At 42.9% G+C, this 64,359-nt stretch overlaps 7 protein-coding genes across 7 annotated transcripts; 1 reads left to right on the forward strand and 6 right to left on the reverse strand.

Moving 5' to 3' along the window:
- Window positions 1-5,420: 5,420 nt before the first annotated feature.
- Window positions 5,421-11,220, reverse strand: tbx22 (T-box transcription factor 22). Its single transcript, XM_062394394.1, has 8 exons — window positions 11,144-11,220; window positions 10,444-10,614; window positions 9,054-9,155; window positions 8,805-8,979; window positions 7,215-7,379; window positions 6,370-6,434; window positions 6,053-6,138; window positions 5,421-5,968 (listed from the first exon to the last, which is right to left on the reverse strand). Exons 2-8 carry the CDS (start codon window positions 10,464-10,466, stop codon window positions 5,421-5,423), a joined length of 1,164 nt encoding a protein of 387 aa, XP_062250378.1. The 5' UTR covers window positions 10,467-10,614; window positions 11,144-11,220.
- Window positions 11,221-16,929: 5,709 nt separating this feature from the next.
- Window positions 16,930-22,834, reverse strand: cysltr1 (cysteinyl leukotriene receptor 1). Its single transcript, XM_062394470.1, has 2 exons — window positions 22,821-22,834; window positions 16,930-18,206 (listed from the first exon to the last, which is right to left on the reverse strand). Exons 1-2 carry the CDS (start codon window positions 22,832-22,834, stop codon window positions 17,183-17,185), a joined length of 1,038 nt encoding a protein of 345 aa, XP_062250454.1. The 3' UTR covers window positions 16,930-17,182.
- A 10,056-nt stretch (window positions 22,835-32,890) lies between these two features.
- LOC133958610 (integral membrane protein 2A-like) lies at window positions 32,891-42,330 on the forward strand. Its single transcript, XM_062393506.1, has 6 exons — window positions 32,891-33,080; window positions 33,475-33,612; window positions 37,965-38,150; window positions 38,255-38,365; window positions 39,608-39,752; window positions 40,924-42,330. Exons 1-6 carry the CDS (start codon window positions 33,009-33,011, stop codon window positions 41,016-41,018), a joined length of 747 nt encoding a protein of 248 aa, XP_062249490.1. The 5' UTR covers window positions 32,891-33,008; the 3' UTR covers window positions 41,019-42,330.
- On the reverse strand, window positions 33,926-36,018 carry LOC133958609 (uncharacterized). The gene is made up of 2 exons (XM_062393505.1): window positions 34,710-36,018; window positions 33,926-34,532 (listed from the first exon to the last, which is right to left on the reverse strand). Exons 1-2 carry the CDS (start codon window positions 35,560-35,562, stop codon window positions 34,429-34,431), a joined length of 957 nt encoding a protein of 318 aa, XP_062249489.1. The 5' UTR covers window positions 35,563-36,018; the 3' UTR covers window positions 33,926-34,428.
- Window positions 42,026-46,939, reverse strand: gpr174 (G protein-coupled receptor 174). The gene is made up of 3 exons (XM_062393504.1): window positions 46,624-46,939; window positions 44,169-44,623; window positions 42,026-43,497 (listed from the first exon to the last, which is right to left on the reverse strand). Exons 2-3 carry the CDS (start codon window positions 44,370-44,372, stop codon window positions 42,664-42,666), a joined length of 1,038 nt encoding a protein of 345 aa, XP_062249488.1. The 5' UTR covers window positions 44,373-44,623; window positions 46,624-46,939; the 3' UTR covers window positions 42,026-42,663.
- A 558-nt stretch (window positions 46,940-47,497) lies between these two features.
- On the reverse strand, window positions 47,498-52,208 carry p2ry10 (P2Y receptor family member 10). Its single transcript, XM_062393502.1, has 4 exons — window positions 51,912-52,208; window positions 50,212-50,415; window positions 49,958-50,138; window positions 47,498-48,771 (listed from the first exon to the last, which is right to left on the reverse strand). Exons 2-4 carry the CDS (start codon window positions 50,394-50,396, stop codon window positions 47,836-47,838), a joined length of 1,302 nt encoding a protein of 433 aa, XP_062249486.1. The 5' UTR covers window positions 50,397-50,415; window positions 51,912-52,208; the 3' UTR covers window positions 47,498-47,835.
- Window positions 52,209-54,967: 2,759 nt separating this feature from the next.
- On the reverse strand, window positions 54,968-60,175 carry lpar4 (lysophosphatidic acid receptor 4). Its single transcript, XM_062393503.1, has 3 exons — window positions 59,925-60,175; window positions 56,121-56,911; window positions 54,968-56,014 (listed from the first exon to the last, which is right to left on the reverse strand). The coding sequence occupies exons 2-3, from the start codon at window positions 56,694-56,696 to the stop codon at window positions 55,526-55,528; spliced, it is 1,065 nt and encodes a 354-aa protein (XP_062249487.1). The 5' UTR covers window positions 56,697-56,911; window positions 59,925-60,175; the 3' UTR covers window positions 54,968-55,525.
- Window positions 60,176-64,359: the final 4,184 nt, after the last annotated feature.

The raw sequence follows: 64,359 nt of genomic DNA on the forward strand, positions 1-64,359 counted from the left end.
ATGGATGTAACGGATCTGGTTGCGTGTGTGGGTGTGGATGTGGGTGTGTGTGTATATGTAAGAGAGAGAGAGAGAAAGAAAAAGAGCGAGAGGGAGTGTGTGTGATGCATATGGTAAAACACTCTGCAGGTCTGCTGTTAGTCACACTGCCGCGTCTCAAATTGAATTAGCGTTGACAGCGCACAGCGCCAGCCGCGTGTGTGTGTGTGTGCACTGGGGGCACTCGCTGTTGGCAAGCCGTCTGTGCATGTGTGCAGGTGTGTGTTTGTGTGTGTTTGTGTGTGTGAAACAGAGGAGAAGAGAGGACCTTCTCCCCTGAAATCAATTAAGCGAGTACAGTCCTGTAGTAGTGGGGGTGAGAGGGGCACATCCTGTAGAGGGCAGCCCAAGACAGACAGCACCATCTGGGGCAGCAGGCAGGTTGACCCGGGGCCGAGACATGAAAGAAGCGGGGCACGGATAAGAAGAGGAGAGAGTACAAGTCAGCTTTAAATCACTCCTGTCTCCCCAGCCCATTCCCTCACCCCATCCCCTCATCTGCCATCCGATACATCAGCCATGGAGCATCATTCTCCCTCGATCACTCTCCCTCTCTCCCCCCATCTCTCTTTATCTGTCCCAGGAGTGATAACCTGTCATACACAGGAAACAAAAAGAGGTAAGAACGATCTATCCCTTTGTCAGAGACAGGCGTATAGGGCCAAGGAGGAAAAGAATATCTCACATCTCTTGTTCCAAAAGAGGTGATTTATAGGTTTGTATTAAATAAAACCAGTGCCAGAGAGGGCCCCGCTGTAATGCAATTATTTTCTCTCCGTCTCTCTCTCTCAGTTTCTTTCTCACATGCGCACACACACAGACACACACACACAAACACACACATGCACCTGTAGAGCCCCCCCCCCCCCGGTCCATCAAACAGGGGAAGGAATTAGCTCTCTCCCTCATTTTCTTGGGGGGAGGGATGACCCCGTGTGATGGACAGCCCGGGTCAGAGTTTGTGTTGTGTTGGTCATAAGCTGAGTGTTGACAGCCCTCTCCCCACCACGCTGCAGTCGAACACACAGCTCCATTGATGACCAAACACTACAAGAAAGATTGAGTAATTGAATTACATCAACCATGGACATGGTAAAACAATATCATCTGTATAATGTCCCAATGTTTTAAAGTGATCCCGTTGTTTATTCAGTATCAACAGAGGCACATACATCACTACAATATTTGATAAGTATGCTATTATGCCACTGGTAAAAGAAAGATTCTGATTTATTACCTTATAGCGGAAATGCAAATATTTAACAATACTAAATTGCAAATAAGATAACGACAAAAATACTCTAATTATACTTTTTAATTATCCTAATAACAGTGGTGGCGGAAGTATTTGTACCATTGATTAAAAATGGGAAATGATAATAAGAAAGTTATACAACAATTGAAGAAATACTACACTAGAGGTAAAAGTCCAGAATTTTCAATAAAAGGTACTTGTCATATATTAAAATGTTTAGTCATTTTTAATTTTGTGGTAAAATTGTGTTTCTTCTTTTTAAAGACATAAAACCTTTAAAAACTCACTAGATTTGCTTAAAATGCTGAACAGTGTTGTATGGTGTGTTTTTCTTCGCCCCCACAGAAAAGTTAATGTTCACATGACAGCAATGAAAAGTAAAATTACGGATCATTCTAAAAGCCCTTTTGTAAAATTGCATTACATTATGACATTAATTCAGTGATGAATTGACCTGTAAGCCATATTTTCATTGATTAGCTGGTTAAGTGGATTTAATTTACATACTTAAGATTTGTTTGTTTAATTTAATATTTTATCATTATATGTTTTAAGTCAGTCTCCTTAATTTGATCGTGAAACTAAAAACCTAAAAATATATCCTATGCTGGAGGGGAAAAAATGGGGGGACGTTCTATATATAAAGAATCTTTATATAAATGTAGAATAGAAGAAGTGTAGTGCTGAAAACCTGGAGGGTTGCAGCATTTTCCATGTTACTGAAACATGCCTGTATTTAAAGAACATACAACATTGCTGAGTGCGAGAGCTGTCTAGGTCATTAACATTTTCTCTGATGAATGACATGAGTGTGTGGCCTAGATGAAGCTCTTAGAGGAAACCCCAATACACACACGCACACCAGGTGCCAGGCCATATGGTAAAGACATTTGTCGTACACTCATCTAACCCCTGCTCCTGTAAGACAGGGGTCTGTCAGGGAGCGCATGCCTGTGTAAGGCCCCGGTGACCCCTGTCCACACACACAAGGACATGCAGCAAGAGTATGATTACACACACACATACACAGAAACATGCAAATCTGGAAGGCTCCTCCAAGGTCCTGTCAACACGCCTGTGATCTAATGCTCCTGATCACAACACGGGCCTTAAGAGGAGAGGCGAGGACCTTCACTATTCATGAGGCAATGTCCGGCTAGGTAGGGCAGTAGTGGAGCGCTGAATAACTGTTAAACTGCCCTTGCTTTTCACATTACTCACTCAGTGTAATTCAATTTCAGCCACAGCTGGTTTCACTTTTAACTTTACAGCTGAGCTCAGTCACGTCCCACAATCTGACCTGATAAATAACCAGCTTTTATTGAGTTTGCAGAGAAAACAGCGTCCAGTGTAAACCCCTCACAAGAGACGGAGCCGTACCCCGAGCAAGGCTGGAGGGCATGAGGCCGAACAGGAAAGGGTGTTTGTGTGTGTGTGTGCGTACAGGTTAGTAGTTGTGTATACATCCCAGTACTAGTGAGCAAGTGTGTGGCTGCTATTATTAAGAGGTAACTGACGTGTGTGTGTGTATGCGCGGCGTGTATGTTAATCTAATGAAGGCTAGAGTATATTTACACGTTCCGACTCTCCGCTGAGCTTCTCTCCTGTTTCAGGATGCCATTTCACATGATTGGAAACAAATGACTTCAGGGTCAAATTTCTCTCCCTTTACTACCCGTCAATCACTCAGGAGCGGCCCAGAAACTTTCCCTCCTCGTGTTATTACACCGTTGAATCAGCACAGATTCCATGTTGTTTCAGCCACCATCTTCAAGAGGATTATGTTGACCCTGTACCAAGCGACTCAGCAAAACAAAGACACTAACAGGCTAATGATCGACAGGCTGATTCCATGTTAACCCAGTGGTTGTTAAACCTTTGGTAGTCTAGCAAGCAAGAGTGAAGACCCAGTCTGCTGGGATGAGAAAGACAAAAGGAAAAGTTGGAAATATACTAAAATATACCTTCCTTCTTGAGATTTAAATGAGAAGAGTGATAACCACGCTTACAAGGACAGCATCTCTAAAGCTCACTGAAAAACACTGTTTCGCTTGTTTATCCAAAACAAGGACCACAATGTAACAATGACGGATGTTAGGTGCTCGGCATATTTTCAGCCGTCAGACAGTGGCAAGTGTTTCCGTGCAGATAGGAGAATGTGATAATTTTTTTTTTAATCAAATTTTTTGCAAGAATGTCAATTTGTGTTTTTCCACAAAATGCCAAAATGTTTCTTCCATTAAAAACAGGGTTTGAGATTGAAATTGTTTCCAGTCAGAAAATATTTGTATTTCATCGAAATGTAAGACAAACAATCACCGAAAGGAAATCCTCTTTTTTGTTATTTACTACTGCAATAAATTATTTATATATATTCTACATGTTTGTGTGTATGTGTGTGTGTGTGTGTGTGTGTGTGTGTGTGTGTGTGTGTGTGTGTGTCTACACTACTACACTGAGAGTGGCAGGTGCAAAGTTCAGCTCTCCGGGTATTAAAGCAATTTGTCTAACTGGAAGATCAGGAATTAGCCGGGAGTTTTAAATGATTGTCCAACATCGGCAAACATGGAAATGACAGACAGTATCAAATAACCAGCACAGATTATGTCTGTCCGCAGACAAAGGCCAGGCTGTTGGACGGCGCACCTGACCGCTTGCTGAAACCCGGGCCATCCCCTGCCTGAGTTCCTCAATTAACTCCTTCCTGCTATTTCCACGTCCAGCGCGTATTAGTTCACTGCGACGCTCGGCCATGACAAGTAAATTGCTGTTTGGTTATGACCGTTTGTCGGGAAACAGGCCATTTCCCCCCGCTTTGCCTAAACCGCTGTTCCTAGCTCTGCTGAGGGAGAGAGTAAGGAGAGATGGAGGGAGGGATGGTGCTGGGGTTTGAGTCTGAGCTCAAGGCAGGAATTATCACATCAGCGGCTGAACGGGCGTGCCCCCTTCGCTAGGGACCAAAAAACACAGCATTATGTGGGCCCACAGTAGTGAGGGGTTTTCATCGGGCACCCACTCCCTGTTCCTCGTGCCACACTAGAATTTTCTGACAGCCGTTCACATGACTCCGAAAGTCAGCTCTTCACTCAGCAGTATTGATTTACTGTTGATCCTGGAACGAAGCTACAACAATGATGACACGACTGCTTTTAGTCCGTCTCAGACTGCAAGGAGCCTTGTCCCAGTCCTGTTACAGACTGTGGCTAATAAAAGCCTCCACAGAAGAACCGTTTCACCTCCATGCGTCCCTGATTAGTCCTATTATTGGTAATAAAGTACAGGAATGGAAACTGGCTGCCTGAATCCTGGCAGCTGTTGTTCTTCCCCTAAAATCACAAAAAGACCTGATGAGCTCATGTTATTAGTCAGGGGTGGCCAAGTCTGACACGGGGATTCATCCGAGGTCGGAGCTCGAAAGAACTCAAAACACGCTTTTGTTCAGTTCCAGTGAATACCACTGGATTATTGCATCATAATGTCTTTCCCATCATTGGGGAGCTTTTCATCTTATCTTATTGCAAAGCACTATCTGTCACTCAATAGCACTTGTGTGTTTTTTGTTTTCTTTGCCATATACTATATATTCAGATCAGTAAAAAAGGGTAAAAAGTTTTCTCTTTCACTTTGTGCTCACATATGGTATGTGTATGAGAAAAGAACGTTTTGAATGCCGGTGTATGATCTGAACAAAAAATATGAAAAATATTTATTTTAATGGGCACTTGGTCAGTTTAACAGTCATTCTCATAATATCACATACCTCAGGTAAGGTCCTATTACTGATGCTCTTTACTGCATATGAAGAGGTTAAGGCAGCAGAGGTTCTTCTGCGCCGTTAAGACACTTTGTTTTCTGTCGCAAATAAAAATCTAAAGCCTGCCCACGTTTAGTCCACTGTTGGTGTTTTGGAGAAGAGCTGCTCACAATCTGCCTCAGGATCAGTATTTGTGCTGTTGAATCCAGCACTCTGTACAAATTAGTAATTAAATGCAAAAACTCCCCCAGAGTTCTCTGTTTGCTGGTCCTTACTGTCTTGCACAAAGAGACGGAGCCCTCTCAATTTTGTTGCAATAAGCTTTGGCTTCTCATTCTCGATGGGCCAGAGTCTGCAAGTGCGGTCCAGCTGTCAGAGGCAGTGGTTGGTGGTCGGGTGCCATGGAGACTGGCGCAGCAGACAGTCTGTGGTGTCCTCGGCGAGCTTGGCGTGCCGGGATATGGCTGCGAGTTGGGGGCTCAGGGGGAAGCTGTAGCGGTAAAGGCAGTAGGGGCCCGCAGTGTCAGAGAGATGCGGCAGGAGAGAAGGCCCCTGAGGGCTGAGGGGGCTGTGGAGGGGAATGAGGCAGGGGGAGCTCCCAGCAGATCCGTGAAGACAGTGGTCTCTGCAGTGGGCAAGTTTCTTTCCCTGCAGGGCCGAAAAGAGCGAGAGGTCTGCGAGCGGAGACGACGGGGGCAAGCCCCTCAGTCTGTCTGCTCCCAGGGAGGAGAAGGCTCTGCTGTGCAGTGAGGAGGTGCCGCCGGGCAAGGTGATGGAGGTCTTGCCATAGAGGGGGAGAGCAAAGGCGTGGAGAGCAGAGTCCTGGCAGGAGAGCGAAGAGACGGAGAACGGGTGAAGGGTCGGAGATGAGGGGTGAGGGAAGAGGCTCTTCACACCACTGGTCAGCGACCCTGAGCTTCCTGTAAAAGATTTAAATCGCAAACATGAAGCACAGATACACACAAAAGAAAAATTAACAATGTATCAGAGCTGCGGCACAGCACCTTGGAGCTGTATGGTAAAGGGTTTGAAGTCCAGGCTTAGAGGGCTTCTCCAGGGATATGACTCCAATAAGCCATCCAACACCCCTCTGTAAACACACACACACATACGGCACATACTGTAAAAACACTTGAAAATGTTATTCCAGGTTTTTAAATATTGGTTCTGAGAGGTGTGAAATCCTGCACGACGCACTTCAACTTCATTTGAAGGGTTTATGTGGCATCAGGTTTCAGTGGCTGAACCCTAAATCCCTCTTGGGACCTTTAGTGGAATTCTTTCTGCGCTAAAGTAAGTGTTCGGCTGAGGCTTTCTGTACCTGTTCCGTCCTGGATCTCTGAAGCCCTTGGCGAACGGGTTCCTGTCAATCTTCAGTTTTGTGATCTAGCCCGTGAGAGAAGAACAGACATTGAGTTACAAGAGTGGAGGTGTCAAACAGTGACATGTTAAGCTAACAATGAGCTCAGCTTTACGGCAGCGTAGAGGGTAGCAGAGCTCTCCCTCGGGGACTGCATCTCCCAGCAGCACCCAGCAGGGCCATCAGCCACGTCAAACAGGGCTCTCGGAGAAGGGCGTTCGAGGGTTGTACAGTTTTATATGGTGCTTTAACGGGGTTTGGAATTCAGCAGTCGGCCCAGTCGCAGCTTGTTACTGAGTTTCTGTAATAATAAGTTCGCTGATCGTAAACTGGGCCCCGATGAAAAGAGCTGGCAGTCCCCGCGGATGGCTCTGTTACAGGAGGAATGGCGGCCAACACTGGGGTCAGCTCCCCTGCACGGGAACACACACGCCCTCACTGAACAACTGACCCCGCTGAAAATCAGGACCCTGCAATTTATGATCTGGTTGAGCCCACAGGGGAGTGGGCCTCCTCATCGTCACGATGTGGAGATTAAAACATTTTTATGAGAGGTCAAAGGTCCCTGAGCTGTTGACTGGATCATCATGGTGACTACTAAGTCGATGATTGAGACCCAACATCTGCTTTTTGAATACATTTTTGCGAAATAAAGAATTAACAATGTAAATGAGCAAAATCAAACACGTCTAAAAAGTTCAGTTGTTTACAGTAAACTTCTGAACAAATATGTCCTCAGTGCACACAGATTCTTAAACCCAGCATTTTAATGTTTTGCCGGATGATCCGGTTTCAGTGATTGTTACCTGCTGGTTCTGATAGGCCGTCACCGTGGTGAACTCAGTCTCCGGGAATGAGAAGCTGTGCACTCCTTCGGCCGGCAGCGACTGGATCTGAGACAGGTCTATCCGAGGGTCATGCCGGATGATGTGCACCCGTGGCTTGTACTTATGCATCGACTGAAGAATAATCTGCATCGGGAGAGGAAAATGATATTTAAAATTCTGTCTGCTCGGCCTCTATTATGTCAACATCTGAAAGAAGAGATGCAGGGCCAAATCTAAAAGGTCTCCAGCTAACAATTGTTTATATCATCAGTGAGTCTGAAGGTTGTATTTTTCAATCAGTCAGTTGATCTTTAAAATGTGATTTCCTACAGCAAAACTCTGCGATGTCGTGAAATGGCTAAAGTTTAGCCTGATAGTTGAGAGGCTGAAAAACTGAGAATATTTGGCATCAATATTTTGATCAACTAACAAAATGTTTGTTTGTCAATTTTGGAAAAGGTGTAAGTTTCAAATCATTTTAAAGATATAATTCAACATAGTATATTACAAATATGACTACACACAGTGTGATCTGGGAAAACTAAAAAATATTATGCTTAATAACATAACCTCAGCTATTTAGTACAGCTACAGCAAGAACTGAAATGTGCTATTAAACAATTAAATCAACAAAAGCCACCAAATGCCATTCACATAACATATTAATGAGAAACAACAATTTAATAGAAAATAACATGATTTGAGGTTGACATTACTATATAAACTAAACAATCAGGTTTGCCTGAGGCGACCGATGACAGCAAACGAACATAACTAAAAACAAATAATGTGTCAATGTATTTTAAATAAATAAATCTAAATAACGTAGTTCTGCAGTGTGTTATCATTGTTCTAATTTGTTAAAATTAATACATTTGTATAATTAATGTATACATGTTAATTATAAACTGTAGCAATATGTGTCCGTTTCAAAAAGGTTTCAAAACTCCTCTCTATAATTGTTAGAATCCAAAATGAGTCAACGAAGTCAGTTTGAACTGACCACAACGACATGATGGATTATCAGGCTGTTATAGTGAAGCAGGTTTCAGCTCCACAGAACACACACTGCCTCTACAGTCCTCCATCGTACACCAGAATAACGAATCCTGCACGCACAGTATACGGTCTATATTCAGTGGTGGTTTTATAAACAGGAGGATCAAGTCAAAAGCCTCCCTCAGCCCCTCAGTCACCACATCTTTCACATCTGCCCATGAGTGAACTTGTAGAGAAGGTTGTTGAGCAGAGAGGGATTTCCACTTCCTTTATCCCTGAAAGACATGGCAGACCTTCCTTCCTAAAGAATCATCCGATACAGTTTCAGATCCGACAACAATCTGAGCAGGACTGTGTCAGACTCCGGTGCTAATGCCATTAAGTGATGAATTATCTTCTTATGTGAACCCAATGTTCCTCAGATCATCAGAAGTATATTTAACTTGTTGAATCAAAATTTTCAAACAGTGTTTTTTAAACCATGTCTCACCTGTGGGCCTACTACAGCCCTTGTGTATTTTCTGCTGGACAGAAAAGAGTAAGCATCATGTGCTCGGATGTGTTACCTACATGTCCCTTATCGTCCATCTCATTGTTGGTGAGTTTGACCCGGTCGAAGCTTATGACCTGACGCATCCACGTCTCTCCTGCGCACGGAGAGTCCGGGTGCACGTAGAGCCGGGGAGAGATGCAGGAGTGGTCCGTGTTTCCAGCCACCATCCACTGCGAGCTGTGGTACACATACCTGCAGGGGAAACATGCATTCATGTAAATGCACAGTTATATGCCTACAGAGATATGATTATTTAATATACACACCTGTAGCGTTTGGAGTCCACGGGCATGACGTCCATCGCGATGTAATACTGCTGGCACGGGTCCAGATTGCGCACTTTTACGCGCACTGACGGAAACATCCTCCTAAAGGGATGAGAGGTAGAAGAGCTGGAGCTTAATTTAAATTATGACGTGTTTCAATTAATGATATACTTTTTGTTTTTAAATCTTCAGTTAAATTAGTAGAAGGGGGCTAAACACACTTTTCACATCCCAAACCGGGTCAGAAACAAACAGGGTAAAACCCGAGGGCAGAAAGTTTGCTGTGCGCAGTGGCCAAGTTCAACGGAAGGTTCAGGGACATCGAGGGGCCATTAGGGCATCTTCGCTGCAGAGATTTATAGCGTGTGTTCGCGTTAATTGAATAAACGGAACCTAGATTTCAGCGAGTGGTAATGTCCCAATAACTCAATGCTCGCGAAAAACCACAGACTGGGACGCACATGGCTACCTATCAGACCACAAATGAATTCCTTTGAAAGGGAAATATAAAGTTAATGTAATCGAACTAGAATTTCTCCCATGCATGACACAATATTTCATTATGTAGTTAATAGTCCGGGATGGGATGATAAAGCTTCAATTTCTAATGGTCCCCGTCCACTGGAAAATAGAGTTGAATTAAGTTTGACAAAATGTAGTAACTTTAATTTTAACAAAGGAGAGGAATTTGTCTCAGAACCCATCATGTGCTCTGTTCTTTCTGTAGGCCAAAACGCACTTTTTAAAATGCCACACCCTCAAGACAAATAAGAGACTAAACACATATCAAGTATCTATAGCCTGTGTGTTTAATGTCCATGTGCTCAGTAAACCAGAAAGTTCAGCCGCTCGCTCACTGCGCTGTCTGCGAATTTAGAGCCGCTTCACACAAGCACCTGTGTCCACATGTAGTAAATATCATATCACATCTCATGCCCACTCTGTCTACTGTTTCATATGCGACACACACTAGAACACGTGTAATCATAACGCATGGCAAATAAACGACTTAAAGGTCACAGTGGTTTAAGCGGCGAGGCCCTCGAGTCTGGGGCCTGCTGTTATATATTGATAAATAGTCATTGAAGAAATCATATATAAAAAATGATAATAATAAAAAATCGTAAATATAATCTAATTAAAAAATATAACACAATATCAGTGACAGTTTAAGACATTTTAGATAATTATCATAAGCCTGTATGATTGGGCCCAGTTATATCAGTTTCAAGGTTATTTTTACTCTCGCTCTCTGGATATGGGGTAAACTCATTTGAAGCTCTGAAGAAGAACAAAAAGAAGAAAAGGAAAGAAAACCTAAAAGCTTAAGAGGTTTTCTCTGATCTGCGGACATCAGTTTGAGTTTGAACCCAGTTTCTCTTGACCAGACCTTCCAGCTTTGGTGATGATCATCTCGGTGCCGATCTCGTAGAATCTCTTCCACAGCTCGGAGCCCTGCAGCTCGACCCGGACCTCTCTGTCCGCCAGGCAGCTGCTCTCCTTCGGCTTGGTCTTTGCTCTCTCCGGATCAGCCTCCTCGGGCCCGGACCCGGCCGTCTGCCTCTGCGGCTCACATGAGATCTCCTCTGGTCGTCGCTTAAGCGTTGAACCTGCTTTCTTCGTCTGACTGACTGGACGCCCATGCAGGCCTGAAGAGAAAGGTTCAAATAGTGAGAGGTGAGTGAGTGAGATGTAGAGCAAAAGGGAAGAAGTAGTTCATGCATTTTGTTTTAAAATCACTTATGATTTAATGCAGTGGATTTAACGTGTCGATCCTCATAGGTTACCCAAATACTGTGTTTTAAAAGGGGAAGAACAAATGTTTCAGCAACTTCATTGGAGAGCATTTACAAATCGTTCTATGATTTAATTATATAATTTTGTCTTTTAACTGGTAAATACAAAAGATTGGCTAATTTAAAAAAATTATTTGATTGCAAAATATAGTTCTGTGGTCGTGCGTTTTATTGTTTCATCTTGTGCGTAAAATGAATGGATGCAGACGCAGCAGGATGATCTCTAAAAAGTTTCCTTCTGTCTCACCGGTGAAGATGCTGGTGTCGTCGCCGGTGTCTGCGACCGAACTTGACTCGTGTCCCTCCGACACTTTCCTCCTCTTGCAGGGCTTCCCCACCAGCGCCTCCACCGAGAACGCGTGAGCCCGGGAGCTCAGACCCTGCATCTTGGCGGAAGATCCCGTCGTTCTGCGAACCCTTTTATCCGTCTGAACTTTGATTTCGTCCCTCACTGTAAGTTCGGTGACCCTGCAGCTCATTCAGGGCAGGACGGGACAGAGCAGGCAGCAGCAGCACCTACGGGAGCCACTCTTCTCCGTGACGCTGCGTAATTGATCCGGTGCGTTCCCATGCGTTCTCCAAGACGCGCACCTTCATCCAAAATCCTTGATTACTGGCGCGCCTCTCCCCTTCACCACAATATTTCCCTCTCTCCACCTTTATCCTTTCCTGTGTCTCCCCTTCCCTCTCTGTTTGGTAGAAGGCTTGTTCCTCTGGTTCCCCTCTGCGCGTCACAGAGAGGGAGGGAGAAGCCCAGCATGCATTCCTCCACATGGGCCTGCGCTGCAAAAAAAAGAAAAAGTCCATCCTCAAAATTATCTCGACCTTAAAATCCGATTGTCTGGAAACGAATAAGAAAACAGTCTCACTACATGAGTTAAAACATAATCAGGCTAAAGTCATCAAGTTATTTTCAGTTAATCATGTCAGTGCCTATAAGCACCGAAAATGACTTATCAGTATCAACAGGTGACAGCTGATTTAACACAAGTGAATCGTGTTAATTTGAAAGAAAATAAAAAGATAATTTATCGAATATATTATTCATTGAGATTTAATAAATATTCACTTAAAAAATATAGATATAAATAAGTTCTGCTCGATCCCATGCAGTGGATTTTACGCGGACAACCAGCAGCATCTTTACGCACCGTGTGATGAGGTGTCTTGCACAAAGGTTATTTTTATTTTAGGTTCGTTCCTCTTTGTAATATTATGCAAACTCCAATCAATTCCTTCCCAAACATGTGAAAGAAGATGAATGAATTCATATGGATTCAACGAACTGGGTGAAGTTATTATTTCTTTATTATTTAAAGCACGTTTTCTCTTAGGCCACTCTTTTGCAGAAACAATCTGCCTGATTGTTTCCCATGATGCTTCCCTCCATTTAGACAGCGCCTAGATAAATACAATGAACATTTCAGAGCACGAGAGGGGGAATCGAGGCACAAATATTTAAGTCTGTTAATTCAGACCATCTGGAGAAAAGTAACATATCTCCACCAAACTCGCTGCGTTGCTGTTGAAGCTAACATTTCCTATATTAATTTGCAGGCTTTTCCTTAAAGCACACGGTTGTCTCTCGCTCCTCCGGCATAGAAGTGGGATCTTTTCTTTTTTCTTTCTCTCTTTCTTTTTTGCGGTGCCCACTGAGGGTGTGCGCCAGTCTGGATTTCATAAGTGCGGAGATCAGATGGAGTTTGGCGCACTTGAAGGGGGGAACTGGGCAGTAATGACAGCTCGGGATTATTACATTACTGCTCGACATGAAATGGATCCGCTTTACACAAATACAAGTCATCGAAAGGCTCTATTTAAAATGTTTTTTAATCACATGATATAATTGCTGTGAGGAGAAAACAAATGAGGGCTGTGTTTACGGCACGGTTGGTTTGGTGGGTGATGGAAATCTCTGACAACAGCCTGGAAATTGAGAACTATGACCAACCGGAATCACATGTTCTCATGTCATCATAACCTGTTTAGGTCCACGGCCTGGATTTGTGTTTATCCTTCTTTACTTGTCGTTTTCTTTCAGTACTGTAGTAAAGTGCATCCTTTTAAAACGCGTCCTGGCGCAGTGGGAGGGAAAACGCACCCGAAATAACGGCGCACTGTGAGTCTTCGTGCGCGCCAGTCCATGGTGCCGTCTCCTGCTGAAGTATAAGACAGAAGAAAGTGATAGAAATAGCCTGCGTATAGTTTCCTCTGCACACACGTTGCAGAGACTATTTTTCCACGTCGCCCTCAGCAGTCAGCTCATAAATCTTCGTCACGGGATTATGGGATGTCAGCCGAGTGATGATGGGCGCGCTCTGGCTTCGCCTTTACACTGCTTAGCACAACAGGAAGCTCCAAATGGTTGTTTTATCATTTTCAATCCGGTATCTCAAAAGAAATATGCGTTTGATACGTCCAAGAATGTTTGACACACATGTTTCCTCTTATTACGCACAATACGCACGCTTGGCGGAAGCGAGACTCAAATCCAATTTAGAACGGGCCTCAGGTTTCCATTATGCCGGAAGTTTGATTACTAGCTGCAATTAGGGTTTCCGATCATTGGGCTCCTCCAGGCTCGTGCTTCCATGCTGCTGATTTGCGTATCCACGAGCTAATTAATAAGCAATTACGAATAATTGGTTTGCAATTGAAAAATTAGTGGTACAGGCCTTTAAATGCACATCACCATTAACATTAAACTGATTCAAGTCCAACACATTCAGAACCAGGATAAAAGTAACTTCCTTTGGTTTAAAGGAAAATTTATTATAAAAAAGTATTTTATGACTTAACTTGGTATTTACCTCTATTTGAATACATATAATTACTGTTTACTGTTTATTCCCTGCATAATTTGTTTTTCACTGTATGACTTGATGACACTGTGGTGTGTGTGCGTGTGTGTGTATGTGTAGCTGCTGCAAGCTGGTGCCCAAAGAGTAATCATGACCAGCCGTAGATTCTTGGTTACTGTATGTGTGCATGTGTGTGTGTGTGTGTGTGTGTGTGTGTGTGTGTGTGTGTGTGTGTGTGTGTGTGTGTTTATAAACAGGCCTGTCTGCCTGTAACTCAGTGCTGAGTGGATATGACGGGCCAACTGATGGTTTGTTTTTATGTTGGATTCTGATGCTGGGCAGTTTTTGTGTGTGTCTCTGTGTGTGTGTGTGTTTGTGTGATGGTTATTCTGGGCATACAGGGCTGCCGGAGCGGATGCCCACTCACTGCCAAATGTCAAACTTCCACCACCCGTCCACTGTGACATATGTGAAGTGTTTGAATCAAGAACGCTGCACACACTTAGTTTGTTGTGGCACTAATGGGATGTGATTTCTCTATACTGCACTTGAGTGAAGGCTCATCTGGAATGCACAGATTACACTGAGACAATGGTGCGGTAACTGTGTCTAAATTTGGATCCTGAAAACCTCATCTGTTGAAGGGATTTCATGTAGCGTACGACCTTTGTGTTATTTACTGATTTTGTTATTGACTGCTTCTACTGTAAACAGACAGTGGTGAAACATCCTGAGTGGACGTGGAAGAAAGTTATGTAAGAAGACTTGGGAGCAGAAAGAGAATAAAGAAGCGGTCCAAGCTTTTTACAACAACCAATTACAGAGTGACAAATTACTTTGACCCTGATATGTCATCAGCTCAACAGTGTGTGTGTGTGTGTGTGTGTGTGTGTATATGTGTGTGTGCATGTGTGTGTGTGTGTATCCTGTCACATCTGCTCCTCATAACCTCCCGTCTCGTCCCTGTCCCAAGGCTGTGTGAGGTACACCACGCCTCTCAGACTTTCCAACCACTGCAGGAATCCTCTGTGCAGGAACAATGTCCGTCCATGGCTTCTGCTTCTTTAACTGCTATGGGATTCAGGGAGCAGCTTTGGGGAGAGTCAGTGAGACAATGATGGTGATGATGATGATGATGATGATGATGACAATGACATCCCTCTCCACCTGTAGCAGTTCATCGACTGTGTCTGCCAACACTGTCACATTTCGACCCTTGATTTGCTTTTGAAATCCATCCAGATCCTCTCCTCCAATCAACTATCACTGAGAGAAACGTGAGCTTATAGGCTCATTTAGCTGCTGCCATGATGTCTGGATACGAAAGAAGGAAATCTTACCTGCCAAATGAAAAAAAGAGTTCAAGCTGAACACTGTCTTCTATAACCAGTATCAAATCAGTGTCAAAGTATTTCACAGCAACTATCATGGCTTCTGCAAATATGACTAATCAACACATATCTTTATTGATTAACTGAAATAAAAAGCTAACCATGTGAGATTAAAACCTGAATAAAACTGCAAGTGAATAAACAACAGATCAGAGCCAGTTTCTGGAGAACATTTTTGTGACATATGCAGTTCTTTTACTCTCAGAAAATCAAGAAAAGGCAAAAGCTATGATAAAACTAATAACACATAGTGCATCCAAAGCCAGAGAGCTTCAATATACTGTAGCCTCTGATGTGACATGCCCTTAGTTATCCAAAAATGCTGCTGAAACATATCAGACTAATGCTCTTACTCATGTTCATTAAATATAGGAGTATTTTCAGTAATGTACATCATCTACCTGATAAATCTTCTAATCGGTTAATGTACTATATCTCCTACTTCTGTTTGTTCTGTCTTCTTCAAACTGTGTTTTTAGTTATCTACTCATCCTTTTGTAAAATATTACAATGCAGGCAAAGGCAGTGTCGATTTTTGACTTTTCATGGATCTAGTTGACATCGTCAAGAATAAAGAGTATCACCAGCTTTGTTCTCTACTCTTTAAAGATCAACACTCTTGGATCCGCAGGTAAAATGTTTCGGTTTGGAATATAATAAGTGAAAGGGAGCTGAAGAGAGCAACTTAAAGGTGTGTGCGAATAGACGTGAAGGGCCTCTCTGGTTCATCTATTACAAAATCATCCAGGCACATTGCTATGAGAATTTTTCATGCATATAATATTTTTTAAATCAGAAAAAACATGTTAAGGCTTTAAAGGGAAACTACTGATTGTATAAATAAGATCAGTATAATTGTAATGGGAGAACAAAAGCAGGTCTGTTTCTGTTTTCTGCCTTCAAGATGAAATAGTAAGAGAAACACAGCGTGTCAAGAACATGAATTGACCAGCGGTCACTTCTAACCCATATCCAAGCTGCTGCTGCTGCTCAGCAAGTCCTGACTAACAAATGCAACAGCATCTGACAAAATCAACACACACAGATAAAGACAGCATATGCTGTGATCTTGACTATATTTCCAGGAAACATGATCATTTGTAGCAGAATCAAGAGGGAATGAATATCTTATTTTGTCTGCCAGACACTCTGTAACTTACTGCTGCAGTCGGCAGTACTGGCGATAGTCTCTCCAGGAAGTAGCTAATCTCAAGAAGTCATCAAATTGTTTTTTTTAAATAAAATAAAAGTGTTCTGAAAAGTCAGTATATGATTGAAAAACATGCAACACTGTCTTTGGGAGAAAACCCTCAGATGACACAAAAAAATCTGTTTTCCCTATAATTGTTCAATTTGAAAGAGCAATGGCGAAGCACGTCCAATGATGAAACCTTAACTGACAAGTGGCATTCTGTCGACTTATGAATTCAACTCTATCACGTTGTCAGTGGGTCATTCAGTCGTGGGTTTTCAAATGAAGTGTAAAAGACTATAATAGATAATAGACTATCTTCACAGGAAGTGTATGATCCCGTTTTTGTTTTGTGCCAAACAAAGGATATAAACAACCCTGTCTCCTTAAAGCTATGAGACTCTTCTGCTAAAAACAGATTAATATTGGTATGGAACTTTTCTTGAAGCCGGTGAAAGGAGAACTCAGGCAGCAGCTGACGTCTTATGCAGAACATTTTTATGTAGACTTGATGCATCAATGAGACCAGAAGGTGAAACAATATACAAACACTGACAGAGTAACGTGAGCAATTGTCAACCCCAAGTCTGAAGATGTCTCCCACAGCAACTCAGTGAGAGTTAAAGTTGGTGTCTCTCTGTCTGGATCAGCGTAGACACTACAATGTACTGTTGGTTGTCCCTTTATCTACCTTGGTTACTGCTTAGAGAGAGAAGGTAGTATCTGTGAAATTAGACAGGCACTATTCTGTCAAGATATTATGTGGTACACAATAAACATAATATATTGTAGTATATGCATTAAGGAGGATGGTCAAAAATTACTCAACAGATACAGTACCAGTCAAAAGTTTGGACACACCGTAAAATCTGTTAAATCTCTTTCTGTCATACGTTATCTTACATCTGTTCTTCTTGACTCTTTCCCTGATGACTAATGAGGCAACAGGTCATCCTGAACTCTTTCCTTTAACATATCCCGACATTGATGCCTGACGACTTCCTGTCTGTTGGGAGTTAACTGACCTTCGGGTGGTTTCTCTCAGATTCTGGGTCTGCGACTGAGTAGCACAGGAGAAAAAGCGGCTGCGACAACCCTCTCCAGAGAAATAATACAGCAGTGGGTCGAAGCATGTGTTGGCAGCGGCCAGGCAGAGTGTCACCACGACAGACTTCTGCATTTTGATCCTCTCCTGGCAGCTGTCGTGAACCCGGGACAGGAAGACGGTTCGCAGCACGTGGTAAGGCATGTAGCTGATTGTGAATGTCAACAAGACGATGACAATCATTCGAATGGCTTTTGTGCCCATGGCCCGCTGCTGTCGTTGAGCAGAAAGGGTGCGAGACAGTCGGGAGCGAGACACTAGGGTGTGGATAATGCCGGCATAGCAAAGCAGTATCACCAGTGATGGCAGGACAAAGCCTATCACCAGAGACAAATAGCTCAGCACTTTGAGTGTATCACCGACTTCACCGTTCGGAGCATCGAAGCACTTGGTTGTATTTGTGGTAGTGTCTATATATTGACCCCTCATGAGGAAGGGAGACGATAAAAGACAGATAAACAACCAGATGCCAGCACACACCAGGCGAGCACGGCTCACTGTCATCAGCTGCAGGTTCTTCACGGGATAGACAACGGCCAGGAAACGCGTGATCGACATGGCGACCATGAAGTAGATGCTGCAGTAGAGGTTTACATAGAGAGCATAGGAGCTGAAGGTACAGAGGAAATTCCCCATGCTCCAGATGCCCCCTCTGACAAAGTAGATAATTCGCAGTGGCAGCGTCATCACACACAGCAGATCAGCCACAACTAGGTTAATCATGTAGACGTGGAAGGGGGAATTCTGGCGGTTCGTCTTGATCAGCACCACCAGGGCTAAGCCGTTCCCAGTGAGGCTCAGCAAAGTGATGATGCTGTAGGATATGGAGTAAACCTGGTTGCGGAAGTCATCTATGGACGAGCAGTTGCTCTCCGTGCTGTTGATCAGATTTTGCTGCTCCATTTGTGGCTACACCTCCTCCTGCTGTGACAGAAATAAAAGAAATGATGCTGAAAAACACAGAAACCTACAGAGTGTTGATATGTGGCAGGAAACTGATGTAGAGAAACACTTTAGATCTTATCTGGTTCCATGATAAAGATTCAGATTTTCTAATGTTTCTCTCCATGCGTTTAACAAGATGAATTCAGCTGGAGTTGCAACTGACAGTGACTGATCCAATTCTTTATTCAATCATCTAAATAACAACATCACATGTCTGTAGCATCAATGGAAAATACAAAGGTAATTTTTAGATCATTTTTATTTTTGTCATTGTTATTGCTTTCATGAATCTCCTGCACCTTATTGTGAAGTAACGTGTAATAAAATTCATTAATAATTTTCAATAATTTTCTTATCTGACAAAATAAACACGCACCATCAAATAAGATTAAGATTAAGATTACGATATGTTTATTCATACCAAACACATGCACAGACATGCACAACACACCCATGCAATGGCAGGCAAATTCAACCTCTGCATTTAACCCATCTGTGTGCAGGGCACACAGAGCAGTGAGCGACCATGTACGGCGCTCGGGGACCAGATGTTGGGGGAGTAAGGTGCCTTGCTCAGGGGCACTAGACAGGATAGGGAGACTCTTGGATTTTTGGAAAGATCAATCCAGGTTCGTCTTTTGTTGTCTCTCCGTGGAGTTGAACCAGAGACGAACCAGAGACCTTCTTTGCCCATAGTCAAGTTTCTGCAACCCGTTGATCCTAATCTACCGGTCGATCCCCAAACTCTCTGAGCTCACTGGCTGGGGTTGCGTTTCATAGGGGTTGTGTCATAGACAGTGTTGTTTTTCACTGAGCAATAAAGAGAGAATATTACCTACCTGTTGAAATTATGTCACAAACAAGGCATTTAAAAATATTAAAACCACTTTCTGTATGCGTTTCAAAATAAAAGAATTCCAGCGTTTCTGTTTACAGAATCCATTCTTTTGTTTAAAAATTGTTTTTTACTGTTAAATATTTGCTCGAGCTGAAGACACACACCTTCATACTGTATAGTACTTGTATTTATTTGAGAACAAGGGACTACTTTCATATAAGGAATTGTCATAATTATGGTCATATTCAAGGCAAAGCCTTGTTAAAACATTGTGTTGCGGTAGCAGCTCCTCTGCAGAGCACATTGCAGAACTGAAGCTAAATATTGTGCACTGAACAGATGCTGCAAATATGAATTGATATTAATCTGAATATTGTGCATTGAATAGATAAAGTTGTACAACCGCCTTTCAATGTATATTCACATTAAGAATAGAAAAAAAATATGTCAGATGAAGGACAACAAGCTCTTTCTCGCTCTCGCACACTCACGCACACAAACACACAGACACACAGACACACACACACACATCCGTCACACCCAACACATCCGAAGAATCTGAAACACAGACAGCCAGTGTGATGTAATAAACTTGCTTGACTCACCTTTCTGTGGAAAGACGTCTGTCTGCAGTGTCTGTCCTCTGTTTGCTTTCTTTCTCTTTCCTTTATTACTTTTCTTTTTTCACTCCCTCACTTTACGTTGCTGTCCTGATTGAACACCACTTCTTGTGTAGTCAGCCATGTTACGGTTTGAGGGAGGAGATGGACCCAGGATGCAGAGGTTATAACAAAAGGGGATTTAATATACAAAAACAAAACAAGAACACTAACAAAAGTAACACTGGCGACAAGGCGCACGGAGAACAAGGAATGAGGAAGCAGGAGAAGCTGATCGAGACAGCAGGAGTAGACAAACCATATCTCACAAAGTGTGGAGAAACAACTAGTACAACCCGATACCAGACAAAGGGAAACAGAGGCTTAAATACACAGAAGGAAGGCAGGGAAATAGAAAACACACTGATGACTGAAATTAACAAACTAAAATGACAGGACACCACAAGCCAGGCACTTTGATTATGATAACAGAAGAAACAAGCAGCAAGGACTGAACCGTTTGTTTGCAGGGGTGAGACAGGTGACTTCAGGAAGCCTCCACTATATTTGGATACAAATTTCAGTCAATCAATAGATTTATTCAGCCATTTTGATTAAACTGAATTAAATTAATACTATTAATTATTTATTTTACTCATTTTGGCTTTTCAAGGGCCCCCCTCCCCCTTCGGTTCAATTTATCCCGTGAGGAGGACTCCACCTACATTTTTTCGATGCTGTTATTCTAGTTAGGTATTCTACAGTAGAGATGCATGGCACTTTACAATATTTATAAGTAACATCTTTATCAGCCCAACACGTGTATAATTTAGTGTTAGTCCATCGTATTTAGCAACCAATGTAAATTACTCTAAAGATCCTTTCTTGGCACTGATGCAAGTGTTAAAGGGATCTGCTGATCATTGTGATTTTAGAGGCAGTTCCAGGTGTTTGCCCAGTGCAGGTTTCCCAGGTCTATGGATCTATTTGCTCTTAGGCTTATGTCTCCCATCTCACATTATTCTGAAATTAACTATATTTTAGTTAGATGGAGGTAGTAGAAGGGATGTACAGTACCATTGTAGTACCAGAGAGGCGGTGGACAAGTGGCAGAAACTTTGACTATGGGCAGAAAAGGTCTCTGGTTCCACTCCACAGAGAAAAAACAAAAAGATATTCTCCCTACCCTGTCTAGTGCCCCTGAGCAAGGCACCTTACTCCCCCAACATCTGCTCCCGGAGCGCCGTACATGGTTGCTCACTGCTCTGTGTGTCCTGCACCAGATGGGTTAAAAGCAGAGGTTAAATTTCCCTACAATTGCATGAGTGTGCCTGTGCATGTCTGTGCATGTGTTTGGGATAAATAAATGTATCTTAATCTTAAAAGTTTGGACACACCTTCTCATTCAATGTTTTTTCTTTCTTTTTCTTTCTTTCTACATTGCAGATTAATATTGAAAACATCCAACCTATGAAGGAACACATATGGAATTAAGTGGTAAACCCAAAAAATGCTAAACAAAACAGAAAATGTTTTATATTTTAGATTCTTCAAAGTAGCCACCTTTTTCTTCGATGACAGTTTTGCAGACTCTTGGCATTCTTTCAATCAGCTTCATGAGGTAGTCACCTGGAAAGGTTTTCCAACAGTCTTGAAGTGTTCCCAGAGGTGCTGAGCACTTGTTGGCGGCTTTGCCCTCCCTCTGCGGTCGCAATCATCCTAGACAATCTCATTCGGGTTTAGGTCGGCTGGTTGTGGAGGCCAGGTCCTCTGACGCAGCATTCCATCACTCTCATTCCTGGTCAAATAGCCCTGACATAGCCTGGAGGTGTGTTTGGGGTCATTGTCCTGTTGAAACACAAAGATGGGATGGCATGTCGCTGCAGAATGCTGTGGTAGCCATGCTGGTTTAGTATGCCTTGAATTTTGAATAAATTACCAACAGTATCAGCAGCAAAGCCCACCCACACCATCACAACTCTTCATCCATGCTTCATGGTGGGAACAACACTAAATTTGACAAAGGCATGGTTTAATGTCCATTCCTTGTGGTTCTTGGCCCAATCAAGTCCCTTCTCCTTGTTGTTCTTCCTCAGTTGTGGCTTCTTTGCAGGAATTTGAACAGGAAGGCCTGATTCACGCAGTCGCCCCTGGAAAGCTGTCGTTGAGTTGTGTCAGCTAATTGAACTCTGCGAAGCATTTATTTTGCCTCTAATCTAAGGTGCTGTCAATTTGTGGTTTCTGAGGCTGGTTACTCTAATGAACTTCTACTCGGCAGCAGAGGTAACTCTGGGTCTTCCTCTCCTGTGGCGATCCTCAGGAGAGCCATAGCGTTTGATGGTTTTCGCGACTGAACTTGAGGATACATTCTAAGTTCTTGAAATTTTCCGGATTTACTGACCCTCCTGTATTAAAGTAATGATGGACTTTCGTTTCTCTTTACTTAGTTGAGTGGCTCTTGCCATAATATGGACTAGAACTGTAGTCGAATAGGCCTATTCACTGTATAGAACTCTGCACCAACCCTGCCTCTGCACAACACATCTGATGGTCTCAAACACATTAAGAAGGCAGAAAATTCCATAATTGAACTCTTGACAAGGTAAACCTGTTAATTGAAAACCTTTCCAGGTGACTACCACTTGAAGCTGATTGAAAGAATGCCCAGAGTCTGCAAAGCTGTCATCGAAGCAAAAGGTGGCTACTTTGAAGTAACTCAAATATAAAACATATTCTATTTTGTTTTACACTGTTTTATTTACCACATAATTCCATATGTGTTCATAGTTTGGATGTCTTCAATATATTTCTGCAAAGTAGAAAGAAATGAAAATAAAGGAAAACCATTGAATGAGAAGGTGTGTCCAAACTTTCGACTGGTGATGTATGTCTTCACAAGGATTTTCCAATGACTCATAGTTTTATTTCTGCACAGGAGACCCCTGGCAGCCGTGGTCAGGGGCTGAGGAAGGAGTCAGGATATGTAGTAAATAAGTGTCAGAGTTGACGTTAGGCGGAGGTCGAGGTGGATGGATGGGTCTTTGATTCACATTTTTCTGAACCAAACTAAGTAGTTTTGACCATATTCCACAACCTTTACCTAATATTTGTCATTGTTACAATGACGACAAAGATCTAGCACTCCTGCTATACTGGCATGTTCCTTAATCTATAAGGTTGATTACGATGGGGGGTTTAATGGAGGTTACTTTTCAAGTTTTTATCCAAGACTCGTTTTCCCACAATGCTTGCAAAGCACGCTTACCCTTGCACGCAATGATATGATTATAAAAATGTGTATTCAAATTTTATTGTGTGACTGGAAGATTTAATAAAATACAATATCTTTTACATACTAACAAGATTTATTAGTCATATGTATATTTACTTTTCATATTTTGGGACTTGGCAAATTTTTTTTAAAAACACAATTAAAGCAACATTACAGTTTTACAAATACTTACAATTTTGAAAAGGATTTCAGTAGTGCTTTTATTTTTATTTTAGTCTGTAAATACCCCAACTTTATGGAAGTGGATTTGAGGGAGCACCGCTTTAAACTGGGCGTAAATGAAGTGCCATGTGTGATCTCGTTCTGGTCATAGTCAGCACTCAAATTGCTGGAATAATTGCAGCCAATTTACAAAATGATTAACTTTACATCAACGAAGCCAATGCTGTTTTGTACTGCCCCCCTATCCATGACCTTCCTGTCCCACTAAGCAGAATCTCTGCACTCTGGGTCTCGGGCCTGGCAGCGTTTGAAAAGCCTGGGCATGAGGCCTGGTGCTGCTGCCTTCCCTGTGCCCACAGTGTAGGAAGATTTAATGGCTCATGTGCCACGGCATCCAGCCTTCACTGGCTCCCTCTGCCTGGTCGGGCGGGTAACGAGGGATCGGAGGCAAGAGGAAAACAGAGGAGAGGAGGGTGACATCTCTGCCAAGACGCACCCTCCTTCCCTCACCACAAGTGTGTTGTGAATTATCTTCTCCCTGCACCCCACAGCCTCTTTTTTCCTCTCTCTCCCCTTTTCTTATCCCTTGCTACTCACCCTTTTCCTATTAAACACATATAGATCTTCATCTGTCTACAGCACTTTCATGAGGCCTGCTGCAAATCTGGCTCCATGGCACATTTATCTCACTTGTTTGGATAGCTAATTCTTTTTGATGAAAATTGCCTTTTCTCTCCTCGCCTGTCTCTCTCTCTCTCTCTCTCTCTCTCTCTCTCTCTCTCTCTCTCTCTCTCTCTCTCTCTGCCAGTAACTGTTTGGTTAATGGTTGCGGTGAAAAGAAACAAAAACAGCCGTAATTGATAATGAGAGTCAGACTCTGCATGTGAGGATCCCGGCCGAGCATCTCTGCTCTCCTCCTCGTCCCGTCAGCTCCTTGGAGTGGCGGCGCAGACGGGCGGCTCTGCCAAGCGGCACTTTGATTGTACAGGGCACTGGGATCCATGGGGGCTTTGGGGAGTTGGGGTTTGGGAATAGAATTAGTTCTTCCCAGAAGGATGTCAAGGGGGTGGAAATGTAATCCGCAGGGTGTTAGGGTGTAATTTCACTAATACCATAATGTGTAACAAGGACATTATGTTTGGATACAATAATGCATACAAGCAACAAATGCCAGCGCTCCAACATAAACACAATGTCAGATTGTTAGCCGACTTCAGTGAGAGTTTGAAATGTGTTGAGGGCTTCTTCGGGTGTTGTTAACACACATGGTGTAGTGAGGTAGTAATTATTCTGGGGGAATCTGTCGTTCTGTGAGGGCATGTGGTGGAAGGCTGTTGACGAACCCCACGGTCACACACGTCTTTGTCTGTTTCTGTCCCACTGAGGGCAATCAGTCTGAACACCAATATTTTTTATCAAAGCCTTGCCACAGTGCAGGGGAATTATTTTTAGATTGCCCTGATAAATGAGGGGTTTCATATATCTGGATGTGGTCGGGGGGAGGAAGAGTGAAATTTTACGAGAAAACAGAGAGAGAGATGGGGGAGGAAAAGAAAAAAACCTGGCAGTGCCACAAAAGCTTTTAAAACAACATGTGAAAAATCAGCAGTTCTTTAACAGTTAGCTTGTCATTTTTATTTGCCTCTTTAGATGGTGGCAGCGGTTGTCTTTCAGGCCGTGCCAGCTGGGATCGGCTGCTGGCTGGAAGGCTCAGGCCTGGCCCCCGTTAGCACTCTTATTATCATCACCACACACTGTAATTCACATGTCAATCACAGCTCGGAGCAGTGCAGGGCCGAGGAGAGCGGTGCTGGTTTAGAAGGGGCCGCGACTGGGGTGATGGGACGGGCGGGGCGGGGGCTGCACACTGAATACTTCCAGCAGGCCCTGGTCAGACCTTTCATTCCCCCCGTCTCGGCAGAATGGTCCTGGATCGGGGTGCGATTGGCTCGGTGGTGCTGGCGTGAGCTGAAGCAGGAGGCTGTGCCGGACTGGCTGCTGTAGGAATAGGGGTGACCTCTGAGGAGGGTTAAACTGTCAGAGTTTGGCTGGTGGGGCCTGGCTCGATCTGCCTCTAGCTGCGGTGGAACCAAGTGAAGAATGAGAATAGTGGGAATAATTTTAATCCATCTTTTTGAGCCAATAGTTGTTTAGACTGAATGACAGTGGGTCACACTGAATGAGCATTGATGGGCCCTGAATTAAAACACTGTGTATGCACTTGAATGTGAACTCTTAATGAAGAGATGTCCCTTTATTCCAGTTTGGTTTCCATTGTAACTCTTCTACACTGGAATAGAGCAGGCTGCACCAGAAAACTACTTTGTATAGTCACTAAGTCACAGCGGTTACTTTTTAAAATCTATTGTTTCAGTCTCTGTAAACTCAACGTCAACCCAACGATGTTTAATTGCTGCATGGATGGAATTTGTGGCGGAAAGTTGCAGAAGATATCATCTGACCTGGAGTCGATCTCTGGACCCGATACTCACGACGACCACTGGGTCATTTCACCCTGGAATGAGTCCTGATTGTACCCGTCCCCACTGAAGACAAAAGCCAGATGTTAGTGGAGGGGGGGGGGAGGGGGGGTTCAGCTTTGAATGCTGATATATGACTGGATTGGTGACGTGTACAAAATATCATTTTGCAAACGATCTACAAATTGAGACACTGGATAACATGCTTAAAGATTTTGAAGTCACATTTGATGATCCCTTAAATGGCTGATATTTCTCATCAAAATCCACAAATGATTCCCAGGGAAATTAGTGAAATGAAAGAATTGCCTCTCTCACAATTTTTAATAAAATGATGAAAACTTTAAAGAGATTTGCTCCAACACTGAATGAGTTTTAACTTGACTCATTTCGTGCCTCTAGTTTCATGGGAATTGTTCACTAGTTTTTGCATAATCCTGCTCACAAACACAAAAACGGACAGGGGTGAAATCACAACCACCCTGGCAGAAGTTATTACATGCTCTAACAAAAGATTGGAAGTCAAGTTTAATGCATTATTATTTGTAACAAAAAAGTGCAACAGACAACAAAATTTTGTTTAAATAGTGCATCACAATTCGGTAAATTTGTGCTTTGAAACTGGCTACTAACAGCTACCTATACTAAGAAGTTGTTTGGAGGATATAGTCAGGGAAACATGCAGCTCGTGGAAACCAACCTACAGTTAGTCCCTTTGGTATTCCTTCAAATTCTATCACCAGTGATCAACAGTGACACAGCACCTGTGGACTTGAGAATCCACAAACGTGTTAGCAGTTTGTGCCGCTGACCGAAACAAATCTTCAGAGGAGAAATCGTTTTACATATATTTGATCAGATCTGGATTGCCCTCACGTGTAAAGAAATGCATTTTCTCTTTCCTGACTTTACTCCCACCCTATGAGACTTTCTGCAGCCAAGCAGAGACACTATAATTTAAACGCTGCCGAAACGGGAACTCAAGACAACATGCTATTTCAATCAAAAGCCCAGTTCTTGCCCCATCATCCTGCCTGCCAAAGCATGGTGTAACTCACACACACATAAACACACACATGCAGAAAGCGCGCCTGCCAACGTGTGGTTTGCATTCACGGGGCCTTAATGCCTTGTGGTTAGTGCTCTATCAGGGCCATGAGAAATGATTTATTAGTGGCTCCCGCCTGTATTTATAGATAATGAGCCTCCGTCAGTGTTAATAAAGAGATCCATTCTCAGCGTGGAAACACAGCACCTCTTTAAAGGATTACGGTCGCTGCTAAACAATAGCTCTACCTCCAATGATAGCCCTGTAGTGTGTGTGTGTTCAGCTCTGCGTACGAGTGTGTCAAAATAGTCAAAATAGCGACCGGGGAAACAATACATATCGCCTTCTCACCACAGACTCATTCATTAAACATGCACATTTGTATTCACACAAAAGAACAATCCCATGGTTGTTGTATCCAGACTTTTCAGTCTTCTCCGCAGGCTCCGATCCATTTTTACCCTGGTGTTGGCGCTAACCTTCCCTCATTTGCTGCGCCTCAGATGTTGGAGGGAATCAAAACAGTGTGAATAAGTGTTTCCCTTGTAGGCCTTTTATTTAATCACTTTTATCTGTCTACATGTCAGTCTCTCCTGTGTGTGTGTGTGTGTGTGTGTGTGTGTGTGTGTGTGTGTGTGGTGATGATGGGGATGGAAGAAAGACAGGCAGACACATGAGCACTCTGGCAGTAAAGTGTGTTTGTGTGACATCATTCTGTCTCCCTCTGGTTCCAATCAGCCCATCCTCCTCTTTTAATGACACCTGATAGATTAATGACTGATAAAGTGTGTGTGTGTCTGTGTGTGTCTGTCTGCATGTGCATGTGTTTGGTAGGGGCCCACAGAGAGCCCGCAATCAGACAGCTCTCAAATTAGCGCTCCATAACTACATCCTGACCAGGGCTTTAGACTTCTGAAGCGCAGGAAAGGCCTTCCAGACAATCAGACACACACACACGCACACACACACACACACACACACACATACACACACACACACAGGCTATCACTTTCATCCTGAGTATATCACATCACATTCATCTTCTTTCTAGCATGGTGAACTTTGACATGGTAAGAAACACGGGTGGTGTTGGGGATGTCATCAATTTAAGCAGCTTACTCTTATATCCTCCCACCCCTCCTCTCCACACACAAACACACACACACACACACATACACACACACAAACACACACAGCAAGGGACAGTGAGAGAAAGAGAGAGAGAATTACGATACCTTAACACAATGATGCTGTTAGTTATGATGGGTTGTACGAAATCAAGCCTTACAAACGACCACACATTCACAGTGGCCATACACTTCCAATCAAACCCATTTTCTACAGGTTTTTCTTTGACTGACTACAGATCTCAGTTGAGATTATTCTTAAGTTGTAGCAGCAGTAGTAATATTAATGTTAAATTACATTAAATTCAACAAAGCAACACAACAGAAAAGCATGAAAAAAAAACCCTATATAAAGATTAAAATGAAAATAAAGCAGACAGAGAGAAAATAAGAAAAAAATGCAATTACAAAAAAGGAACGAAATAACAACAATTAATATAAAATTTAAAAGGGATTGAAACAAATAAACACAAAAATTAATAATCAATGATTGGAAAATACATTTTTTTTTGAAAAAAATATAATATATATAACATTTTCAATCAGGATTAAATTTTTGAGATTTTATAAAGTGTATCTATGTCTCTGAAATATCATATGTAAAGCATTTTTGTGTATTTCTTTAATAATGGTAATCAGCAACCAATACTATTTTCATTTTCCCCTCAGTGATATAAACCCATGGTCTGACGACAGCTTCTTCCTCTGACCTCTTCAGACCGCTAACACCTCATCACGGCCATTTTAGAGTCCAGGGACGAGTGCAGCCATAAGAGCTTCAGTCTGTCAGTCCTTTGCTGCACCCACTGAACAGTCCAATACACTGTTTATGAGCTATAAAGCCTTGAAACAACCTCTGTGTCATGAAAAATACAGACCAGTCCATCATCCCCCAGTGGAAAGGTGCTCATTGTGTGTGTGCGTGTGTGTATGTGTGCGTGTAGGTGTGTGTGTGTGTGTTTCTGCTCCTCCTGTGAACCTGACCGAGGTAACGTCAGTGAATCTGGAAGTGATTCGACCAGGCTATGATGCTATTGGCTACAATTCAGAAGAGGGTGTGTGTGTGTGTGTAAAGTCAACATGGCTGCAGTGCTGTGAAACAGTCTCAGGATGATGAGGTAATTTCCCCAGAGTTTAACCCTCAGGAACATAACAGACATCCGTCCATTTCCATCCCTCTGTCCTTCCCTGTACCCTTTCATCCTTTTTTCCTCCTATCTGATTCCTACCCTTTTTTTTTCTACCTGTGCCAGTTGCTTACCTTGAGTCGTCCTTCATCACATACATGTGTGACCCACCTCTCTCCTCCTTCCAGTCGTACCGTCTGTCCTCTCTTTCACTCCTGTGCTTCAAACATCCTTTCATTCCACAGACTCTTTTCATCACCTCTTGCATCAGACAGAGAGATGTAATGGACAGATAGGCAGCAACAGTGGGTCATAAGCTCAGATAAATAAAACAAATTCCATATAAATACAGTAATACAAAAGGTATCGTTTAGTGTGTTACATCACATTTTATTTTGTGTAAACGATTTGGTGGGAGCAACTGAGGGTGCTCAATTTCACTTTCTGTGTGGGACACATGAGAGAAGACATTTAAAAAAATGTACGTAATCAAGATTATCTTGTTATTGTACTTTGTTCACACTTAACCTAGATAGAATTTTATATTTGTATTTTTTAATTATTACTTTCGTACATCATTAAAGTCCAAACCGCACCGAACAAACAAACTCTATACTGCTAATATCTCTAAAGAATATCTCTTTCCTCCAACTTTCCAGAAATTAAGTGCAAATATCTAAACATTGCCATCTTGCACATTCGGTGCCAGAGTCGGGCCAGTATAAAGTGATTGGTGGGATGAAGCTCTAGTAGTAAGGTCCCAGCTACAGATTCGCTCGACCATTCTGTCAGAGTACAAATAGCTCCACAGATGAGATTTGGTATGTGCAGTGGGATGAGACTATATGGTACAATCACATTCCCTAAACCTAACCGCATAGAACAATGACAAATGTGTCTACACTTCCTCCCATTATCCTAAATTATCCCACATATGAAATCTGGCACCTTGCACATTAGGAGACAGTCTCTGCTGATTAGGGGATGGAGCCTCGGAAGCAAGGTCCTGTCGATACACATGCTCAACCAATCCTGAGTCAGTCTCCGTTGTCAATCATGATGTTTCCCCCTATTTCTATAATTGGTGGTTAGCTGCAGCACAGGTCAAAAACAGAGCCTCCTCCATGTTAATTGGTGGGACTTGGACCAAACTAAATAGTCAACATGTTGAATGACATTTTCTCAAAGATTGTTTCTGTCATTGCAGGTAGCTCTTATCACACTGGAAACAGGCTGTAATGTGATAATGATTGACGGCTGAGACTGACTCGTGATTCTAGCTTCATTTCTGGACACAGGGAGGAAGTGGCGACGCAGTGTTCCTCTTTATTTACAGTCTTACGGATGCAAAATACACACAGGCTGGCTGGAAACTATCCAGTTGGTTATGAAGACTTTCAGAAGGGCATTTCCGCCCAAACTGGTGCAACTTCATCCTGTTCTTTATTCTAACAGTACCCCACCACCCATCACTCCCTCCAACCTCCCAAGTCCCACCAGAGCTCAGCAAGAAATTATCACATTTCCCTGAGGGGAGCCAAGCAGAGAGGATGAGGAGCACAAGACAGGCAGAGAGGCAGACAGGCAGACAGGCAGTGCTATGGGAGAGCGAAGGTAGCTTTAGAAGCTGATACTCGCAGGAAAGACTCATTTGTCACCCTTGTCTCAAAGCCATCTGCGACTGCCAGGAGTGTGTGTGTGGGGCCGGGCGAGGATCCTGAGAGTGTGATGCACACTGATGTGGAAGGAGGCTTTGAAGCAGCATCACTTCTCTCCGCCACATGTCGACCCCCATGATCCGCTCTTTTGTTTCTCCATCTCCCGCTCTCTCGTTCTCTTTTTTCTCTCATTCTTTGACCACTAAGTGTTCTCCCACTCGAGGCACATGGTGATTATGGTGGGTCCACAAGACATGTCAGTGACGTTATGAGGCACTGAGCACTGTCTAACTTTATGGTTCAGCGCAGCTCTGCGGCCAGCTATTACCATAGCAGTTTGGGGTTCTCTGTGTGTGTGTGTTTGTGTGTGTGTGTGTGTGTGTGTGTGTACACTCTATGCATGGCTTTGGAGCAGCAAAAGGGACAAAGTCATTTGTCACTTGCGGCTTCACATGTCTGGTATTGAAATCGATGACAATTCTATGAGGGGTGTGTGTGTGTGTGTCTTCATAGTTGTTGGCCAGCAAGTGGGTGATGTCATGCATGTGAGCTTCTTTTTCTCACACTTTACTAAGCCAACTGTGCCCCTGCAGACTTTCACAGTTTGCTGACATTGCGGGGCAGGAGTGTGTGTTTGTGTATTCATGTGCATGTGTGTAAGCCTATGCATTTTTAATGGCTTTTATTGGAACGTTTGCTGCAGACCACAGGGAAACATTGGCATCCAGACTCCTCATTCTACATGCCTGCCATCCACCATTATGACGCCTGCTACCTCTGCGTGCCTGTGCACAATAACACGGGTGTCCATTTGTGTGTGTTTTGCTGCATTCAGTCTTGAGAGGCACAGAAACTCTACCTCACAGGCGTGTTCGAAAGTTTGAGATGTAAACTGGATAGACGGCGAGTTTAATCCGCCGTTAATCAGCTCCTCGGAAAACTCACCCAAGCATCAGACGCTGCAGATTGCTCTGTCTCTCCCAGTAACTCCCTCTCAGTGTTTTTTCCCAGTCATCACTTTACTCCCTCCCCTGAATCACCCCATTTTACCCCCACCTGCCTCGGCATTTCTTCCCCCAAAAATACCAAGTCTCCCCCCCCCCACACACACCCATCTTTTGTTGTGTGTGATGCTGAGAAGCCCTCAGGATTAAAATGTAAGTCTTTTGTTTATCATCTCAGCTATTACTGGTGATGCTGGTTCTCCCTTTCTCTTGCAGAATGTGCATGTGTGTGTGTGTGTGTGTGTGTATGTGTTTGTGTGTGTCCACGCGTGCATGTGTGGGCAAGCTCTCAGATCAAACGCAGCGTAAGACGAGCCCATAAACAAGCCTTCAGGACCACTTAGGATTTTCAGGGAGAGTCAGTGTTTGGGGGGGAGAGGGGGAGTGAGCTGCAGAAATCAGCTGCTCTGTTTATGTACCTTTCAGTGGTGATTACCGGTCCAATCTGTCTGTTTAACAGAGGAAATATCATAGCCTGGCAGAGTTTGTGTGTGTATGTTTGTGTGAGACTGCAGATGCAATATGGTACAGTTGCAGTGCAGAGGGCTGGAGGGATGCCCATGGAGTTGCGTGGAATTAGAGAGCCGGTGCTGCACAAGTGTTTATTTACACTTATGTACAAGCCTGAGTCGGGAGAGTGAAAGCAGAGGAAGCAGAGGACCACCACAGACCAGAGAGAGGGAGAGGGAGAGAGATGGATGGAGGGAGGGAGGATATGTGTCAGACTGGCTGTATTGCCTTGGCACCGTCCTGTGTTTCCACACGGTGCTGTGTGTGTGTGTGTGTGTGTGTGTGTGTGTAAGAGAGTGGGCAGACACACTGGCAGCCTGTAGGAGGGAATGTATTTACAGTCAGTTTAGTGGAATATTCACTCAGATGAATTGACTGATATATATATAAACATACTCCAAGTATTTTCACGACATTACAGTTGAGTCAGTGCGTGAGTGAATTATATTTTTCTCATGAGCTGTTCAGAATAGAACAGTGCAATAGGAAGTGTTTTCATCATGTCAGATGTGGGTAGTTGCCACCTGCCGCCACTAGATGGCTCCAAACAGACAGGATTTACCCTTAGGAGATTGTTGTGGTAAGAGAATAAATTATTTTAACGGCCATAGTTAGAGCAACAGCGATAATCAAATAAAAATAAATCAAATAAAATCATATCAATCAAACAAAAGCAGGACTGTATCTCTTGAGTTCAAAGCACATTGTGCAGCTTCCGTCCTGGGCGACATTTTTAATCCCCCTGCGTGCACCGGAAGCGCTGGATAAAGCCGAGGCTGCAAAGTGCGTCACATCGCGGATCTGCCGAGAAGCACCGACATCCCACCGCTGCACTCCGCTTCTCTGCCACAAGAAACCCACGTCCTCCTCCACCTCCAGCATGGTGAAGATTGCCTTTAACTCGGCCCTGGCGCAGAAGGCGCTGGGTAAAGAGGCGCCAGCCGCAGATAAGGTGAGTTAACGGGCTTTCAGAGTCTGGAGCCCCGGTGTCCGCTTCTCGCCCTTTCAGGCTGGTGTTAGCCAGGCCTGCCCCGGCCCGCACTGAGCACTTAGCTGCGACTTTGCTCATGCATGTTCTCACAGGGTCTGTTTGTGGGATCGTGCATGTTGCACATATGATATTTACATCGTCGCTGGGGTTTTATTTTCCTCCAAATGTTTTGAACCTGACGCAGCACCGCCCATCTCCTGCACAGCTGTTCTGCAGAGGCCCCACAGCAGCTGGATTATGTTGCTGAGGATCATATTCATTACATTACATTACATTCATTCTAAATAATAATTAGTGTATGCAATATTATATTCTGTCTGTGTTTATATGTGTGTGTGTGCCTGTGTGTGTGCAGGACCCTGAGCTGGCCTCTGCTCCTGTGGGCAACGCGGGCTCCACAGGTCGCTGTCTGCTCACTCTGCTGGGCATCGCCTTCATCCTCAGCGGGCTCATCGTGGGGGGGGCTTGCCTCTATCGATACTTTACTCCAAAGGTATGTGTGTGTGTGTTTCTGTTGTGTTCTTGTACAGCTTCTTTGTGAGGACCAGTTTGAGTCTACAACGAAGTGGGGACATTTTGGGAAAGTGAGGTCCTCACTTTGTGACCCCCCCTCTAATGGACTGTTGGGGTTAAGACTAGGTATTAGGGTTAGATTTAGGTTATGTGTTTGTGTTGTGGTTATGTGGGTGTGTTTGTGTTGTGGTTAGGTGGGTGTGTTTGTATTGTAGTTAGGTTAAGGGTAGGTATAAATTGGTTGTGTTAGGGATGTCCATAATGAATGGGGTTAGGGTTGATGGAAGTCAATCAATCAAATTTTATTTGTATAGCCCATATTCACAAATTACAATTCATCTCATAGGGCTTTAACAGGGTGTGACATCCTCTGTCCTTAACCCTCAGCAAGAGTAAGGAAAAACTACAAAAAAAACTTTTAACAGGGTAAAAATATGTAGAAACCTCAGAGAGAGCCACATGTGAGGGATCCCTCTCCCAGGACGGACAGAAGTGCAATAGATGCCACGTGCAGGACAACATCATCAATAATCAAAGTCTCTAGCAGCATTGATGAGGGTAGACATCCCGAAGGACAACCCCAACATGACATGCCAAGCAGTCCCGCTGCAAGCACAGTCCATGCTCAGCAACCATCTAGACCACGATCCACCATCCAGACCAGACGCCACTCCAGTCCTCAGTCACCGTCCATCGCCGCCCACCAGGAGGACCCATCACAAGCCACCACCGCGGTCCTGGTCCACCGCCCGTGCCCAATGCCAACGCGACACAGGGTCCGCCACCAGCACCACGATCAGCCCACATGACTCAGAATCCGCCACACTGGATCCAACACCGCGACCCCCGGTGCGCGATCCACAAACCGTAATCCATGGTGCGGCCACAGAGGCCCTGGATCTGCGGGTGATAAAGCAGAGGGATTCCGGGGAAGGGGGATAGGGATGGAGAAGAGGAAGGAGAAGCTGGAAAGAGAAGCTCCGTGTGTCATGTGTCATAAAATAGAACAAGTAACGTTCTGGCGCACTAATTAGCTCTAACTATAAGCTTTATCAAAAAGGAAGGTTTTGAGCCTACTTTTAAACGAACAGATGGTGACTGCCTCCCGAACTGAAAGTGGTAGATTATTCCACAGCCGAGGGGCTTGATGGCTAAAAGCTCTGGCTCCTACTCTACTTTTAGAGAATTTAGGGACGACAAGTAGGCTTGAATTCTGGGAGCGGAGTGCTCTAGTGGGTTTATAAGGTATTAACAGCTCTTTAAGGTATAAAGGCGCTATATTATTAAGGGCCTTGAAGGTGAGGAGGAGAATTTTAAATTCTATTCTAGATTTAACTGGAAGCCAGTGTAGCGATGCTAATATTGGAGAAATGTGCTCTCTTCTCTTTGTTCTCGTCAGGACACGTGCTGCGGCATTTTGGACAAGCTGTAGAGTCTTTAACGACTTCCTGCTGGAGCCTGATAATAATGAATTACAATAGTCCAGTCTCGATTTAACAAAGGCGTGGACTAGTTTTTCTGCATCTTTTTGTGAAAGGACATGTCTAATTTTTGAAATATTACGCAAGTGGAAAAAAGCGGTCCTAGAAATTTGTTTTAAGTGACTATTAAAGGATAAATCAGGATCGAAGATCACTCCCAAGTTCCTGACTGTTTCATTGGAAGCAAGGGCAATGTCGTCTAGCGCAGCTATATCATTAGATAATGCATCTCTAAGGTGTTTGGGGCCAAGTATTATAACCTCTGTTTTGTCTGAGTTTAATAAGAGAAAATTGCGGGTCATCCAGGTTTTTATGTCCTTGAGACATGTTTGAAGTTTAGTTAATTGATTACTTTGTTCAGGTTTTATTGACAAATATAACTGGGTGTCATCCGCATAGCAGTGGAAATTTACCGAGTGTGTCCTGATAATGTTTCCTAGTGGAAGCATATATAATCAGAATAAAATTGGGCCGAGCACAGAGCCCTGTGGAACACCATGATTAACTTTGGTGCGCACAGATGACTCATCATTAATTTGCACAAATTGGGAGCGATCAGAAAAATACGATTTAAACCAGTTAAGGGCGGTTCCATTAATGTTAATTAACTGTTTTAGTCTTTGTAATAAAATTTGATGGTCAATTGTGTCGAATGCTGCACTGAGATCTAACAGAACGAGGACAGACACAAGTCCCTGATCTGAGGCTATTAAAAGGTCATTAGTGACTTTTGCCAAGGCTGTCTCTGTACTGGGATTGGCTCTAAACCCCGATTGAAAGTCTTCATATATATTATTTTCCTGGAGAAACTCACACAGCTGATTGGCTACCACTTTTTCTAAGATTTTAGAAATGAAGGGGAGGTTAGATATTGGTCTGTAATTGGCTAAAACCTTTGGGTCTAGGGTGGGTTTATGCAGTTTATGAAGTAAATGCAAATTCCTAGTAAGGATAGCTGTGCAAAAATGTGTGTTTGTGCAAATGTTTTAATCTTACTGTTTCTAGTTATATCATTAAAGTCATTAATAGGGGTTTCTATGTTATTTTATTGTTAAAGATGCCTTAGGAAAACATGAAATAACTATTTTTTGTTTTTATTTGTCCCGTATGAACTTTGTCAAACTGCCACACCTCATTTGCTAAAGTGAATGCATGTGATGCAAAATACTGATGACACAATCAAAAATGTTTTATTGAAATTGCATAATGTCTTGCATGTTTTAATCTGCACTTAAGCAAGGACTGGGCAAAACAAGAATTACAATAATTATCACAATATTATTTATTATCAATAGCTATATAACAATAGATCAGTCAATATGCAGCACCCCAGATTTGTCTTATATCTGCATCTTTACATTTTGCAGACATTTCATTCCAGTATCAGTTGAATTTTGGAGAAATGTTGTCAGTAGTTTGTAGTTTTAACACATGGCTTTAAAAAGAAAAACCAAAGAAACTGGTAATCTTGCTGGGGTCTCTTAGTGTTTTTTCCAGAGCTATATATCCATACATTACGGTGCAAACACAATGAGGAGGTATGATAACACAGAATTATTTGTATACTAATAAGTTTGTTTATCGAGTCTGTAGAAGAAGAAGGATTTAACACCACATTCTTCATTCTGAAGCAAAAAGTCTTTACACTTAGAAACATTTATAGATAATTACTAGTATGAAAATCTCCATCTTGAAAAATGATTGTTGGCCATATCACTCAGCCCTAAGTTCAGCCAGCATCAGATGACTTGAGATACGTTCATGTTTTATACATGTTTTATACACTGTTGCTGTGTAATAAAGAGAAAATGCCAAAAACATATTCTTTAGAAGGTTGTTGGTGCGTTGACTAGAGACAAGGGCAGTAGGAGCGTGGGGGAAGTGTTATTTGGGTTTGGGTAGAATTATTGTGACTGCTGAGGAGACGCTGAGGCCTTGGTGGGAAACCAGAGTGCTGACTCTCGCCTGCTTCAGTCTTCATGGGAAAGTGCAGACTTCACCTATTTGAATTCTGCTGTGTTGTCAGTGGGGAGGGTCCCTCAGTGAGAGTAGCTCCACTGTGGCCACAGGGATTTTCCTCTTATTCAAAATGAAGCAAGTTCTAAAGCATCTCATTAAACTATTCATACAATGTTTAAACACCTTTTTAGTTTCAATGGAATTCAACGTTGTGTAGGAGAGTAATCTTCTTTATTTATTCTGATATTTAACATTTTACAAGCTTCTTACTTTCGTCTTCCTAAATTCATAATGTTGTTGTTAAATTAAAGCAACAGTTTCCCAAAAGCACATTTTTCCCCCTCATGTAAACTGTAAAATTGTTAATAGACAAATTTGGTCATAAAATAATATTTACGTGCATTCTTGCAAAATATACACAATCACAAACAAATATATTAAAGAACTTTGCAAACAAATTCAGTTTTGAGTCTATTATCCAACCTCTTGTGTCTGATAATCCTGTTCTCAGCTCTAAGCTTTATTAGACCAACTCAAAAAACTGTTGCCACTCCTGCCCTAACTCCACTTTAACAGGCCAAAACCAAATTTAGCATGTGCTTTGGCGCCCCCTGGCAGCCAAAAGTTGCTAAAGTATGTTATTCTTTCGAAGTAAGGCTGCTGTTGTTTGTTAAACCTGAGACACTGGCTGTACAAACAGGCAGACGTGGCAGAGAACCCTCTGGTTGTTTAGATCTGTGTATTTGTGTTAAATTGGGACGTTATAACAAGTGTGTGATGCTACATTGAGGAAAGTGTGAGCATTAAAAGACATACATTTATAAATTGAATAACTAAATAACACTTTGATGGGGATTAGGCTTTGATTGGTTTATTAATTTGTCTCCGTTAGAGGTTATATCACGGCGCCATGCAGTTCAATGACGTGTCCGGTGGACCTAGAGAAGAGAACCAGCCCTACTACCTGCCCCGGGTCGAGGAGGAGGTGGAAATCTCTGACAACATGGCCGTCATCAGCGTCCCCCCTCCCCGCTTCAGATCTGGAGACCCTGCATACATCCTCCACGACTTCAACAGGGTGAGGACGAGGATAAGAACCACACGGACAACCCCACACACAGTATTTCAGATGAATCAACCAGCTTGGTAGATGGTTTAAATTCCCTCTGTGTGTCTGAGTAGAAGCTGACAGCCTATCTGGACCTGACTCTGCGGACCTGCTTTGTGATCCCTCTGAACACCTCAGTGGTGCTGCCCCCTCAGGACCTCATTGACCTCTTCTCACAGCTGATGGTGAGTACTAGTGATCACCTTGTGCTCCGAGGACGAAGCTGCCAAAGTAATATTATAATAAAAACAACTTTATTCATATTGCCCCTTTCAAAACAGCCAAAAACACCAAATAGCAAAACACATTCAAGTAAAACCCATTCAGTAAAAGTACACTATGAAAGATAGCTAACTTGGTTTATAGTAGTACAACTATAGTAAATTGGTTCTCTCATTGAAACTTGTGCATAGGCTCCAATATTAAGGACTAAATATGATCTGGGGATATCCAGGGATTTGCAATAACTTTTAATGCAATATCCAACATGTCTGCAATTTGTCAAGTTAACAATTCCAGCACACACATCTTCGCCTATTCCAGATCTTCAGTTACTCATTGTGAATCAGACTAGTGATCACAACCAGGTATTGATTCTGGCATGTTTTGTTCCCCTTTTCATTGTCTTTAGATAACTGATAAATTCAACCGAAAAAGGCCTTGAATGCATTTTTTTTTGCATAACCCAAGTTTCCTTTGTTAGATCAAAGAGAAAAGCTGTGTCGCAACTTCAAACTACACATTAATATACACTTAATGATATTAAGATATACACCACCACCCACAGATTGTATACTACAATGTCATAGGATAATGCGTGCCCACATAAATCCACTGTATTTATTCATATGTCTGCTATCCACATTTCGATAATTAATTAGTTATGTTACTAAAATTGTGGCAATCCATCCAATAGTTTTCATGATGTATTACTTAAACCAAAAACACTGGCATCCTTAGAGCCGCGCTGCTAGAAGAGCTATAAATGGTCAAATCTTTATCATAAATAAAGTATTTTCCTCACATTAATAAGTTGTATTGAAATTAATTTTTACCTGTGAAATCAAAGTGCTGTGTTACCCCAGTTAAATGTTTTTCCACGGGCACTATCAGGTTCCTATAGAAAAAAATGTTCCACTTTAGATAGATGGAAAGTTTTTAAAGCAGTCATTTCAAATATGGTGAGATTTCCACCATGTCATGTTATAGAGCAGTTGGCTATTGGTTGATGGTTGTGCAACTTGTGACTTTCACTATCTGATGGGTTTGAAAATGTAGAAGCTTGAGGATGATTCATTTATTACACAGAGTCCCTCCCACTCGTAGTTGTCACACTCCTTCCCACTGCTGTTCTTCTTCCTTCTTCTATAAAAGTAGTTTAAACATTTTTTTGTAATTCCTCCATGCTCCGTTTCTTTGTGTCCCAGTCTGGCTCCTACCGCAGCTACCTGGTGCACGAGGACCTGGTGGTGACAGAGCGTATTGAGGACATCAAACCTCTAGGCTTCTACATCCGCCGGCTGTGTGACGGAAAGGAGACGTACAGGATGCAGCGTCGCTCCAGCCTGCCAGGTACAGTGTAGTGCAAAGCCAGAACGGACAGACCCTGTCATGTTTTTTAACCTCTGTTCTCATTAGAAAATAATCAGCATGTACTGCATATTTATATTGTTCTAAAGAGCATTTAAACATTTTTGATATATGAGGAAACAGGCAGTTGATTGACTGTGTGCCGACATTGAAAACATCAAAATAAAATCCATTGTTTACAGGGTTGCAAACTGTCTGTGTCATCTAGCGAGAGATCCATAAAGATGGATGACATGACTGGTTCCCTAAGTGAAGCCTAGGTGTACTTCACAGGCTAGCTTCAATATAGGTCTCAAACCCTCCCTCCACCATGTTGGTGGATGGGATATGGGCCAAACTAAAAAGTACATGTTCAAAAAAATCGTTTCAGCCGTTTGAGATTGTTCTTATCACCTGTATGTTTGTTCATGTGTTCATTTCTCCGTCAGTTTTGTTTTAATTAATTGTTTGATGCTATTAAAACTGGGGTGAAGCATCATTATTGACGACTAAGACAACTGAATCATGATTGGCTTCAAATGTACAAGGTGGCAGGGTTTGAATTCAGGTAATTTGGCCTTCATTTCTGTGAATTGGGAGTAAGTTGTGTCGTCCATCTTTGTATACAGACCCTTTTTTTCGTCAAATTAACAAAGCCCACAACACTTATATTGGATCTGCAGTTATTGCAGAAAATGAAATTAAACTTAAATGAGCTATTTTCGGTAATAGCAGTTCTGATCAAATTTGAAGACAAGTCAAACTCAAACATCAAGGCCACGTGGCTGTTGTGGTTCCTAATAAAATCATGAATTTCAGTCCATGTGTTTTTAAAGGGGTGTAACCATTGATCTGGTAGATAGATAGATAGATAGATAGATGGATACTTTATTAATCCCGAGGGAAATTCAGACAATTGGAACAATATATTGATTCAATTTGCAATGATATAATGTATTAATGCAAAAGTGAAATATTTCTAGGACCCCCGCTACAGGCTGGTGCACACTTCTTTGCCTTGACAAACCGATTTTGTGACATCGACAGTGAATCAGTATCATTTCATATTGTGATGAAGCTGCAGATTTTTATGCCCTTTGTGTTTAAAAACTTACCAAACACACAGCGACTTGACTATTCATCCCTAATGTTTGTTTGTCTCTGCGTCCGTCAGGTGGAGGTATCCAGAAGCGCTCTGCAGACGACTGTTTCACCATCCACCACTTTGAGAACAAGTTTGTGACGGAGACCCGGATCTGCAAGGCCTGATGGGAAAGCCTGAGCGTATACGTCAGAGAGAGAAAGAAAGAAAGAAAGAAAGAGAGTGACAAAGAGAGTGCCAGAGAGAGAGAAGCCAGAGTGCCAGAGAGAGAGAGATGATGGGAGTGTAAACAGGAGGGTACAACTTTGAGTAGAAGTAGAAAGTTACTTTTGTGTAAAACACTAAATCCAATTTTTGCCTCCCCTGCTTTAACCACAGTGATAAGTGAATTTAAGTTACAGCATTATAGCCTTACCCCCTCAGCTCCTCCTGCTCCTCCTCTGCTATTCTCCCCTGAACCTACATAGGTCATACACCTTTTACTCAAGTGTTAACTAGTCTTGTACTGATAACCTGCGTCAGCCTGCTAACTAAGAATATAACTAAGTTTCATTTATGTTTTTATGTTTTTTGTTCTGTTGCCGTTGCTTTCTGCAGACTAATCTTATCGTTGTTACTGACGTGTTACAACATCTCGTCGCCTCCGGACGAGGGTCATTCTGCAGAATTATCTAGATATTAGGGGAAGCTATCTGTCTCAGCCGTGTCTGTGTGTCAGCCCACTCCTCCTGGGGTTTATAGAGATACACTACGTGTTATAGTGTGATACAGCACAAGTCACCCTGCGGAGGTATGCTACAGTTCAGCACATGTCTTTGTCATTGTTTTCTTATGGATGGTACCAGAGGTGCACAAGCCCCGAGCTCTCAGCCTGCACTTTGTAGATATTTCTGAGAGTAACCCAGAAGCCTCGGCTGTCCCTGATGTGTCATGATTTCATGTAACCCTGACGGTAAACAGTTAAACACCCTATATGAACAGTGTATGTGATTGTGTATAAACCTCATCTGTGACAGTAAACTTGAAGGATGGTTGATGAAAGTATAAGCTAACGGGAAATTTGACTCTAGTTTGAAATTTTTTATTTAAAAGTTCTTATGTCCCATATCATGGGATTGTCTTTACTGAGACAGTGAGAAATCGATTATTGTAGGTTGAGCATCTCTTTTTTAACAACACTATATATTTAAAAATGTTACTACAGTAACAATTATCTGCACAAATGTGTTGGTTTGATGTTGAAAGTCATAAAGAAAAAACTTGTATGAAAAATTGGCTTTTTTGGCAAATAAAGTCAGTTTCCCACACAATGTCTGCACAGAGAGACAATCGGACAGGAAGTGTGCTTGTAAAACTGTTTCTGTCTCCGCTTTTTAACTGAAAACTAGAAGAATAGATCAAAAAAACAATGTTGTGTACAGCTACTGAACTGAACTTCACTTTGTTGTTGAATAAAGTTACATTTCTTTACCTACTGAACATTTTGGCAGTTTGATTTTTTATTATAGATCCAATGAAAGCCCGCAGTCACATTTTTATGATCCTATGCAAACTAGCCTTAGAGCTGTATTAGAGGTTTTGCAGGTATCTTGGTTAGAGATGTTTGCACTGATGAAAATTCAAATTAGAAAAAGCAGACACGTTTTATTGAAAAATAAATAGAAATACAAATTCACATTTAAAGTTATTTCTCCCATATTTTCTCTTACTGGTATGCCTGTTAAGTTATATCGCCATAGTTTGCTGGAGTGAACAGGATTAATGTCAATGTTTTATGGTTGAGATTTATTGATCCTTCAATATGACTGCAGTCTAGTTGTCCTCTGCCTTCTCTTGTCCTGTGATGCAGGACAGTTTCCTTCTGACAGTCCTGCCCTCCGGAATCTCTGGTTTGCTCAGTCGCCTCCTGAATTCATCTGTGGTGAAATAGTACATGATCGGGTCCAGGCTGCAGTTCACACTGGCCAGACAGAGTGTGATGGGGTGGCACAGCAGAATCTGGTTCCTGAGGGCACAGTTGCTGAGAGCGTTGGCTTTGGCCAAGAAATCCAGGGGCATGGTCACATGGTAAGGAGCGAAGCACACCAAAAAGACTGCAGCACAGCTCAGCACCATCCTCAACGCCCTCCGCTTCTCTCCTTGGTCAGGAATCGCCCCATCTCTCACCTCCCGAAGGCTGCCCGCAGTCAGACAGGCACAGGCCAACACCAGGATGAGGGGGATGATGAAGCCCACCATCTCCGCTAGGATCAGGAGACTCAAGGCTACTGGACCACTGACGGGCCGTAGGGGCAGCTCTGAGAAACACACCGGTGTGGCGTTGAAAGCAGCTGAGGCAAGGAGCTGATCACTTGAGTTGATGTACTGGGCAGCAACAGGGTTCCTCAGCAGAGGAAACGGCAGACAGCCCAGACAGACGAACAGCCAGCCAAAGCCACAGATACACATGTCCCCCTTCCGCCTGGATGAGCTGTACCTCAACGGATGCATGATGAGCTGGCAGCGACGCACGCTGACCCACACTAAGAAGTAGATGGATGCGTACATGTTGACGTACTTGAGATAGAAGCAGATCATACAGAGGACATTTCCAAAGGGCCAGGTGTTGTTCAAGTAGTAGTAAATCCGCAGAGGCAGAGAGAGCACCTGAGGAGAAAACAAAGTGCAAAGTTGTGGTAGAGGGTGAAAATGATTTTACTCTATAACCCCATCTGAGGTGGACTTACACCCGCACCTGTCCTACCTGACTGTTCACACAAGGAGAGTGATGATAGGTCAAGGTTCAGGAAGAGGACAGGGAACCCTATGTCAGAGGCAGGTAAGGTCCCTAGTATTGCAGATCTCTAACCATAAGAGTGGGACATTTCTAGGCATTTTGCCTCAATGATAAGTGCATGGAAGTGTACGGCTCATTCTGAGTGGTCGGGACATTTCTAGGCATTTTTGCTGTAATGATAAGTGCCTAGAAGGGTCCGGCTCATTCTGATTGGTCGGGACATTTCTAGAAATTTTGCTAATATGATAAGTGCCTAGAAGTGTCCGGCTCATTCTGATTGGACGGGACATTTCTAAGCATTTTGCTACTATGATAAGTGGCGTTGCTTTGCCCAACTCAGGTGGGAAAATGTTCTGAGTGTATGACAAGTTGAAAAGTGTCCAAACTCATACACATGTCACAAGTACTGTCTTTATTATCTGATTTAAACTTGTTGAATAAAATAAAAAGGAAATATAATTTCAAGACAGGCTCATTTTCACCTCTAACCGCCAACGACTGTAGATGAGTAAATATCTGTAAGACATGGAGTTCTCTTTACCTGCAGCAGGTCGGCCACAGCCAGGTTCATCATGAACACCACAGCCTTTTTGGTTTCTCTGATGTAGACACCGAACACCCAGAGCGCCAGCACGTTACCTAGCAGGCCAGGTGCTAGGATCACACTGTACACCACTGCATATATGTTGCGCTGGTACCTGCGCATATCCTCAGTGGTGTTACAGCTTTGGTTAATAAAGTCCATCTTAAGCCGAGGGCTGTTTTCTGTTGAGCTGCCTTGTCAACCAGCAGGGAGCTTGTATCAGGAAAGCTGTGTGTAGTCTTGTGATGGGCTTGTTTGAATATCCATGCTGTCCACAGTGACGAGGAGGAGTCGCCACTATTGTCCTGTTGTCTGCAGCGTCCCAGAGAAATTGTATTTTTTACCAAAGCTGAACTTTATTGTATGTCGTGCACTGATCAACTGGTGGTCCAGATCACTCAGACAATGGCGTCCTGGTAGAGGAGAGAAAATTCAAAGACGAGTCAAGAGAAGAGTTAAATAAAGGACATTTCTAGCAAAACAACAGTGTCCAAAAGCCACAAAGTGAAAATGAACCGTCGGTGCCTGTCCGAATGTTGACTGTCATCTCACATCAACAAATTTAGTGTTGAAGTTGAGGTCTATGATGCCTGTCCTATTTGACCACCTGCATGCTGGGATATGCAAAACTGCATATTGCACGACAGTCATCAGATACTGATAAAGAACCTTTACAAGACAACACATAATAACACTCTGAACAATACTCACTGACGCACAAACAAACGCAAGCACGTATGCAAACCCACTCACATTTGGCAGTTATTTCCTTTGATGCTGCACCACACGCGTACACGATGCAAATTATTGCTGCAGCATTGAGATCAAAAATGCAGACCCACAGAGAAGTTGATGTTTCAGCTTCGCCCCTGTAGTTCAGCATGAAATTAATTATACAATTTGCAATGTTTGCAAATCAGAATTAGAATGTGGTTAACAATGTGAGTTCCACGTGTCTCCTCAGTATATAACCCGACTGTGTTAACTAATCATGGAGCAAAGGGAATTGTTTTGTTTTCATTGTTTTGCTCTTTAATTCACACACTGGATTTCTTCAGATGAGACAAATTTTTATGTTACTTTCATTTTTATGGGGAGATTTTTTGAGTTGATGTTCCGATGTGAGGTGTCGTTCACGCGAATTTAACACTTTGGAAACTTATTCTGCATGCGGTCACTATACACAAAAGTTAGCGTTACCTGATGGTGGTCTACACAGTGTTTGCATGGTATGACTTGGAATAAATGTGTGATAAGGCAAAAGAAGTATCAACTAGAGTAGAGCAGCAAAAATATTATTTCTGTCAGTGTTTTCCACATCAACAAGCAGAGGAAATCTGGATAAGTAAAGAGGGGATTTCGTCCAGTTTGTATGAAGAAATATCTCATAACTCCTCCACATCACTCTTAGCCTCATTCACCTTTGACCTTGGTGTACTCTCTTGAGTGATTATTCTCGCATTATGCTCACTTTAGCATGTACTGTGTTTTTCTGTCCATGTGATCTCAAGGGACTAGTTTGCTCCTTGGGGCTGGTGTCATTGGACAGTGGGTCAGTGACTGAAGCGTTATGAAATGTGTGTTTCAGGGAGAGTCGCAGCTCTGCCTTAGGATTCAGCAGTGAAAGTCCTAAGTCTAAGATCTTCTTGATGGAAAGATATTATTTTATCGGCTGTGACTCATCTCTCTGTGGGCTGTTGGTGCGTTGCAGTGTTTCCATACAGACACTACATCTGGCCTCATGTATCAGCTCCCAGGTCTGTACATGTGATGCTGCAACACCCACAACCTGCCCATGATCATCCTCTATCACAGATACCACATACTGTAACTTTATATTAACACACAGAGAGCAGGACAGACACACACACACTCTCTCCTTCTCTCTACCTCAATCTCTGTCTCTCTCTTTCTCTCTCTGTCACACACACACACAAATACACTCTCCCTCTCTCACACAGACACTCACACATATACTCTTCTCCCTCCCTCTCTCCCTCTCTCTCTTTATGTCTCACACAAACACATATACTCACACATTCACTCTCTCTCTCTCTCACACAGACACACACTCACACATACACTCTTTCTCCCTCCCTCTCTCTCTGTCACAACACATACACACACACACACACACTCTCTCTCTCACACACTTAAACACACACACACACAGACACACACACTCTTTCTCCCTCTCTCTCTCTCACTCTCTCTCTCACTCTTTCTCTCCCACACACACAGTCACACACCCACACACACTCAACATTACAGACATTCCACACGTTGGAGAAACACATGAGATCCCCCATGAGGCATGACTCCACACTGAAAGCATCCAGCCTCTCAAACTGTAGCTCACACTCACTCTGCTTTTCTTGTTCCCACAGAATTCATAAGATGGACAGAATCTCACCTCCGTCTTCCAACTTGAAGCCACATCGCGTCAGAAAGCAGCACGGTGAAGCATCAGGCAACACATACCCTCCATCCCCTCCCTCTTCCCCCCTCTAACACATCATCTGTCCTTCTTCGTTAATCACAGCTTCTTCTGTCTGTTTCTCATATGATATGATTTCCTGAGTTTATAAAAACTTGGTTTCTCTCAACGGCTCTATCTGCTGCTCTCTCTATCTCCCTCTCTCTCTCTCTCTCTCTGTGCCTGCTGAACTGGGGGTTTGAGCACACACAGGGCTTCCTGTGAGTGTAGGGGTGTGGTTTACCATAATGTTTCACACTAGAACTTCTGCTATTATGCTCATCATCGCTTGTTTTTCTTCTGATATGCTCTTGCAATGTTCCAGTAATGATAAATCTAAATAAACAGAAACGTTTCGTAGCTTTTTTCTTCTTCGTATGGTTTCTTTCTTCCACATATTTCACAAAATGATATTTCCAGTGATAAACGGCAGATACAATTTTATGCAGTGCTGGAGTATGACATCACAAAGCTAGTGGGCACCGGCTGGTGTCGGGTGAATCAGACACCTGCCGCTTCTTTCCTACGGTGGGCTGCGTGGAGGTGGGGGTCGCCTCAAAGTTGGCTCACACTTGGTTCAGCCAACGCAACAGGAGGTGGGTGGAGGGCGGCGGAGTTTTCAGTTTGAAAGACGACCTCAGATCCTGGCAGTTACTGGTTTCTCAGAGCTGCGCAGAACGGCTGCCAACTGCCTTCATCACTTTGCATCACAAAAAGGAAGAACAGCAGAAATGAGCTGGCACCTGGTTTCATTTGCTACCACCCAGAGGAAACCTCATTCTCAGATACAATAACACATAACAGCACCGGATAAGAAAGAAAGCACAAATAGCGTTTTATTTAGCATCAGTCACATGCATTCAAATAAAGCTTTGACAGTTACAATCTAGCTTATCTAAAGTTGTTTTTAGCTGAGACTGGGGTTTGAGGGCAGGATATATGATAAAAAAAAACAAGCACAAGTTCCTACCTAGGGCAGCAGACATTAGATCCACTCTCATATAGATAGATATAGATATACACCATTTCAGTTCAAAGGCTTTGATCCTAAGGACATGGAGGTCAATGCTCTTTAGCTTTAAGTTTAACACAATGCATGATTGGAGATGTTTGTGTTTGTCATGTTTAGCTATTTCCTTTCCATTAATTTTAGTCCCTGTCTGAGCAGTAACTCTCCATGCTCAACACCCTGTGAGGTGCTGCGCGCTGTCTCGGCGAGTTAATCGGTGAGGAGAGGAACGAGGAGGAGAAGGAGGAGGTGCGTGGGGTGAGGTGGTGCCTGAACTCGGCTGTCAGAAAATAATAGAGCAGCGGGTTGAGGCAGCAGCTCAGGCTCGCTATGCACAGAGACACCGGGTGGAACTGACCCACAGCCTGTCTGGTGCCGCAGTGGGTCACCAGGTCCTGTGACACCATCAGGTAGAGCAGGAAGTTAATGTGGTAGGGGGCGAAGCAAAACAGAAAAAGGGCCGAGCAGCCCAGCACCATCCGCAGGGCGCGTTGCTTCTCACTGTTGGTCAGTCTGTCGTGGACTTTATCCGTCTGACCGTTGGAAGTGACTGACTGAAGTCGGCTGCGTGCTGAGGAGTTCAGAGTGGTTGAGCTTTGCTCATCCCGGGTCTGTCTTTGGTTGAGGGACTGGACAATGCGGATGGAGCTGTAAGTGATGCAGGTCAAAGGAATGAGGAAACCAAACAGCTCAGCTAGAGCCATCATGGTTACAGCCATAGAAGGACGCAGACGCCGCATGGGCAAGTCTTTAAAACAACCCACTTTGACAGAGCTGTTACTAGAGACTGACACTAGTCCACTGGGGCTTACACTCCAATATGGTTCCAGTTTGGTGTAACCAAAGGGATGTTGGGTAGAAGTGGCATCCAAAATATCAGACATGTTATAGATTGTCTGTGTACTGACGCTGGCACTGGTGACATTACTGCTGCTCCGCATCAGAATGAAAGGCGAGCAGGCCAAGCTGACCGAAACCCACACCATAACGCTGATCAACAGGTCGTAGCGCCGTCTCCACCGACGAGCAGTGAACGGGTTGAGCAGGAAGACGCAGCGCTGCACGCTGATACACACCTGGAAACACAGAAAACAATGACATGAAATCATCTGCCACTTTTACAGACAGTAGGGGTCAATTAAGCACATTTATGATTATTATGAATCATGTGATCTCCTGCACACCCTAGCTTACCGGCACATTGTTTCTCTGTCAAATTGGCAGGGACAGGGATATCGTTTTTCTCTGCGTATTCAAATGCCAGTTCACGGCACTTAACTGGAGCAAGGCCATGGAACTGGTCAGCTCGTTGTTTCAAGTGTTTGGCAAGCTCCTCCTCCATCTCATCTGTGAATATTCTCTTTACCTCAGCTACTGCACCCCAAGCTACTGATTTTACATCCCCTTTCTCTTTTTTCTTTATGAATCTTTTGAGAGTTGTCTTGTCAATATTTCTATCCCTTCCAGCTTTTCTTAAGGACTTCTTTCCTTGCATGATCTCAGCGGCTGCACTCTTCATCTCTGTGAGGGGTGTTTGGCCCCAGGTTGTCTTCCTGGTGTAGTTTCTTGCCATGATGGCTTTTCTACAATGTTTATGACATTAAAAATAAAACATACATAATGTAATATAACACTAAAATAGGTTTAAGACTAAACTTAACTTGTGCTTCCCCTACAACTGTTCACTGACAAGTGAGGAAAATGGAGCCAGTGGTTTAAATGAGATACTATCTCATTAATATGACTTAGTATGTCATTATTATGAGATGGTGTCTCATCATTATGACTTTCTAATAATAATAAAAATGAGATAGTATGTCATTATTATGACTTAGTTTCTCATTATTGTGGGATACTGTATCATTATTATGACTTGGTCTCTCATAAATTATAACTCTCGCGTGCTAAATGTGCAATCTATTTAGCGTGCGAGAAACAACAGTCGGCTGATTTGACAATGCTAACATGAGAGGTGGCTGGTTTGACCACAGTCTCTCAACCATGGCTCCCCTGCTCTGCTGCAGTTAGAGTAACAGTCAGTATTAGCAGTCAGTATCTAATAATAATGAGATATTAAGTCATAATTATGAGATTCTATCAGTGTTTAAGCCCAGGCGACCACTTCTTCAGTCGTCGTTAACAAAAGAAAAAACATAAAATGCCTCGTGTTGGGCCATGTGTCATTGGCAAGCCCCAACATTCATATTCCATTAAAAATGAGTGGACTGTGGCCAAGTCTCTGAAATCACACTGTCTGCTTACCAGAAACACAATGGCAGCGTACATGTTGAGGTACTTGAGGTAGAAGCAGAACAAGCAGAGGCCTCGTCCAAAAGGCCAGATGTGTGTGAAGTAATAATAGATCCTGAGCGGCAGAGAGAGGATGTGGGCCAGGTCAGCTAATGCCAGGTTGATCATGAATATCACTGCCTTGGTCTTCTTACTGCAGAGCAACATAAAGAGGAGTTAGTCATGTCCAGAATATGTGTATCAATATATGAGTCTGCTATGTGTACCTGATATGTCTGCAGAGGACCCAGAGAGCAGTGGTGTTGAGCAGCAGGCCCGGGATGAAGAGCAGCAGGTAGAAATAGGTGTACATCGTCTCCATGCGCTCTTCCCAGAGGGTCGTGTTGTGGTTGCATGATGAAGAAGAGTTTACCAGGGACTCCTCCAACGACCCGGACGTTTTCAGAGACATTCTCTCGCTCACACAGATTCTGGAAGAATAATTAACACTCCTGTAACGCTGCCATTAAGATGAATTTTTGGCATACATTGATAATACATTATAGTTTATGAAGTACACCGATCATTAGTGAGGCACCGTTTTGAATGTGTCAAATGTTTTAACTTGTGGCTATACAATCGCATTAAGCCTTTTTCTGATGATATATAAATAAGCTATATGTCATTACTCATAACAGCCTTTGATTCCCAGGTCCTGACAAATCCCATTGGCTGGTGTTTCCTCTTTCATTCATGAGTGAAAGAGGATCTCAACCTAAATCCATGTAAACATTTACATCTCCACATCAGATGGATTTTATTGAGTGAGGAATTATAAAACTTTTTTCATATAAAGATTGTCCATAATGAACTACAGACAATACAAGTCAAGTTGGAGTACAGTGGCACAGAGTCGGTCTGACCTTTGAGTCTATGGGTATATTAACATAAGTGCTGTGTATTAAGGTACAGATTTGATTTGCATGTACTTCTATTTCATACAACTTTAAGTGATACCCCAAAACATGAAAAAAATTAACATTATACTTTGTACTCCCATTGATTTATATTAATTATTTATACATGCAAAAGAAATGATTACCTTTTAAAATATGAGATTTGTTGGCTCCTCTTTAGCAACTAAATTCAAACGCTACTATAGTATATATTATATATATATATATTTAAATTACATATAGACACTCACAGGGGACATTATGAGCACTTGTACTACTGCTTGTGGTGGTTTAAGTATATCCTGCTATTGATTATACACTTTTCAATGCAGGGATTTTAGTTAATGCAATTTATGTCCCAGGGTATATACTTAGTAAGAAACTCGTGATAAGTTTGTCTAAGCTAAGAACCTTATTACTGGCCCAAGAAGACATTTGAGTGTCCCTGATTTAGTACGTTCATGAAAACACTGATAGAAAGTGTAAAGAATCAAAGAAGTCTTTGACTGTCTGAAGATTGCAACAGGAAACGAGAAAAGAGAAAGAAATATGGTTGACTCTGCTTCTCACTGAAGCATCACCCTTCCTTCTTCCATTAAGACAACACCACACCCTTCCTCGAACAGAGAAACACTTTTTGCTGCTTTTACTGTAGCTTTGACTCTTAACTATTGGCTGGTGAAGCAGCCTGCTCCACTCAGCCAATGGACTCTGTGTTGTTATCTGTACAGTGAAGAAGTTGTGCAAGACTTTGGCGCAGTAAAATTGGCAACTTGCACTTTCTTAACGCTATTATGTAAGAAGCTTTCTTCAGTGTGATTTGTTTTCATATAATGGTTTGAACTGCAAGACCCCAACAGAGACAAGCCATAGAAAACATACTTTACATTTTAATCGTACTTTGACTTTGATAATATCTATAATATGAAACTCTAATATATCTATCAATATATATAGATATATATATATATATCACAGCTCAGCAGTTACTGCCTAAACACATTATCTCTTAGAAAAGACTCTGCTATTACCTTGTATTCTTGTCTCTGAGTGATCATGGATGGAGAGGAGAGGTCAGTCCCACCAGGTCAGCAACCACCAGTGACCACATGCTTCACGCTCCTCTGCAAACATCACACTGACGACAACACTCTGCTCATCCAGCTGCATGCACAGATGCAAAAGGGGGTCAGCTGCAGATCTTGATGGCGCACTTTGCAGCCTGAAGAAAAAGCTGTCAGCGTCTGCATGTGAGAAGGTGGTGCAGTTTGACTGCGATGTGGCATCAGGAGGGTGGTGTCCGGTTTGAGCTGTTCTCGACTGTCTCTCGGTTTCTTGTGTATGACAGGAAGAGGAAGTTCTGTCCTCCTGCATGTGAGTGTATTTCTGCCGTTTGTGTCATCAAAGTGCTGGCAGAACAAATTAAAGTACTTATAACACAGACAGTTAGATATTGCCCTCGCTTAAATCAGAAGCAGGTGATCGGCTCAGAAGGTAAAGCACAGTCTGAGGGCACCATGCAGTTTGTTTACATCTACCCTGCTGCACCGTATGGTCGTGCAAATGGCTCAATTTGCATACTGCAATTGTTGGAGTTGTGACAAAATTAAGAACCTCTATTTGCTTCCCCAATCAGATTGAACACTTCCTTTTTTAAAGCTGATGTTGATCAACCAATTTATATCGTAAGGTCGGTTTGTGTTTGGATATTTAACGGTTGTGCTTTAAACTCAATTTAGCTAGACTTCAGTAGCGACTGATCTTTAGACGAGGTTATTCACACTTTTGCAGTTAAGTCATGGTTTCAGTTGTGTTTTCCATCCTGTTATACTTAGTACACATAGGTTCACCACCGGGAGGGGAAAAAATGCGAGGTGACGGGTTCCAGGGCTCCATGAGGCACCTATGTGTGTGAGACTCTCTCGCTTCCTGTGCTGCTAACTCTTGGTTTCACTTCAACACAGGTCAACATGAAACCAAGTCAGGCCGACTTTGCCAAACAAAGAGAAACATGTCAGTGGCCTTCAGTTTGGTGTTTTTTCCAGCTCATGGCCACTAGAGGTCAGAACAACCCAACTCTCACATCCCCAGTATCCAGCTGTTTTCCTTCTGCACTCAGAGGAGCACAATGCTCTAAATGAGACGTTTGATAGTTTAGATATTTAAGTGTCTTCTGCTGCAACATTCTGTGTCACATTCTTGACACAAACCACTCAAGGGTAAAGGCAAGCTCTTCACTATATCCTCCCTACCACCACTCCTCTTGTTTCCTGCTCTACTTCTAGCCTTGACCCCAGTAGCGTCCATCTAGTGTTGTCTCTGTGTCTGTTGCTGGATACACGTGGCCACATCACTCACACGACCAGATAGGGTTGCTAGGATCACTAGATTTTCTTTCACACCCTGTATATACCACAGGCACCTTATGCATTCCCAATTATGGCCATGCTTCTCCACCTCTATGAAAGAATGGATAAACAACTTGTACAAACACTTTGTATAATGGCCTAGACAGAACTCAATTCATTCACCAGCAGGAGGTTTAGTGTGTGTATATAAACATAAAGGCCGGTCCATATTGAAGCACCTGTCACTGTAAACACCTATTTAGTTTAATATGTGTCCTAGTAAGGAAAGTATTGCTACAAGCTTGTTCCTAAAGTAACTTTTCTCAGTTAAATAACTACAGCTAGAGAATTAATGGCTAACAAGCGGGCTAACTAATTCACAGTAGCTATGTTAGTTCCTTTCTACTTTCTCAGTAATTAAGTTATTTTAAATAAAAGTTTTCCAGACAATCAAGTTCGCTCAAAGATGCTAACTAGAAAATAGCTTCCATGTTTATTAAAAACGACATCTAGCTCCCTCTAGCTCCTCATCAGACTCCATACAAAGATTAATATCATTACAGTTCTGCAAAAGTGAAACCAAAGTGTCTTGATCTCCACCTGGTGGTTGGGTGAAGCCTAGATCATAAAACCAGCATTTTCTATGTTAGTGGATGGGACATCGACAAAACTAAAAAATCGAAGAATAAATCAAATCAATCATCTAAAAGTTTTTATTTTTTCCTTAAAGGAAGATAATGTCACGTTGATGTGTGTGTTCATTTTCTGAAATCTGATTTGAATTAGTTCTGTGATGTGAATAAAAGCAGGTTGGAGCATCATGATTGACAGTCGAGGCTGACTCGTGATTTGGTGAGCATGTGTATAGACAGGACCTCACTACTCCTGCTTCATCCCACGTTCACTACTGCACAGCGTGACTAAAACGCACACAATGGCAGATTTTGTGTCTGAGATATTTTGGCTTGATTTCTGGATAATGGGAAGTTGTGGTGACGTATTGTCCGTCTGAATATACAGTCTAAGTATTTGCACCATAGATTCTCATCTCACAACTGTCTACAAACCAAACCTCATCTATGGAGCTGTTTGTACTCTCTGACAGTGGGTGAGATGTGGATGGTACAAAACAAGCAAATAAGCATAGCCCCCCCTTGCTCTTAACTTCCAGAACGGTCAAGACAGACCAAGAGAGATTTGTCGTGAAAACATGGTCAACTACTGATTTAGCTGAGGTCCCACATGATAAAGTTTGATTTACTGATTGTAAATTTGGAAAAAGGGTTTTACCGAACAACCATCGGATTCCTTTACACAGTCCCAAACCTGTGGTTCTGCTGACTCATTATTAGTCTGTGCTTCATGCAGCAGAACACTGTGATTGGGGACTTAGGTCAACACTGTTGTACTTTTGAGTGTGTGCGCGTAGCTATGTGTAAGCGACTTTGAGCAGATCTGCAGTCTACGGCCAGATTAAGACAGAGAGAGCTCATTCAGAGGAAAACAATGGACCATTGCTTCAGTCATAATACGCATTTGGCCTGTGACACAGCACACATGCCATGGTGGTCTTCCACCAGATCAGTGCTGCCCTCTCCGCAGAGGACAAGCCCACATCGGCTTCTTGGTGAAAATCAAGAGCCAGGATAGAAAAACTCCTCCATGGGTTCAAACAGTCATGCTGACAAAGACCAGTTTGACTGGACCAACAGACACAGAAATAATAAATGTTGCAAGAGAAGCATTTCAAAATAGACATTTAATGGCCTCAAACTTCAACATGACCCACCACAATAGAAGTGTCATAACATTAATGTCTAACATAATATAATACAGCGTGAAAGCTTGAGCTTTATAACAATAAGACCTAAGGGCTCAGTGTGTTACAAAAGTATTTATCAGTGTATTTCAACAATGAGGACGGAATTTTCTATCTTATCCAGTGCATTTGTGAGTGTTTGTGCGCGTTAAGCCTGAGTGGTGATGTATGAAAGTCTCTTTTAGAGGCTCTGCATGTCTCTGCACTTTCAAAATAGTCGTGATTTGTGTGGTTCTCTGGTCCCTGTGGCTTTCTCTCATAATAAACACAGATACATTCCTGTGTTCTCCTGTGGCGGATTAATCCGTAAAGCCCAGGCCATACCTCAGGACTTACCTCAGGACTTAACTAATCTGTTGAGCTATGTGTTTGTCACTTCCAGGACCAAACAGCTGATTGCTTATTTTTTCCCCAAGTCAGGGCTCATGTCCTTGAAAACCCACCATGTCCTTCGTTCTCTTCCATCTTCCCTGCTGTATCAGAATTGACTTTCAGACACATTTGCCTCTTTTCCATTGCTGGCTACAGTGTGTGTGTCTTTAGGGAGAGTGTCTGTTGTGTCCTGGGTCTCTGGGTCACTGCGAGGGATGCTCTCAGGTCGAGAGCCTGACCCTTTTCCTCCCAGGGTCAAGCTTTTCTGAAAGCTCTCTGAGGTGAAATAGTAGACCACAGGGTCCAGACAGCAGTTGAGGCTGGCCAGGCACAGCGTGATAGGGTAAAGGGTTCGAGCAAATCGCTCTATGGCGCAGTTAGCCAGGGCCTGGGTCCGCACCAGGGCATAAAGGAAGAGAATGGAGTTGTAAGGCACGAAGCATATGATGAAAATGCCCAGATGCACCACGATCATCCGTAAGACGCGTCTCTTGCTGTCGCAGCCGTGACCAACACTTGCAGGGCGACGCAGAGTCCTCAGTACCAGTGAGGAACATACCAAGTTGGCCAGTAGGGGGATGAGGAAGCCCACGATCTGGGACAATAATGAAAAGAGTAAGAAAACTTCACTTTGTATCAAAATTGTATCTATACATGGTGTGCATGTAAAACTGTTAGACTTAGAGGTGAAGCTCACTCACCTCAATAAAGATGGTGATTTTGGACAGGTAGGTCCTCCAGGTGCTCTGAGAGAAGCCCTCGAAGCATTTGGTGGCTTTGTTTTTGCTGTTGATTGTTGAGAAGAAGGTCACTGATATTCCTCCGCCCACGATTGTCAGCCACACGGCAGCACACACCAGTGCCGCATTCCTGCGTGTGCGTATAGAGCGTGAGCGGAAAGGGTAGACTATAGCCAGGAAGCGGTCTACACTGATGCAGGTGAGGAAGAGCATGCTGCCGTAGATGTTGGTGATGAAGGCCGTTCCCGATATCTTACAAAGTCCATCTCCAAACAGCCAGTTGCGTCTAACATTGTAGAAGACCTTGAACGGCAGCGTGAAAACAAACACTAAATCGGATAAAGCTAAGTTAGTCATAAACATTGTGGTCTCATTGCGCATCTTCATCCGGAAGCAGAATACAAAGAGGGCAGCACAGTTGGTGATCAGGCCCAAGACAAAGACCACGCTATAGACCACAGAGTACAAGTTGTACTTAAAGGAGTCGTCAATCCTGCAGTTCTCCATTCCGGTCTCATTGAGCACCAGGCTAGCCATGGCGATGGCTTAAATAGGGAGGGAAGCTCCGCGGAACAAGGGAACTCCAAAGCCGGCGGGAGATGGGTCAAGTTGGGGCGGATGTTTGGGGATCGGAGGCATCAGCGGGGGATCCACCAGTCAAGGCCCCTCTGAGCCATCGTGGAGACACATTTAGACACACAAATGGAGACAGAGACAGTCAGGATGCACGGCTGCCAGGCTGCTCAATCCTCCTGTGGAGAGAGAAGAGGAAAAAACAGACGGTCACTTCCTCACAATAAAAGTTACTGACACAGACACAAACAACTCCAGTTCTCCATAGAATGAATTATCAGGTACAAACCTTAAACATTACCCCATTCAACAAAGGATAACATTTGAAATTTCATTTTAAGAATATAGACAGTATGCATTATGTGACACAGTTTTAAATTACTGTACCATTTAATCACAAATTGTGTAGGATATTTTCTACAAATAATGGAGGTTGTATTTGTAAAAAGATAGAAACGCATAGAATAATTACACAGGAGATAATTGATTTAGCTATTCCTCAATATATTTTTCCACATTTATTATGAAACTTGAAAAATCTTTCTTTTTAACATCATCAGATTAAGACAAGTTGCAGCATCAGCCTGATGACGACACAGCATTATCACTGCTTCTGGTTATGTTGGCCAAGGAGCGATTGTTTGCACTGCTGTTTGTTTGTCAGTCTGTGTCTCTCAGCAGACTCAAACACTACATGAACGATGTCCATCAAATTCTGTGGAGGGGTGGGGCAAGACCGAAGGAAAAGCCCATTAAAAATTCGGAGCCAGGGATGGTTTAATGACCTTCTTTCACACGGCAGGATAGGGAGTTAGCTTTGGTGGAGGTATGGAATCCCCAAGCGTCCTAGTGTTAGGTTGGTCCAGTCTTCGCTTTGTGTTTCATTTAACTTTGCAGTATTTACACACCAACTCAGCCAGTTTCTGGAGATTCTTGTGTCTCTGCATCCCGCCTGTTCTCTGACCTCTGTTCTCAGTCCTGCCAGGATCATCTACTGCTCTCTGTAAACTGCCACACTCCGCCTGCTCCTCAGCCACTCTCTCCCTCCGAAAACCACTCTGACCTGGACCCTTTGTCACCTGTCTTCAGTAAACATCCCGTACTTACTCCGTTTTGTACTGCATATTATCATATTGTTCACAAAAGCTCCTTGTTTTACTTCCTCCATGGGGAATTAAACCCACTTACATTTTTGACTGTGGATGCATATTATCAACCTAAGCTGTCCATATCTTGTGTTATGCGAAAGAGAAAAAACAGAAGTGAGGTGGTCGGTCTTTGGCAGCACGTGTAATAAAACCCAGTGTCTGTGGAGGGGAGTGACTATCTGTCTTACACTAAAAACAAAGGCAATGCTTTGAGTGTGAGCAGTCCATCAGCGCTGTCCTGTGCCAGCTGCAGTGGGACATCTTTACTGCTTTTTCACACGCCTACCCCAAAAAGCTGCCTAACAATGCCTCCACTGTATCCGCCTGCACCCAACGCACACTTACATATGCACAAGTCTCCACACGTGCATACACAAGTAGGCAAACACTCACATATGCCAGTCCTCTCACACACATGCACAAACACACACTGTAGGGTTCTATGTACTGTGGCTCCGGCCCAGGACCCCCGACAGTGGCTGGATTCATATTCTGCTGATGCGGTGTCTGCAGGGAGCAGAGCCTATACAACATTCAATTTGGCTGATATATGGTTTGTATTTGAAAGGGAAAGAAGCGCCTCTACTGCAGACTTGTTGCACAGACATATTTAAACATGCTGTGGATTACTAGAAGTCCTTCTGAGGGATTTCAGTCCTGCGAGCATGTGTGTGTGAGTATGTGTGTGTGTGTGTGTATGCTTCATGTACAGTTCATGGACAGCTGCACAGTCACTGGGTTTCCCCCTGCAGCCTGCGGCGGTGGCGGCAGTGACAGAAACAGGCCTCTGGGACCCGCTGATCTGAGCGGATCGGGTTCAGGCTCAGCTCACATCCAGCTGTTCTTTTCTCTCACATGCTGGGAGAAAGAAGACAGGGGAAGGGTCGAAGGTGGAGGACGAGCAGTCGGCCAGTACAGCTTATAGAGATAGTAATAGTTTAACAACTAAGGTCTTAGTTACATGTTTCTAAGGTACATCACACATGAAGTCCTCGAAATAGGAGGAATATGAGGTTTATGATCAGTTGAACAGCTGAAATATTAACCAATAAATCCAACGATGGATAAATAATCTGTCCAATTTTTGAGAATTGATTAGGTCATTTTTGGTTAATGGTTAGAGCTTTAAAAACTTTAATATTTGTTAATTATATTTTTTGTCTGATATGATGATGTTTTGTATTTCAGATTATATATCTTTGAACAGACTTAAGGATTGTTGGTTAAACCTAAAAAAAAAACACAGATGTCGCCTCGAGATCTGAGAAAACGTAATGGTCATTTTCCCTTTAAACCAAACAATGAATCAAAAATCAATCAAGAACAATTCAAAATATTTGTTGAGACTGAAATTAAAATTGAAGGTGTTTTTTATTGTTTTATGATCACAACCACATTAGTTTAAATCCTTGTGATAAACGTATTAACAAATGTCCCCTTGTTGTCTTGGCGATTATGCTTTGATTCACTCAGCACACTATAATAAGATCTGCTAATGTTTGTAGTAAGTTGCATTAGTCTATCCTGAAGGCTGTTTGTGTTGTTGGACACAGAAAATAAGCTTGAAAATGCTTAGTTTAATGATTATAAACGTACATGTTATAGTGACCGCTATATCATCCTTGACATCTAAAAGAAAATTGTTTTATACAGCTGTGAGGTAAATTTGTCCCCATAGAACACTGATACCTACACTATGCGCACTGCAGGACATTGAAAATACATAATCATGTTAATTTAATGTTTACCTATTTGTCCCTATTCAATTTGTAAGAGTCATAAACTCTGAAGCAAAAAATCGGGTTTATTTAGAAACAGTAAACATTGAAGTGGGGCAAATTGACCCCAAGGATAAAGGGGTTGACTGTGTGTCAGCTGTAACAGGTGACATCTGGTCTCACACGATGACATGTCGTGGAGTCAGAAGCGGTGGGTACCAAGCAGCATGTTTGTTTCCCCTTGTGCGGGAAGATGCAGCTTAAAAGTTACACACCGTGTTTTGGTCAGAGCAACACAATAAAAAACTGTACGGAGACAAACTTACACGCAGCTGAGTGGACGGTGACAGCTCAGCTCCTCCTGGAGCCTGATGTTTGTCAGCCTCACAGCAGCGGTTGTCCCAGGCCTCGGTGTCCTTCAAGCCGAGCTTCTCATCTCTCCGGATCCAAAAGCCAACGGGGCAGTTTGAGGCTGGAGCTGCAGCGCGTCCTGCTGCGGGGCTGCGAGTCTCTTCCTTCCATTAATCCGCCAAACGCGCAGGGACCGCACCGCACCGCCTGCTTGCTACCACACTCAGGAGCGTGCGTGTGAAATGTGCAGAGAGCTGGACAGGAAACGAGACAATAGCAGCTCAACTGGTGAGAGGGGAAGGAGGGGGTGTGAGCCGAGGGTTGTGGTGAAGGAGGGACAGAGGAGGTGAAGGTGGAAGAGACTCACACTCATTAAACAAGAGACATCTCTGCTGTCACTGAATCCACTTTAAACAAATACTGCATTTGAGTAAAAAACAACAACTTTCAAATACTTATAAGTATAAATATCATTATACTAGCTACAATTATTATATTTTATTGTACTTCCATACTTTTTCCATTCAACTTTCGGATACATTCAGAGAGTTTTCAGGATGTTACATTTTTCACTTGAGTCAATAAACAAGACCCCCCCCCCCCCCCCCCATTTATATTTTTCTTAAATAAATTTGAGGCAAAGTAAAAACTCTCCCCCAGATTTCTTTAATCAAGCATTGTTTCTGAGCAGGATAAAGACTGTATGCAAAGATCAACACAATTCAGAAAAGAAGCCAGGTTACCATGATACGAAAGCTGCCATATTGTGCTTTTGAAGCTTGAGTCTGCACAGTGGCGATCGGTTATTGGTGGTACCCAGGTCCCTTCAACTTGCTCAACCAATCCCAAGTCAGCGTAATTTGTCTATCATGACATTTCACATGATTTTATCAAACAAAAATTTGATTTTGCACTTAAACATACAGCAGTCTGATAAGATCTATTGCCAAAATGACATAAACCATCTTTGAGAGATACGTATTGGAGGAATATGTTGACTTTTTATATTGGTCCATGTCCCATCTACCAACGAGGAGACTGGATTTATGACCTACCTGTAGCCAGCTGCCAGATGATAATCAAACCTTTTGGCTTCACTTTTGGAGAGCCGTCATGTTGTACATCTTTATATACAGTCTCTGGATGTTGGTGCTGGTGGTCGGGATGCTGAAGACCCTGCTTATTTATATCTTCTTAGTAGCTTATACATGGGAAAACTCTCTTGCCTGAATAGCTTGATATAATATATTTTGCCAAATATTGTTGCCGCAGTTTCCCTATGTGGAATAATAAAGTTTTTTCTTTATCTGACAAATGTCGAAAATTACAAACACTATCCATGTTCATCCCTCTTCTTGTGAATACTATATCTCAAGGCGTCAGAGGATTTTTGTCCAGTTTTGTTCAAAGGTTCACTTGGACTGATTCGGTTGTGAAGGTCAAAGGTCAACGTTGCTTTGACCTCACAAAACAAGTCTTTTGCCTATAGTGAGATTCACGATAATGGCTTGAGGGAATTCCCTGAAATTCTGCACAACATCACCCTCAGAGATGAATTTGATTTGGTCAAAGTTCAAAGGTCAAGGTCATTCCGACCTCACAAAACAGTGGTGTTTTTTTTGCCACAACCCAATAATGAATACTCTGATTATAAACTATTTCCAGACATGTTCAGATATAATGATATGGACTTTTCATGTCTAAAGCATCAACACGTAACCAAAAACACCATAACTCCGGAACAGATGAGGAGATTTTTGATAATTTGTTCTGCAACTTGACTGGTTGACAAAGACAAACAACAACAAGGATGTAAGAGCTGCTAGGTCAACAGCTGTTACGGCTACTGAACATGTGAAACAGGCACCTGCTTCCAAGGGACATGAACACTGTAATATTAAGATTCTATAGCTACCTGCTACTGATTTGTATGAGATCAGACTTGTCTCTTTTCCCATCAAATCAATTACATGATGCCTAAGTTGTGTGTCAAGGGGAGATGGAGACGTTTCTCTCGAAATTGTGCACAATGCATATTTGTTCCTTTGTTCTTTTCTTTTCTCTTCGAGGCTTCAAGACTGTAAAGACATCAAATAGCTGAAAAATGGACTAGAGGGGAAAGGTGCAGCCAAGAAAGTCAAGACACTGGTTCTTCTTATGACTCTTGATACTGTTTACATATAACCTTAAGTGAGTCTAAACACATACTCATAAACAAAAAACTTAATGATCCTTAGGGACTATAAAGCCTGTGTCTGATTAAATTTAATCTGACATGAAGTGCTTATGTGTATCAGATAATAACTGAGCTTCCAACAGTGAGTAACTGGCATAACACTGTCAGAAGCTGGCCTTAGACCAACTAAGACTTTAAAATAAACCCAGCCGTGCAAAAAATAACCTCTTCAGAGTCTGCGCCACAGACTCTTACAGCAGCCACACTGGGATTCTAACTGTGATGCTCGATACTTCAGAATAACATGGAGCTATTTCAGCTGATCAAAGTCCTGTCACACTATTGTTACCATACAACCTTCATGTCTGAAGCTACCAAGAGAGTTATTTTTAGCAGGGTGACAGGGCGGTGTGGGCCAGGTTTCCATTGTGTTCAGGCTGGCATGGGACTCATGTGCTTGTGTTTATGTATGTATGTGTGTGTGTGTGTGTGTGTGTGTGTGTGTGTGTGTGTGTGTGTGTGTGTGTGCGTGTGAACGACAGTGAGAGAGGCAGTTGAAAGAAGGGAAGTGGTCTTTAGGGGTAGCGTCTGGCAGGCTGACCACTTGACAATAGCAGCAGGGAGGACAGGACATCCTGCCTACTCCATAAGTCCAACTCAGACACACACACACACACACACACACACACACACACACATTCAACATGCACACACTGCCAGATGTCTTAGACCACTTGATTGTTGGTGTTGAAGAGCACTGAAATTTGTCACACTGTGCGATGAAAACATGTTTCCCTAATGGCGTTTCATATCACGATTCAAATGTTATGTTCATCGAGTCAAAAAATATTTTGAGATTTCATGTTATATCCTAAAAGGAGAAAGTATTTCAAATCATACCCATAGATGGACAATATCAAGTCTTGAAAGTGCCTTGATCGCCTTGTTCGCCCTGTTCGCCCTCTGGTGGCTGAATACAGTATAGTTGTTAAACCTGTGCCTCCCTAATGATAGTGGATGGGATATGGACCAAATAAAAATGTAAAATAACATGTCATATGCATTATTTCGTATAGATTGTTTTCTGTAATTTTGGGTGGTGATTTCCATATTGATGTTCCTCCAAATGCAAATTTTCCTGGATAATAGATAATCAAATGGGAAATGTTATGATTGACAGCTGAGTCTGACTCATGACTGTATTGGCAGAATCTTGATATCTGTCCAAATGAGATCGGGATCTATCGTCATATTCTATCATCATCCTTCTGACATGTCAACAGTTTTCCATGTTTCAGTGTTTTGAGTTACTTCTTTTGATCTGCAATCGATAGTCAGCAGGTTTTTAAGTTTGGGGAAACAAAACATTATGTTGACACTGATGCAACATAACGTTTTAAAATAAAACTCTTCTTCACAATTATGATAAACTTCGGTCATGGCTGAAGGTTTTGCTTTCTTGTACATGCTCACATCCAAATGTTTGACTAGAATGACAAGATGAACCTTAACGTTTAATTGCTGCAGAAATCCCCCTGCAGTCCTCAAAGACACACACACACACACACACATACACACACACACACACACACACACACACACACTTGTCCCTCCTTATTCTCTGTTTGGTAACGGTAACTAAGCTGCACTGCCCCAGCCGAGGCTTTGTGAGTCACACCAACCAGAACAAAGACCCCATTACTGCACCCCCCCCCCCCCCATCCTCCTCCTCCCTCTACCTCTCCCCGCTGTCCTGGTCTCTCTTTAATACGATGATGAGTGTATTTCCGTTGCTTTCCTCCCTCTGCCTCCGTCCATCCTCTCGTTCACTGGCTCCAGGAGGGTTTAGGGGCAGCCCCGTCGTGCCATACATACCTCTGCCCTGACAACAGATCTGCACAAAAGCAGCGAGGCCAGTACAACACAGGCGTCTCAGGCTTTACAGGCTTTATACACTGATATTAACATGACAGCAGTGGGGTCTCCTAAGTGTGTGTGTTTATGTCTGGAGCTTAGGACCTTAGTCCTTGCGAGCCAGCGTTCTGCTCTGACCTGCATGGGACTGAGGCCGCAGAGGGAGCCTGCAGACACTGCAGCCTGAGACCAAGCAGCGGCTGTTTACCCCAGCGCACTGATGGGTGCAGCATGAGCAGCCATGTATGAGCTCTGCAGACAGGCTGACCCTGGTCTGCATGTGCACAGAGGGCTGGCTGTTTGAATCCATGATATAATGG

Source organism: Platichthys flesus, chromosome 8, assembly GCF_949316205.1.
Source record: "Platichthys flesus chromosome 8, fPlaFle2.1, whole genome shotgun sequence".
NCBI classification, from domain to species: domain Eukaryota; kingdom Metazoa; phylum Chordata; class Actinopteri; order Pleuronectiformes; family Pleuronectidae; genus Platichthys; species Platichthys flesus.

Excerpts from the sequence above, each read along its gene's own strand:
- gpr174 (XM_062393504.1), bottom strand. The coding sequence starts at position 44,372 with ATGGACTTTATTAACCAAAGCTGTAACACCACTGAGGATATGCGCAGG. Across the intron at positions 43,498-44,168 it reads CTGTGGCCGACCTGCTGCAG|GTGCTCTCTCTGCCTCTGCG; the intron begins GTAAAGAGAACT and ends TTTTCTCCTCAG.
- tbx22 (XM_062394394.1), bottom strand. The coding sequence starts at position 10,466 with ATGATCATCACCAAAGCTGGAAG. Across the intron at positions 6,139-6,369 it reads AGAGATCCAGGACGGAACAG|AGGGGTGTTGGATGGCTTAT; the intron begins GTACAGAAAGCC and ends GTGTGTTTACAG. Across the intron at positions 5,969-6,052 it reads CTTTACCATACAGCTCCAAG|GAAGCTCAGGGTCGCTGACC; the intron begins GTGCTGTGCCGC and ends AATCTTTTACAG.
- LOC133958609 (XM_062393505.1), bottom strand. The coding sequence starts at position 35,562 with ATGCTTCCACTAGGAAACATTATCAGGACACACTCGGTAAATTTCCAC. Across the intron at positions 34,533-34,709 it reads CACCATCTGTTCGTTTAAAA|ATCCAGGGCCTCTGTGGCCG; the intron begins GTAGGCTCAAAA and ends TATCACCCGCAG.
- lpar4 (XM_062393503.1), bottom strand. The coding sequence starts at position 56,696 with ATGGCTAGCCTGGTGCTCAATGAGACCGGAATGGAGAACTGCAGGATT. Across the intron at positions 56,015-56,120 it reads AAATCACCATCTTTATTGAG|ATCGTGGGCTTCCTCATCCC; the intron begins GTGAGTGAGCTT and ends TTATTGTCCCAG.
- p2ry10 (XM_062393502.1), bottom strand. The coding sequence starts at position 50,396 with ATGTCTCTGAAAACGTCCGGGTCGTTGGAGGAGTCCCTGGTAAACTCT. Across the intron at positions 50,139-50,211 it reads GTCCTCTGCAGACATATCAG|TAAGAAGACCAAGGCAGTGA; the intron begins GTACACATAGCA and ends GTTGCTCTGCAG. Across the intron at positions 48,772-49,957 it reads ACGCTGCCATTGTGTTTCTG|GTGTGTATCAGCGTGCAGCG; the intron begins GTAAGCAGACAG and ends CTGTGTTTCCAG.
- LOC133958610 (XM_062393506.1), top strand. The coding sequence starts at position 33,009 with ATGGTGAAGATTGCCTTTAACTCGGCCCTGGCGCAGAAGGCGCTGGGT. Across the intron at positions 33,613-37,964 it reads ATCGATACTTTACTCCAAAG|AGGTTATATCACGGCGCCAT; the intron begins GTATGTGTGTGT and ends TGTCTCCGTTAG. Across the intron at positions 38,151-38,254 it reads TCCTCCACGACTTCAACAGG|AAGCTGACAGCCTATCTGGA; the intron begins GTGAGGACGAGG and ends GTGTCTGAGTAG.